We start from the raw sequence: 69,351 nt of genomic DNA on the forward strand, positions 1-69,351 counted from the left end.
CTTCCTCTGAAATATCTGGAACCAGCCATCAGAGGCAGGATACTGGAGCAGACGGGCCACCGGCAATTCCCAGAGCACCTACAGCCTTCCTGTAGGATACCAAACCCCTTTGCAAACTACAGACTGATATGGCAGCACAGTATAAATGCAGCCATGCAGTACAGCAGTGTAGGGTGAACTTCACTCAGTGCAATGGGAGTTTAAGTCCCTTCTGAAACATGTGCACGTGGTAAGCCTTGCGTTTGCATGCAAAGAGGGAGAGTTGAGTCCTCCCTTGCTAGGATGTGACCCTGTCACAGCCCTAGAGCGCTGGGACTCCCTGCTGAGGGGCCCACATCACTGCGCTATCGTCTCTGGCTCCCTCTAGCTTCGCTGGCACTCTCGCCCTCCTTGTATTTCTCTCCTCCCTCCTGGCCAGTTCACCCGTGTCCTCTGCTCTCTCCTTCCTGGCTCTCAGATGCTGAAGTTCTGCTCCTTGGCCCCCCGTGCCCTGGAAGTCGTGCTGAACTCCTACGACCGGATCCCATCCTGTGATTCCTGGGTGGAAGTGGTGCCTCTGGAGATGTGGCAGGTAAGTCCAGCTCGCAGCCCGCTTGGCACCAGGCAGAGCAGGGAAGCTGATACAGAGCAGGAGAGAGGGGCAGCATGCTTGGATCTGGAGGCTGAATGGTGACTTGGCCCCCAGATCAGGTGCATCAGGAGCTGCAGCAGGGCAAGCGGCTGCCCTGGAGGTACCTGCTAGGGACAGAGGGTTTTATACTGCTGTCTAATATGCAGCCAGATGCTCAGTCTCCTTGGGGCAGTAGGTGACACATTAGCCATCCTAGTGGCACGTGCTTAACCTTGAGAATTTGGGTCTTTGGGCAACTTGCCTGTGGGGACCAGACAGTGGGATCTGTGGCTGTGGGACCATCTCCATAGCTTGGGACTTTTTTAAAACTGGTCCGGATAAAGAAATCCCCTCTCGGCTGCAATCCCGCATTGGCCAAGGGACTAGATCAGTGGCTCCCAAACACAGCTCAATACAGGTGAGATCATTGGTTGGGAAGAGGCTCCAAAGAACAGGAGATGTGGAGTTAAAGCCCATAGAGCTCTTGGTCCTCAAGGTTCTAGAGAGGACTGGGATATAAGCGTGGAAGGGCCGCTGGGCTCAGAGTCCAGGCCCCTGCTGTCGTAGGCCACCCATCATATCATCCCATTCATAAGTTTTGTCCAGTTCCATCTTAAAGTGAGTTCAGTTGTCCCCCCACCCCACCTTGGAGGCTGCTCCAGAACCTCCCTCTGACTAGAAATGTCTCATTTCCAGCCTTTACTGAGTGCATGATGGTGGACTTAATAATAAAGTGAGGGGTTCTGGGTAGGAGACCTGCCTCTCCTTGCCCTTGTACTCACTGCTGAGCCCTGTGATAGACGGAGCCTCGTTTAATCCTCCTTCTGTCTTGGCAGGAGCACAAGAAGTTTTATGACTCTGCTCTCCAGATGACGAACCAGCCCCGTCAGCTGCAGCACCTGGCGCGCTGCGCTGTGCGAAAGCACCTGGGAGCGCGGTGCCATTCCGCCATCCCTGAACTCAACCTGCCCCCGGCTCTGCGGGCTTATCTGCTGCTCCCTCTTGAGGGTTACATCCGGTGAAAGAAGATGCATCCTTCAGGCGTGTTATTTGGGGAATGGCTTGGAATTGCTGATGGGTGACTGAGATTCCGAACGCACCAGGGCCTGTAATACTCTGTCAGTTGAACATGTCAAATAGTAGCCCTGTGGGCTACTAATCGAGTAAGTTGCTGCTCAGTGGAAGTACAGTTGGCAGAATCTAGCCCTTTCTGAACATACTTTGATAACAGGGCTCTGCTTGTGCCAGCACCAGTTTCCACCTCCCTCTACTGCATATAATACAAGGACAAAGGATGGTCAATGAAATTCAAAAGCAGGATACTTAAGTGACACAGCAAAATATTCTTCCCCAGCCAGTACCTCCTTACTCATTGCCACAAGACATCACTGAAGCCAAGAGCTGAGCAGGACTCAAAGGAAGGACTGGACATTTAGCTAGAGAACAAGGAAATGTCGAGTTAGAATAGTAAAACCTTCTAAAATACAAGAGTCTCTATATTTAAACGCTTTCTGCCTCAAGCCACTAGCCAAATGCTGACTAATGGGGTTAGGAAGAACGTCTCACTCTGATGGGAACAGGGAACATTTCTTCCTTGTCCCTGGGGCAGGTTATTCCACAGCAACCTTCTGCTGGGTTTTCTGCTCCTTCCTCTGAAGCAGCTGATACCGCCCCGTGTTGGACACAGGACACGAGGCGGGATGATCCCGGGTCTGACTGATGTCCCTGTGGGTTTTTTTGTTTTTAAACTCTTCTTTCTAAGTACCAAGAACTGGGGTCATAAACTCAAGTCTTAGGGATGCCGGTGCCCTCCGTGGACCCAAAACAATGCCCTGGCTACAAACATGCCAGTAGCTGAAAAGCGCAAAACATGAACGCCGATCGAATCTGCCACCAGGTCTGGCAAAGCCTCTGGCTGAGGCCTGATCCCCGTGGTGTGTAGCACTTCCAAACTGGAGTGCTCGTAAATTCAGCAAGGAGTGTGGTGTAAAGATAGCACCTGTGAAAAAATGGGGAGGGGGAATAGGTGCCTATATAAGAAAAAGTCCCAAAAAAAAGACTATCCCTATAAAAATGGGACATCTGGTCCCCCTATCTAAATGGACAGAGTCGGACAAAGTGCCAGCCCAGAAGCCCATCTTGTTCTGTGTCCAGGAATGGCCAGGTCCAGCTCATTCTGGAGGAGGGGTCAAGGATACCCCCAGTGCCCAATACTGGAATAACCTCCCTATAGGAGATGTTTTCTCCTGACCCCTCTGTTAGCTTATACCTTGAAGCAGGAGCATTTAAAAAAATAGCTAGCTCTCTTCATCTGTAAATCTCAAAGCGGTTACAATGGCAGGTGTGCTTCATTACCCCCTTTACAGCTGGGGAAACCGAGGCACGGGGCAGTGGAAGTGACTTGCCCTAGGTCACCCAGCAGGCCAGTGGTAGAGCTGAGAATAGCTCCCCGCTTGCCAGTCCACTTCTCTAGCCACTAGACCACATTGTAGCCCTTCCAAGGGATTTTAAAAACAACCTTCTAATGTAATTCTGGATGTTCTCATTATCTGGATAGGTCCAGTCTCTCTACTTGAATCCTGATTATGTATTTTAATCTCATGAGCTCAAAAACTGCCTGCTGTTTGCAGTAAAATATTCTGTTCTTCTTTTGCACTTTAGAGGCAGCCTGTGTTGTTAGTTTCCCTAGGTAAAATAAAAAGCTACAGCAAATATATTTCAAAACAAGCTTGTTACATTTTTTCCTGCACTGCTGGGGGTTAGCCTGGATGCGTGCGCTCTCATGCTAATGAGTGTATCCCTAGCAGTTCCTTGCGTGTTAGCATAATCACTTTCCTCTGCTGCTTTGATGCTGGTGTCATCAACTGTTGCACCTTAGAGAAGGAAAAGCACTAGCAGTGGGTAGTCGAAACAATTAGCTGCGGAGTCAGGATTGACTTTCAAGGAGAGGCTGCATAAGCTGGAAATGTTTCACCTTGCACCGAAGCAAGTCAGAGGGCGGCCGCTGGAGAGATTTACGGGTCCCCAAGCGAAAGCACTGTTACGAATACTCCTCTTACCCATCTCCAAGCCCTTCACAAATGTGGGAAAGCAGGATCCCATTTTAAAGCTGGGGCAACATTAGTGACTTAGCCAAGCAAATTTGGTGGGACAATAGGGAATAGAACCCAGGATTCCTCTGCTCTAACCCCTCTGTTTTCATTTTTAAGAGGATGTGAATGTTTCATCCTTAACCACCACCCACACACTGTATTATCCTTAAAAACCAAACCGGCCTAAAACCCCACTCCAGTAGCAGTGAAATTTCAGACACTCATTTTCCTTTCTGCCTTGGAATCCCTGCCCTGTGGACTGGAGATGGCGGTGAACAAGGTCAGGGCCCATTACGGGGGGACACCAGGCTGGAAAAGTCCTCTTTGGCAAGGGTGCTGCACAGCTGATGGCCAGTTTCCTGCAGTGGGGTGAAGTACAGGAGATGGGCAGTGCACCGGGCATGGTGAATTCACAGCCAAGCAGTTGGAGAAGGAGCAGTGATTTTATCTATAGTATTGCTAGGCCATTTCCAAGGTAACCAAGCACCTCCCTGTGCCCTTGGGAGGCACAGCTATGCTTGTATCCCTGTTCTACAGAGGGGAAACTGAGGCACAGGGAGCCTGGAGGCCAGCAAGAAATAGAACTTAGGGTTCCTAGGACAGCACCTTGACTACTGGGCTATCTGCCCTCTCTATTATAACTAATAATAAGTGAGAGAGGGGCTTGCACCCAACCCAACCCCCAGCTCCCACACCAGACTCTAGCACTGAGCCCTATAGCTTGGAATACCACAGCCCAATCCTCTAGTCCACACACTCTTGGATTTGGGGGAGTCAGGATCTGCTCTTCGGGGTGCAGAGGTGATATACATGAGGATACCAGCTTGCTGGAGGGGCTCAGAAGCCATCACTCCTACTAGAGAATGGCTGGGTTCAGCACAGGAGGAGGGTTAATTTTTTTCCCCCTCTAAGCACTAGACACTGGTGCCATAAGCAGGATAATGAACTTCAGACACTTGTTCTGAGCTGGTATGATTGCTGGCATGTCACAGAAACAACACTGAATTCCGAGGGTCTGGATTTTCAGTTCAAACCAGTGATGTCTGGTTCCCTTTAAAACATTGTAGTGTAGGAAGTGTTTCTATAAAAGCCTGTTATTGGATGAAATCAGACTTGCTCAACTGTAACAGCCCCTCTAGTGCTAGCAGCTAAGGGAGATTCTCCTTTAGCTCCAGTGGTCGATAGCTATGCTTTTACAGAATAAGCATGAGAGTCCTATTACTGGCCTAGTTAGTGCCATGACATGCCATATGGTGGATCTGTTAATGACTGGGAGATCTCTAGTTAGAAATCCACTTTATCGCAAATAGTCTCTCTCATCTTAGTGCAAACTCTCTTGGAGTCTGATGTTTAAACCAGATTTTGGATTGGAAAGCGAGTAGTGCTACGTTTCCAACCTCTGCCAACTAGAGATGTGACAGCAAGAGTGCACAGAGCTTCCTAATACAACCACGCTTCCTTTTTTGTGGGCTTTGCCCAGCAGAAGTGAAAAAGTTCAGATAATAAGTAAACTACCATCCTAAGGCCTCAGAGTTCACACCTGCTGAGCTGAATGGGGAATGAATTGTGTCCAGCTACCTGCAGACTCAGAGGGTTATCTTGGTCACCAGCAGGGCTAGCAATTTGGTTTTAATGACAAATAAAAGCTTAAGAAAACCACCCTGGAAATGCCACAGCAAGACACCTCTGCCCCTCCAGCCTGTCCTGTCCCCCACAACCGCCCACCGTATATTTCCAGTTCTCCTTGCCCCGTGTTCAGCAAACCCCTGTGCTTAGCTTTAGCCACTGCCATTCAGAAAGGCTTGTGCTGTCTTTAAAGAGATGGAATGAAGAAGCTTTACTTACCAACTTGTGTCTTAACGAATGTTTAAAGCTGACACACAGCCGGCCAGGTCCCTCCCTTTGAATGGAATTCACCACTCTGACTTGCTGCTCGTTCCACATCTTCCCACCAGCTTTGCCTGGAAGACAGTACCAGCCCTGAGGTTAGTCTTCCAGCCTCCCTCCAGCCCCCTGGAACTTACAGCAGCAGAACAAGCAGAGGTGTGACACAGGCTTCTAGCTCAACAGGGTTCACTCCCCCCATCCTTCTTCTGGGGATAGGTAAACCGAGTTCCACGTCCTTTACTGCAGGGGGTCTGTAGGTGGAGACATCCCCTGGGCTGCCCTCTCTACAGATCCCAGGGCCCTTTTCATTCTTAATATCACCCTCCTCATTCCCCTGCTTTCGCAGATTGCTGTGAGCTGGTTATCTTCCCCCAGGGGTGGCTGCATTTCGGTGCTGGCAGCTGTCAACAACTTCGCGATCCTCCCCCGTACTAGACAGCGCAGCCACCTGACTGAGCTGAGCAGTCTATTTACTGACATCTCCTCAGGCTGGAGATCCAGCAGCTCTGGTTTTCATCACGTCAGCATCTTCAGGCCTGCCTCAGCCTAACAGCTGCAGCCTTAATTATTTAGCGCAGTGACCTACTTACCGCTGCAGGGACAGGCTCCTCGGCAGCCCCTGCTTCCACCAGGCCAGCTTTACACAGCAACGGCATGGAGAGGGCTCAGCGGCTGTGCATCAGCTGCAGAATAGCCAGGGACTATCTTCTTGTTCGGGGTTTGTACTGCACCTCACAGAACGGGATCCTGGTCCACCACTAGGGCTTGTAGGTGCTACTGCCATACAAAACTGAGCCTTTAAGCATGTGTGGGGAATACCCTAAGCTTATCCTTCCCCTCCCAGCGCTTCACACCTCTCCTCCCCTGTGGGCACTGAACAGCAGCAGCAAGGCATGTTGGCTCTCTACTCAGATTGTTACCATCCTCTCTACAATCTTCACTGTCCATATCTCACAACGCCCCTCTGAGGCAGGACCCGCCCCCCCAAGGTCACCCGCTGTACGGGTGGGAACTGACGCCCCACAGCGATTCTGTGACTTACCCGAGGTCCCACAGAGCATCTGTAGCCGAGCTGGGAACTGAAACCTCATCTCCCCCATCCCATTCCTGTGCCTTAACCGCAAACCCACCCTTCTTCTCTAGCAAAAATGTTTTCCCCAGAGCAACAGAGTAATTACTCTTGACATGGAAACTTAACTGTCCTGTCTTGCCCTTGGGGAAACAGTGCACCAAGGAAGCAGCTGGAAGGGGCAGGATCCATCAGAGAACTTTCTAGTTTTGATTGGACTTTTCTCTGCCCTGTGATTGGCTGTTTGCTGCAGCCCCCCACCCCGCCTCCTGGAGTCACTTACCATGGCCCCTCTTCCTTCCATTGAGCTGAGCACCCCCCAACGAAACCCAACTTCCAAACCAATAATAATGGAATTTACATAGCACTTGTCACCACCCCATTGTTCCCTCTGCGTTTTCTGCCCCCACCCCTAGGTCTGTCTGAGCTGTAAACATGATTAATAATAGCAGTTTAGTAAGTGTAGTCTGACTCCTTACCTCCCGCTCCTGCACCCCGAGGACCAGGGCCTCTTCTTAATTCCCTCCCTCCAATGGTTACATAGCGCTGGTGTTTACTGTTAAACAAAAGCTATGCTCTACCCAGCAAGGGGTTACTTTCCCTTACACTGTGGTCTACTAGGTAGAGCAGGGTCTGAATCTGGCCCCCCTGGGTCGTATCCCCAGTTCTGCCATTCCCTTGCCGGATGGCCTTGAGCAGGTTGCCGCCTTGCTCTGTGCCTCAGTTTCCCCACATGTGAAATGTCCCTGGGGTGAGAGTTAAACCCCTATAACGAGGAAGGAACAAGTCCCTGGGGCCAGGCTGTGCTCCCAGCCCCACCTATGCTCTGACCCCTGGGGCCAGGGATGGATCCAAAGGGGCCAGGACAGGAGTTCAGGGACCCATCTTTACAGCAAAGCAGACTCAACTACTGAGTTTGCTCATTTTGTTAAAGTTACCCCACTTTCCAAATCCTCTCACTAAAGCCCTCATAGTGTAGTCTCACCATAAAGCATCTAAATCGGGGTGGCCAACCTGTGGCTCCTTGTATAGGCACCGACTCCAGGACTGGAGCTATAGGCACCAACTTTCCAGTGTGCCGGGGGGGTGCTCACTGCTCAACCTCTGGCCACTCTGGTCTAAATTCTTCACGAAGACCCTCTCTTTCCTGGAACCACTCCCTGCATACCTATATCAGGGGATCAGATGTTTCTTTTAACCTGAAGTGTTTCCTAACCCATCTTTGTGTCTAGTCAATAAATACCAAATATTATTCAAACCGAAGCAACCAGTTACCAGTCTAAACACGAGCACTTCACTGATCCTTTTAGAACTTTGGAGCAGCACATTATCCTCTATTTGGGGCAAACTTCAGACATTTCTTCCTCTTGTCTTCTTGGTCCACAATTCTTTCCATCGATTCTAACTTTTTAAGCTCCAATCAGGACACAGAACTCAAGACTCGATACCCATCATTTATGACTGCTCTTCCTAATGCTCTACAAAGCATCAGCAGCGCTGTCTCATCTGCTCCCCAATTAATCCCAGCAATACTTACAAGTTGACTAATCCTACCTTTGCATTTGTTTGTAATACTGTCTATGTGATAATAAGCTGACTTGGAAAGGCCAAACTATATAGCCAGAATCTTAAAACAACTGCATGCATCTGTTCTCCATAAGATATCAAAGATGAGTGTAATTGATCTTTCTTCTAATGATGATCGTTCCATTTGTTTTAGCTAGTGAAAATTTAAATCCACAAGCCTCTTCCCATTCTGAGACCTCCTTGAGTGCTCCATTGAATCTCTCTCCAACCACTTGAATTCTCCTGTGTTTAACCCATTTAGTGCATCATCCACAATAAGGTAACACCTACTCAGGCCCTTATGCCATTTGGCGGATCATTTATCATAATGTTAAACAGGGTGGGGCTGACAATACTCCCCATTGGCAACACTATAGATACCTGCTAAAGTTCTCTCTGTTCTGTCCGGTATGGCCCTCTTACTCAGAAAAATCTCTTATCCACCACCAGACCATTCTTCCTTCTATCCTTATCATGGACAACTTATATAACAAACCCTCCCTCCATAGCGTATCGTGCTTTTTCAACATCCAACCCCCCCAGTTACCATATACTCTGATCCTCAGACTTTTTTGTATTTCTGTTTCTAATCTTACAATATGATCAGTTGCACCTCTCTCCCTCCTAAAACTGCTTTGCACTATTTAGGATCTTTTTTTCACCCCAGTATGCAACTAGCCTCTTATTCAGGAGTGGCCAACCTAAGCCTGAGAAGGAGACAGAATTTACCAATGTACATTGCCAAAGAGCCACAGTAATACCTCAGCAGCACCCCAGTCAGCTCCCCCACCCACTCCCAGCACCTCCCGCCCACCGGCAGCTCTGCTGATCAATGCCTCCTCCTCCCTCCCGGGCATGCAAGAGGCTCTAGGGGGGAGAAGCGAGGGCACAGCAGGCTCAGGGGAGCAGTCGGGAAGGGGTGAAGTGGGGGCAGGGCCTGTGGCAGAGCCAGGGGTTGAGCAGTGAGCACTCCTGGGCACATTGGAAAGTTGTCGCCTGTAGCTCCAGCCCTGGAGTCGGTGCCTATACAAGGAGCCGCATATTAACTTCTGAAGAGCTGCACGTGGCTCCAGAGCCACAGGTTGCCCCCCCCCCAACAAAATTTATTTATCTTCTCTCCATAATTTTCCCCATACAAAACATGAGGGCAATTGGCCTAGACAGCTGTTCTCAGAAGTAGCTTGCTTGACTTCTCAATTGGAAGTATCACCGCACACTTCCATTCTACTGCTCTTACTCCTTTCCCCTATAGATTTACATAACTTTAATAAAATTCTTGCAATCCCCTCAGCTCAGGATATGTCATATAATGCTCAAATACTATCCCTGGTGCAGTGTTTAACCTTTTATCTATAGCTGTGTTTCAGTTCCTGCATACTGAAGTTTTCATTCAGCACACTGGCATTTTCCCAGCTATTTAAGGATCTTACAGTTTTCTTTGATAAATTTCCTTCCCTCCCCCCCACAAAAAATAATCTGTACTTTGATTCTCATCATTACTTGCTAGGATTTCTGCTCTTCCTTTGTTCAAATTTATCACTTTATCTTCTTCAGTAAGATCAGGGCTAAAATTGTTATTCCTCCAGGTTCCATTCACTCTCTTAATTTGCTGGTAAACCTCTGACTCCACCTGGGTATCTATTTTCCTAGAATACTTTTTCCAACTTTCTTTGTTAGGCCTCTTCCTAACCCTTTGTGGCACTGCCTTACTTCTTTTAGATGCCCTCGAAGTCTCACTGGTCGTTGTGGTTGCAGCTTATACACCTTCTTTCTTTCTTCCAATCTCACATTTTTCATGCCACCACAGAACCGGGGTTCTGGTTTTAAGGCAATTCAGTAACTCACAAAATCTACTTTGGGTGCTGCCATAATTACTTTAATTACATTATCACAGAATTATTCTCATTTCTTACACACTTGTTGCTCAAGCACTCCTCACATTTACTCCAGAAACGCTCATCAGCCCTTTTAAGTTCCAAGCAGGAGTTTCTCCAGTGTCTTCAATACCCCCCTCATTCATACATAAGCAGCTTAGGGAAATGATCTCTTTCCCTTCCCTCTTCCTTGTAAATTTCCCACCTATATTTATTAGCTATATTGCTAGTTGCAATTCCCAGATCCAAACGGGAAAAGGAACCAGCAACTGAGCTAAACTTAGCCGGTGCTCCATTGTTATTATCAGATTGTGCTCATCAATGGACGGTTCCAAATGCTTGCCATTGCTAGCCGACTTTCCACTGCCCCATAAGTCATTATGGCTAAGGCTACAATTTTAGCATGGGTATTTTTATTAAAAAGTCACAGAGAGGACACAGGCAACAAACGATAAATCATAGATTTATTGAAGCCCGAGCCCCGCTGCCTGGGGCTGAATTACTGGAATTTTCAAGAAGTCACAGAGGTCTCGTAAAATCACGGAATCAGTGACCCCTTTCACAGCTTCATAGCCTTAGTTATGGGTATTCAGATCACCACATTCAAGATATGAACTCGTTGGCTCTTAATTCTGAGCTCTCCAAGTCTTTACAGGGGTTGTAAATATTATACATCCTTAAAGAGGTATTTATATTCTGCACTGGTGTCTCAGTAGCAGTATACTCAAAAGTCAGTTTCTTTACATGCATTTCAATATAACTCAAATTTTCCCTTATAAATGAATTCCCCCCCTTCACCTCGCTCTCTCATATCTGACTCTGCTATATACTATGACCTTAAGAGACATGTTTCCTGTACACAGATATCAGGTTTGCCTTTCAGTTTTAAAAAAACAGTCTTTGAGTGCCTGACCATGTGCTATTAAGCTTTATGCATTCCATCAAAAACACTTTTAACACCATTTAGTTAAGCCACAATATTGTCCTCTCTCAAAATGGCATGAATGCACTCTATTGCCAAATTCCTAGCATGCAAATACTTTTCTGCTACTTTTATTATAATCTTTATTTTTCCCCCATTCTCCTTACAGTTTGCACAGTGCAAACAGGTCACTATGTCATAGCAATGTACCTTTCCCCTTACATGCATTTGATGAAGTGGGTATTCACCCATGAAAGCTCATGCTCCAAAACGTCTGTTAGTCTATAAGGTGCCACAGGACTCTCTGCTGCTTTCCCCTTATGGTTTTCTCCTCTTTCTCATGATGTTGTCTTGCATATCTTTTAGCAGCTTCTGCATAAGACATCGTGTTGATAATCCTTGTTTTGTATCTGAACATTCATATGTTTAGCTACCATACCTCCTCCATAAGCTGTACTGTGCTTATCCACACGGTTGCTACATTTTAGTTCTGTTCCTTCTACGTATGAATGCTCCCCTTCATATTTACTTTACACTTTATTTTACTCACATTTGCCACATTTCCAGACTTTCAGCACTTAGAACAGCTCAAAGGGGAACAGGACATATGGTTTCATCCAAAACATCTCCTATCCGAGCGTAACCCGGGCAGATAAAGCTCTTCTTCTAAATGTAATTTGCACAGCTGTGGAGATTTGCTTATTCACATAATGACATGCCCTTGCTCCCCACCTCTACCTGCTCTCTTTCCAGTCATTTCCAAGGGGACCCCATATATTCCCCTACTTGTTTGCATCCTACATTTGGGTGGCTGGCAGGCTGCTTTTATTGTCCTAGAATTTTAGCGTTAAGGCCTTTTTCAGGCTGTTCTTTAGCAATACACGACACCAGCACGGCAACGCCCTGTAACCTTCTAGCTCTCGGTAGATTTCCCAAGGCTCTTCCTAAAACATTCAGCTATTTTCAAGGGATTAACATGGCTCTTCACCGCCTGGCTCAGCTGCAGAGCCCTGCAGGGGACACGTTCTGTAATCCTGCTCCCACCCCACAACGTCTACTCCCACATTCTGTGTCTTGATCTTTATCTGGCGCCTGCTATTGTGGCAGCAGGTCCTGCAGACCCCCAGGACCCCGCCAGATCCCAAGCTCTACTCAGCACTTTGACAATTACAATCCCTCCCCTTATATAGCCCGTAATAGCAGAAGCTCCTCCCCCTGGTCCAGGCCCCGCCCCACGAGGCCCCGCCCCCTACACCTAGGCCCCGCCCCCTCTGCCCCGCCATCTTGAAGGGATTTTTTACGGGGGCGGGTTTGGATCATCCCGCCCCCGCCCCTTCCCTCTCGGCTCGTCGCATGACGTCACCAGCGAGCGCCGACCTCTCTCCCGCCTCACGCCGCCGGGTCCCTTTCACGTCTGTGGCGCGGGCGTGAAACGTCACTGTTTTCTGCGTGCGTGATTCTGACGTAAGCGGCGTGTGCTTGGAACGTGAAGTGTATGGGGGGGGCCTTCGGACAGGAGGAGGCGACTGCGGGAGTGACAGGTAAGGGGTAGTGCCCGGCCCGTCCACCGCTGCGGGGCTTTAACCCCCCCCGATAGGCCCCCTGCTCTGCCCCTCCCCCGGCTACGGGGGGTTAACCCCCCCGGATCGGCCCTCCCCCCTCTACGGGGGTTTAACCCCCCCCGATAGGCCCCCTGCTCTGCCCCTCCCCCGCTACGGGGGTTTAACACCCCCCCCAGATCGACCCCTGCCCCCGCTACGGGGGTTTAACCCCCTCCCGGATCGCCCCCTCGGCCCGGCCGCCTCCCCCCACTACGGGGGTTTAACCCTCCCGGATCGCTCCCCCGCTATGGGGGTTTAACCCCCCTGGGATCGCCCCCTCCCCAGCTCTGCCCCCCTCCTCCGGCTTGATCCCCCTCCCCCGCTGTCGGGGCTGTGTCATCTCTTGGGAACATGACACTCACACACTCGCTATTAATGCCACCTCCCTGTTCGCTCGGTGTCATTAACATAATCCCTCCCCACACAGGTTGGAGAGACCTCGGGGCTTCCCTTCAGGTAACTCCCCTGGCCCAGGTTTCTGTCTGCAGGTAGCTGTCTCTGGCCCATAATAAAGGGCAGGGGAAAGTCACGACTCCAGGAGTGTTAGAGTCTTCCTCTATGCGCCATGCGGGTGTCCCGCCTGTCTCAGACAGGGCAGCCCTGGGCTTCTGGTCCCACTGGGTTGGGTGTGCGCCAGGTCTTTCATCATCTTTGCTTTTTGCAGCAAGGTAAGGGGAGAAAAGGATTCAGCACTCCATGAAATGGCAGAATGTGTCCTCTCCTTTCAAAAGATGGCACCCTCACCACGCGCAGACTGGTGCCTTCTTACATGGCACTAGCGATGATGCTGAGTGTATGAATAGCATAGATACTTCCCAGAAGCTCTGTGTAAGTATTAGCCAGGCCAACCCTCAGCGCCCCACCTGTGAGGTAGCTACAGCAAGTGAGTGAATGTTCCCATTTGACAGATGAGGGAAGTGAGAGACCGACTGGGATGGGGAAGTGACTTATCCATGGTCATATAATGAGTCAGTGGCAGAGCCAGGACTACAACCCAGGAGTCCTGACTCCAAGTCCCCCTCACCAAACACTAGATCACAGTCTTCCATGGTAAACTGAACTGAATCCATGACAGTAATCATCATTGAGGGACTAATCTATGTGACACTTATTCCTAACATCTAGTTTCTCTACTTATGATTTCAAGTTCAAGTCTTTGTCACAGGGACTTGCTTCTAAGAGATGTGAAAGAAGAGGCGTTGGCTGTTTCTCTAATGAAAAGCTGAGTAACTGCAGACCCTGGCAATATGTTTGTTTCCTTTTCTAAAAATGGCTGAGTTGTGAGTGGGCATGACTTTCCCTGATCCATGGAAGGACTGTACCTTGACAGTGTGTGTCCAGTCATTTAAACTTTTCTGTGTCTTTGCTTTGCTATTCTAGAGCACTTTCACATTATTTTCTGAGACCTTCACAAGCCTCCTATGAAATGGGTTGATATCACCATTCCCATTTTGCAAATGGGGAAACTGAGGTACAAAGCTGACCTGTCCAATGCCGCAGAACCCATGAGTTCTGTGGTTAAGGCACAGAATGTGTTCTTTCCTCATCTGTGAGACGTGCTAGTTTGTTCTGATTTTACAGTTCCTGTGTTACACTTACATCCTCTGCTGTGGAAGAATTTCTCCTTGCAATTTAAATTTAAATAATTGAAGGTATACCTATCTCCTAGAACTGGAAGGGACCTTGAAAGGTCATTGAGTCCAGCCTCCTGCCTTCACTAGCAGGACCAAGTACTGATTTTTGCCCCAGATCCCTACGTGGGCCTCTTAAGGATTGAACTGGGTTTAGCAGGCCAATGCTCAAGCCACTGAGCTATCTCCTCCCCCTCTTCTTAAATGGTTATTACTTCTTAAATGTTGTCAGTGTATTTGGTTGGGGATGTGTCATACTGAATAGCCCATTATACCAGCATTAATGAAGGAGCTGCTGTGGAAAAAGCTAGTTTGCCATTTGCTAAATTGATTTTGATATTTAAGTTTCGTAACATAGTCTTGCTTTGCTTCTATCTATGTTAACTTTCTCTCATTCTCTGTATTGTCTTCCTTCCTTCTCCTCTTATCTAGGCCAGTAAAGATGAGTGTAAGAGAACCCTTCCCCTCCCACCGATTTGTTGTGTAGTTGGTAGATATGCTAAGGGCAGTTGCGTGTCAAATCTAAAAAGTGAACTTTGCCAGAAAACAGGCCAGAGGTCCCCATTGCTGGACAGCAGCTGTTTATGTTCAGTGCTGGGATTGTGTGACAAAGTTGAGCTAGGAGGAAAACAGCTACACGGTGCTTGAATGTGGCCATTATGTTCTGGGGAGTCATAAAAACCAACCAACCATAGTTATTTCTGCCACGCCTGCTTCTCAGCTAGAGGATAAAGAACTAAGATGACATTAGGAGAGCCTGGATCATTTTCTTTCATGTTAACCTGGCTGGTTATGGTTCCCTTCCCTGCTTGCTGTGCATGTCCCATTTGATGGGTTCTTGTGCTCTTTGTTTTTAAGGAAGAGGGACAAACATTAAAACAGAACAAGGGACTCAGCAATTAGAAAGGCAGAAACTACTGCTTCCCATTCCCTGGTTCTTTCCTGTTAAGCTCCACACTGCCTCAGTTCATTCCCCTTCTGGAGCACCTTCCTTTTGTTGGTTCATGGCTGGAGCTGAGTTCTCTTTTCTTTGCAGCTGAGCTCCTGCAAGAAGCCAAGAGATGGAGCCCCCTGGCATGACCATCATTGAAGGTGTGGGGGATGAAGTAACAGTGGTGACTGGCGTGGTGGTTCTTGTCCTGGGTCTGGTTCTGGCGTGGCTTTCCACTTACGTAGCAGATGGCAGCAACCAGCTTTTGGGAACTATTGTCACCACGGGTGAATCCTCGGTGATCCATCTCAGCCATGTCGAACGGTACGTGGGGAATTCAGTAACGTCAGAGCCTACTGAGCCCCAGGGGTCCGCTGATAGTGCAGAAGAAAAAGCCGAAGAGGAAGGGGGTGCTGCATCCAACTTGGGCTCTGCAGTTGAGCAGGGGGGCAATGGCAGCACCTCTGAGTCCAGCCTCGACCATCTGCTGAACATACAAGGCTTGCCCAAAAGGACCTCATCCAACGAGTCCAGTGCCCTCGAACAGCTGGGTCAAGAGAGCCAAGGAACCTTGCAAATGTCACACATCAGGGAGGAGAGTGAACCAGGCTCTGGGCTCATCAAAGTGCGTCTCAAGTTCCTCAATGACACGGAAGAGGTGGCCATGGTGAGACCGGAGGACACTGTGGGTGTTCTCAAGAGGTAAGTTCCATGTAAGAGGCATCGAGGGGATTTTCAGTCTATGGAGAAAGGATCCCACTTGAATCTGAGGCCCAAAGTTAAAGTGAGCAAACCCTCCCCAACAAGTACTGCCACAGGTTCTGTGAGGATTGTCCCTTTGTGTGTTTGTAGAGCCCAGTGCAGTGGAGCCTCTAGGCAGTGCCCAGTTATAAATGTGTAGCAACAATTAAATCTCTCTCTGGGGTGTCTAACGATGTGCCCCTCGCTGGTAAGTGATGGCTTGGGAGGATTTGGCTCTTACTGTGTATAAATGTCAGTCTGTGCTATTCCAGCCCTTTTTATCAGAACATCTCAGTAGCCTCATCCATGTTTTTACCACCGGGGAAACAGGCACAGAAGGGGAAGTGACTTGCCCAAGGTCACCTAGCAACCCAGTGGCAGAGCTGGGACTAGAACCCAGCTTCCGTGAGTCCTACTCCAGTGCCCAACCCACTAGGCCCCAGGGGGAATGAACAGAACAGGGAATCATTAAGTGATCCATCGCCTCTCAGCTTCTGGCAAACGGGGCTAGGGACACCATCCGTGCCCATCCTGGCTAACAGCCATTGATGGATCTGTCCCCCAGAAACTTATCTAGTTCTTTTTTGAACCCTGTTATGGTCAAGAGGTAAACCCTAAAGGCTATAACGTGCTCTCTGGGACAAAGGCTGTCTTGCACAGTGGGGCTAATCTGGATTGGAGCCTCTAGGGGCTGGCGTAATGCACAAATAAAGAATTGTTTGACCCCATTGTGACCATGGTTTCGTTTTCAGTGGCAGCTAGAATTGGCAGGAACAGTCAGCGGGGTGTGTAACTTCCCCACTCTGTAAACCTAAACTCCTAGTTAGTAGCTGATGTGTTTCGGGAAGGATGATGAAATTGACCGTCACTTACTGACTACATTTGAATCCTGGATCCTGACAAGGTTTAACCTTGCTGCATTGGTTGGGTTTTACACTAATCACTAGCCCAGTCTTGGCTGCCTTTAGGACTGGTTTTTAAAGCCTCTCTTCTAAACTTTGCCTCTTTCTGTTTCCCTGAAAAGCAAATCTTTCCCAGGACGAGAAAATCAGATGAAGTTTATCTATCAGGGCCAGCTACTCCAGGACCAGGCACGGACCCTCCGCTCCCTCAATATCATGGACAACTGTGTGATCCATTGCCACTTGTCACAGACCACCAGCTCCCCCCTTCCTGACTCTGGGGTCACCCCAGCAGAAGCAGCAGGGGTCACAGTGAACATAGGGAATCTAATGCTCCCTGTTTTCGTGGTAATGCTGGCTGTGATCTGGTACTGCCGCATCAACTACCGCCAATTCTTCACTGCGCCGGCCACGGTCTCCTTGGTTGGGGTGACTGTCTTCTTCAGTTTCCTGGTTTTTGGGATGTACGGCCGATAAGAGGCAAAGTTGGAGGGGCAGATACTCCTGTCTGTCCCTTTAATTAGAACCCAACATTTGTTGTATAGCTTGTGTTAAATGTGCTGTGACAAACGGTGTCAGGGAAAGTGGCTGGGAGCCCAAGGAACCCCCTGCCTGCTCAAATACTAGAGAACCTTCTGTATCCAGCAATGTGGAAGAGAGACCCCTAGATTCACTGTTTCCTCACCTTGCTGCTGCTTAATGAGACTTTGTTCCTCCATCACAGGGGACAGCTTTGCCAGGTGCTGCTTGTGCGCGCTAACTGACCTGTTTCATTTATGGCATGAGATGAAGTGTCACTCCCAAGGCACTGCTGCAACTCCTCTCCGGTAGAGATGAGGAGAGAGAGACCTTCTGTCCCTTGCCTCATGAATGTCTTTTAAACAGCCTTAGCCTGTGTACTCTGAGCTTGTCTCAACTGCATGAAGGAGTCCCGTAAAAAGAGCCACTTTCTAGCCTGGCAGAAAGCAACTCTGGCTTCATGGTTTGTCCTCTCTGCTGTAGGTGAATGGGCCCTGTTAGAATGCAGCTGCTGGAGGGTTGCATGCTCAGGCTTGGTTTCGGATAGGCCAGACTCCCAAGAACGGACGCCGTGGTGATGAGACAGCATGTTGCCCTGCTGTGATCCTGCATGGTACTTCCATCACTTTGCCACTCCTGCAAGAGGCTAGGGGCTGCCTTCCCGGATTACACATTGAGCTGGCTCACTCAGCACATGTGCACTCCACCAGGGCCTAAGCGCCCCTTTCAGGGGATTGGGGCTGCCTGGCACCTCCTCCCTGCTTGAGCAGGCTTGCTTTGTATTTAACGTGCTAATTCTAAAGACCAAATATTCTCACTGGCACCTGGTGCAAATGGGAGGGAAGGATTTTTTAAAGGAATGCTTAAATAGAAAGTTGCAACTTCTGCTGAGTGTTCTTCCCTGGGGAGGGGGTAGAGTTGTGCCTATCTGACACTTAGAGACAAATGTTTAACTTTCTTTAGAGCACTTTCCTCCCTGCCCTTGTTTTCTATGGATGCATTTATAAAGACAGGCCCTCCAGTGGATTTTGTTTAAAGTGAGATAATGAACATGTTGAAAGTTGCTCCTGGTTGTTGAAGGTGGCGTTTTATTTTGCATGGGGGCAGAGGAGAAACTGCCTCCATGCGCAGGAGTGCGAGAAGTATGAAAGTGTGAGGAACTCACAGGGCTGAGAAGCAGCAGGGAAAAGTAGGCCTACAGGAGCCATGCAGCCACCTGGTTTACAGCTGAGGCCTTGCCTACAGGAGGGAACTTGGCCAGAATAGCTAGGCCCAAATAAGCTATTCTGAAATAGCTGCTCCTGTGAACACTTCTAGGATACGTCTATGCCAACAGGACAGCGTTCTCCCATCTCTGTGAGAGACAGAAGCTACATCTCCCACCAACAGTATGCGTGCCCCGGGGGGCGGGGAGGGAGAGAAGAGTGCTTAAGTTGATCTAACTCATGTTGTTTTGGGGGAAGGTCTCTTTTGCACACCCCTGAGCCATCTAAGTTACATTGAGTTAAGCTTTAGTGTAGACCAGTCTCTCAAATGTTTTCTTTTTAAATCCCAGAATTACTGTTTTGTGAGGGGAGTGATTATTCCAGGGAGTTCAGTTACTCCCCTAGACAAGGGGTGCCACTTAAGCAGCATCCTTCCCCTTCCCCCCCTCCCCAACAAAAACCAAAACCACAAAACACTAGGCACAATTGAACAGATATGAAAGTGCTTGTGGATAGACATTCTGCTTCCTGAGCAAGAATTAGCCATAATCAGATTCCCAGCAGGGCTTTTACCAGGATAACAATCTTGGTACAAAACCCCACAGCCTTACCTGACGTAGTTATACTAGCCTTTAGGGCAGGCCTCTGGCCTTGTGTGACGGTCACAGCCAGGAGATTGGCTTCTGCTCTAAAAATCACAAGCAGCAAGTCTCTCAGGTCTCAGTGCATGAGATTTCCCCCCCGCCTGTCCCTTCCAGTCCCGTTTGGCTGCAAACAGTGCAAGCTGCCACACAAAGTCCCATTCTTCCTCATGGAATTGGGGAGCAGCTTGAATTAAAACAAAAAAAACCCACAAACCCCAAAACCCACAGCTCTTATAACCATTACCACTTCCCCCCGCAGCTGTAGTTCTAGTCCGAAGGGGAGACAGCGGCACTTCAATGACATTATACAGAAAAGAGGCTTTGATACCAAGTCAAGGTGCATTTTATTTACAGGGGCAGCCACAATCCACTAATAGGAATACACAGATTTTACAAAGTGGGAACTACCTGTACAGGATGGATTACATATGCAAAAATAAAAATTTCAAGACCACAGTACAGTACTTACCCCACCTTCCCCCATGTGATCACCACCTGTGTCATTTCCCAGCCCCTGACTGTTGTGTTGAGGGACACAAATGGGAAGTCACAGGTGCAGGTTTTTATATCATTACCCATTAAAACCCTCCTCACGACCAGTATCATGATAGAATGCAGGGTTTCAAGTGAAGCAGGCTTACCTTACAAATAAAAAAAATTAAAAAGAAAAAAAGGGACTGGGGGGGTGATACAGAGCCTGTGATTAAGAAAAAAAAACCAAGCAGCCTGGATCATTCTCTCAGCAGCTGCACGTAAAACTCGAATGCAGCTGTGCTTCCCAAGGATTTCCACCAGCAGCTACAGTACGGGCTGCAGCCTGGGCTCCTTTGGGTTGTTTTCTCTTGGGCCTGGCTTTCTGAAGTTGCAGGACTCAAGCGGTTCACGACAGTCCTGTCCACAATGTTGTGGTTCCTCCATGGTAGCCACCGAGGCAGGGTAATTTACTATCAAACTGAGGAGGTAGACGAGCAGCCACACTTAGAACTACCACGGTCCTTCTCTGCAGGAAGGATTTTAGTCCCACCAATTAGACAGGTTATTTTAATATGCTGTGCAGGACAAATATTAACCCTCCACTAGCCTTCCACGCACTGTGCTGTAGTGACCCACACGACACACATCAGCAACAAGCAGTTTAAGCCTAGAAGGAAAAGCCGGCTCTGTCCTGTCCCAGACCCCGCTGCCGATGTGTTATTACAGCGGAGTGGGCTTCCTTCCACCGAAAGAGCTAGATCAACACACTGGCGCTGCAGGAGACCGCTCCAGGCCTGGGGCCTCAAGGTTCTATTGTTCCTACTGTTGACAAGCCCAGATGCCACGAAAATGATCCTTTTAGGAGTCCCGGCTCAGGGCAAACGACAGCGTCTAGAGATGCTTGATTCAGGATTGCATGTAGGAGCCCCATGCAGCTATGCCCCAAGCTAGCAGCATCGTTTCCACTCGAAGCCACAGAGCCTGCAGCTACATCGACTGGAAAGACATGTAAAGAGACGTCAGCCACATCCAGAGAGAGCTCGGACAGCCCGTGCAGGTGCACCAGCAGGCAGGGCTTAAAATGATCACAAGCCAGGAGTCAAACTGGAGACTGCGGCTGAGTGTCTCCCTGGCTCTGAGCTGGAGAAGCTGCACAGCTCAAAGGGAGGCAGGGAGGGATACACTGTTCCCTTGTACAAGCAGTAAACGAGGTGCAGTGATCACCTCCCCTAAGACTAGCCAGCTGGATATGAGAGCCGGTTGTAGGGGACAACTCAATCCCACACACTCACAAAGCAGTTCATAGGGACACACAGGCAACCTTGTCATTCTAAAGCTCCGAGCCCCCATATGATCCTGGCACACCCTGTCCAAGGGGGCATTGGACTCACTAGCAGAGGGCACTGCAGGTCAGCGCCCAGTCCACAGGGTCAAATGCTTGTGTGTGTGACACCTGCCTTCAGCTCACACCCTGAATCTCTGCCACCCCTTTCATAAATTCATCCACCATTCAAGACTATCATGATTTTTACCCTAGATTAAAAACTAGACTCCCTCCCTCCCCCAAGAAGGGCATGGGATGAAGAGGCAACTTGTGATTAACCTACCTGCACGCAAGCCCAAATGGACACCTAACTTGGGGGGATTCCTCCCCTCCCTTAAAGATACACTTCCTCTTCCCCAGAGGCCTATTCTCTGCAGCCAGAGCCTGCCTTCTAAATATGTAACAGCAGGAGTTTAGGAGACAGACAAGGGAGCACAGGTCAGAGTCTAGCTCAGAACAGAGGTTTCTAGGGTCAAACAGGTGCATTTCATAAGTTACCTTAGCCAGGGAATCAGCAAGGCCCTTTGCACTATGGGCCTCAGTTCCTATTTGCCAGCCAGCAGAGCCACTGATCAGGGTTTAGCCATTTTCACCTTTCCGTGACGAGGCCGCAGCAATCTGGAGCAGATGTTCCGGGCCACTTACAGCCGATCGGCGCCTCAGGCGCTTGGAGGCTGTACTGGCGAGCCAAGACAAACGCTGCATGGGAAAAGCTGGGTCTGCACACACACACCACTTCGCAGGGAGTGACCCACGGAACAGAAGGAAGGTGTAGCGGTACCAGAACCACAATGGGCAGAGCATGCACCTATGCAGGCCACTAGCCACCTCTGACTGCAGCTGAGGCACATGGCCCTGTGCCACACACATTTGCTAAGTGTCAAAGGTACCTCCCTCCACTCCCCCTCTCCAAAACCACGGGGCCACTCTCAATCTAGGGGTGTGCACCAGACCTGCCTTGACCTGTAACATTGAGATGCAGCCCTCACCGTGACCAAGCAGCTAGCGCCGCATGAAAACTCTGCTCAAAAGGATGCCTTTGGGTTCCTGCCCGTTCATTGAGGGCACCCCACCGGCCCCTCCAGTGCAGAGCAGAGCAGCACAGCATGCACAAGAGAGCTGGCCGAGTGCCACGGCTCCAAAGGGAAAGCAGCGGAGAAACCTGGAGGTTTTCAGATGCTGTTGGAATCTGCACGACACCCGGATACAGCCTCACTCACACACACAAGCGTCCAGGGAGTCAGACGCACACTGCCACCTGCAGGACAAAGGTTCTCCATGAGCAGGCCTGCGCCATTGCTTGTCAACATTAGCAAAAGGCTCAGAAGCCAACCACCACTTGAATTCTTCCCCCGACTGCAACAACACAAATCACAGAAAGGCCTAGAAGAAACAAAAGGAGCCAGCTCGGGTCTCCGTCCCCTGGGAGTTTTGCTCTGCACACACGGGCGGCACGGCCCAGCTAGCTGAGAGTTGCAGAGATGGAAAATTCAAGACAGACAGGAGAAGACCCACAAGACCAACAGGAGAAGCCCACTCGGGGTCTGGTTCCTGGTGACAAGAAGCCCCAGGAAGATCAGAAGCCCAGAGGGGCCACCCAGCGATGAGAGGAAAATAAAGACACCTCCAAAATTGAAGCATTCGGTTTTCCAAGTCAGCAGGAAGCACCATGTGTCCTTGGGGGGGTGGGGGGAAGAAAAGGGGGGGTCCTGCCCCGAAAATGGGGCCTGGGCCACGCTTAGCACATTCAGAGTGTGCAGGGGAAGGAGCATGTCTCTAGCAAAGGGCAGCCCAAGCAACGTGATTCAGTGGGCACTCACTCATCCCTTCCAAAAGCTCAAGGGGAGGGGAGATGGGAAGGGGGAGGGGGCTAAGCTCTCCCCCAGTTGGGGATTCCACCCCCCAGTTTGTTTTTAAAGCAGTGAATAGTTCCAGCACGAGCCTTGCTGCTCAGAGACCGGTGCCGTGCGGGGAGCGAGAACACTGGCCCGGCAAAGAGCCCAGCAAGGATGTGTCACGGGCCCCACTGCCACCTTCCACTGTAGCAGCAGCAGGAGGGTCCCAACATTTCCCCAGCCAGCAGCTCTCTCCAATCACAGGGTACGACCAGAGTCCCAGGGCAACACTAGGCAAGGCAGAGCACGGTGATGGGACCCCCTGCCCCACAGCAGCCTCGTACAACCCCTACAGCACACCAGCCTCGGGCAGAACAAGCACCAGCAACACCACGGAGCCAAGCAGCCGCAAGCCCAGCCAGGGCACTTCTCCATGCCAGGAGGTACAGCCAGCTGAGGGGGACCCCCCGGGAATGTGTTACCATCCAGCCTCCCCGTACCCTGCAGTCCTCACACAGCGCCCCAACCAGCGAGCACCAACACAGAGCAAGGCTGGCACACGGCCACCGCCCTGCGGGGAGAGCGGGCCACAGCAGAGACATCAGATCACCCCTTCCGCTCTGGCGCACTGACCTGGCACCAGCCAGCCCAGTCCCCACCTGGGGGTGGAAGGAAGGAGGAAACACCCCCCGCCCCCCAATGCCAAATCAAGGCCCAGCCAGAAGTCACATGACAGAAGTAAAAGGGAAGGCCTGTGTTGCCCCGAAAGCAGAGGCCCTGGGCCCCTGGCATTGACCCCTGTACCAGCTCCTCCTCAGAGGCCAGCACCCTGCTCCCTGGAGAAGGTGGCTCTGAAGGGACAAGACTTGGGGCCTTTTCCTCCCCTCAGATCCCCCGACTTTTCAGCTCATCAGGGAGAGCAGGCAGGGAGGCCGCAGGGCTGGCACGGGCTGGCTCCTGCACCCCTCCTCTCTGGTGCCTTCCTTCAAGGCCCAGGGTGGTATCCACTGCGTCCGGTCCCCCCCGCCCCACGCACACCCATCTCTAGTGTTGCCAAGCGACAGACGTCACCATATAGTCATGATTGGACATCCAGTAAAAAAAAAAAAAAAAAAAAAAAAAAGAATAAATTAACATGGGGGAAGGGACATGTCAGCCATGCCCCCCAATCCCTACAGGCAGTGACGTCCTCCAGCTCCACAGCACCCCCTCCTGGAGACAGGTGCCCCCTGCATCCGCACAGTCCGATTCCCGGAGACGGGTCCTCTCTCGTCAGTCAATAGCGCAGGGGGTAAGAGGCGTCGCCTGGCTCCCCCGGGTGTGATCAGAGTCAGGACAGGCCCGGCGCAGGGGCCGCTGCCCGCCCCCACCTCTCAGTTGATGTCATCGTAGATGCTAGGGGTGGGGGGCGCGGGCGGTTTGGGTTTCTTCTTCTTGCTGGAGCTGAGCACCGGCGTGCCCCCCACCAGGCTCAGGTGCGGCTTCTTCTTTTTGGTTTTACGCGACTCCGAGTTGTTTGTACCTGGGCCGAAGGGAGAAGAGGGAACGTGAGCCGCAGGCCCCCCCCCCCCCCAAGGGAAAAGCCCCACTCCCCAGAGACTCGGGGAGCAAGTTGTGAGGAAAGAAGAGGGGTTTCCCTATGAACTGGGGGGAGAGAGGGCAGCCTGCCCCTTCTCCCAAGGGCATGGTGGACCAGGGAGCTGCCCCGATTCTTCAGGGCACTTCTCCCAGGACTCTGGCAGCCGGCTGAGACCCCCCCAGGCCCCAGTTCTTACTCGCTTTCGAGGAGGCAGAGTCGGAGGGTGAGATGTCCGAGGAACCGTCCCACTGCAGCCGGCTCATGATGGCCTGGCTCTCCGACACGTCAAAGCCCTCATTTTCCACGCTGCCCTCTGCTTCCGGGAGCGAGCTGAGGGGGGCACACAGGAGAGGGGTCACAGCCTTCCACACATCCCTTAGCCGCATTCCCCACACCCACCCCACATACTGCTTCTGAGCCTGCGCCCCACAAGGCAACGGGTTCCCCTGCAGAGCGAAGTGAGCAGTCAGATGGGGACAGCGAGGTCTCAGGGGGAGAAGATGTGCCTGGCAGGTGCAGCCCCACCCCTGCCCCTCCACTTCTGCTGTTCCATTTGTTTTGGGGTGGGGGCACAAACAAGGGTGCTTTGGTTCTTAGCGTTCCTCAAAGGGCCCCCACCACCACCAGGCCAGCCCTCAGAGCTGGGTTTTGGCTGTGGCAGAAGCGGAGAGGCCACAGCAGCCCTGCCCAGCTCCTGCAGAGCCCTGCCCTCAGGTCCTCCTGCTGCTCCCTAGAGCCCTCCAGAATCAGCTCCTCTCTCCTCACACTGCTTCAAGCCTCTGCTGCCCCCACCGCCCCACCTCCCGCTTGGAACAGACTCCCTCCTTCCAGGAACCGAGCCCCTCCCTGCAGCCAGTCTCCGAAACCTCTCCCCTCTGTGCGCCTTCCTGGGCTACCGTCCCATGTCTCAGTCACCTGCCTCCAACCTGGAACAGACATTCCCAGGGCCACCCGCATGGTACTGAGCAAAGTCCCCATGAGACCTGGGGCTCAGGGCCTCACGCTCTGAGGGAGCTGCTGCCCTTCCTGCCTGCGCTCGGCTGAGGTCCAGAGACACCACACCAGGGCCTCGCTAAACGTCTCTGAGATGAGCCCGCCGGGGCCCAGAGAGCTGGCCCTGCATAGCCCAGCCTGGAGGCAGCAGGCCCAGGAACCTTTTCCATCTCCCGTGGGCGCGCCTCGGCTCCACTTTGTCCGATCGCACTTACGCAGAGGGTCCAAGGAGGTAGACCCTGACTGACCTCCGCTGCTCATCTGTATGCTGCGGGCAGCGCAGAGACCTGCGGGTGGGGGGATACAGGAGTTCAGCGGCCTGGAGCGCACAGCGGCTTTTGTTCCCCTTCCCTGTACTTTCCAGCCCTACCCTTGTTCACCGGCTGCCTCCCTGCACCCTGGAAAGTCATGCTTGGGGAGGGGTGGGGGGGGGGGAGATTCTTGCCAGTAACTCAGCAACAGCTGCTCCTAGGACAGGAGGAGATGACCCCCCACCATGCAGTCCCAGGCTGCAGCGAGGCCAAGCCACCTGAGCAAACTTTTTGGAGAGGCTCTGAGTAGGACACAGAGACCCAAGGCAGTGCTCTCACCTGGTGCACATCTTCTTGGTGTGTTCAGAGATCACCCCACATTGCTAGAGAGAAAACAGATGGGGTGAGCAGCCGGAGGTGTCCCAGCGCAGAGGTATGGCTACGTGGGGTTTTCAAACACCCTTAACATGGGACCTTCCTTGGCAACTAGAAACACAAGGTTCCCCCTGGCAGGGCCGCCCAGAGGGGGGGCAAGTGGGGCAATTTGCCCCAGGCCCCCACAAGAATATAGTATTGCAACTTTTTTTTTTTAATGGAAGGGGTCCCCGAAATTGCTTTGCCCCAGGCCCCCTGAATCCTCTGGGAAGCCCTGTCCCCTGGTTCCAGGGGCAGCACAGAGCTTGAAAGATTTCACTCGCCAGAGCAACCTTCCATCTATGGTTCAATGCAGGCCCGTCTTCCCTAGTCTGCAGCAGGGCAGCCCTAGTGCCTCTGCTGCTGCTGGTAAGAGTATTCCCCAAGCAGCTGCAGCATGAAACCAACTAGACTGGTCAGTTTTGCTGCTGCTATTCCCAGCCCAGCAGGTAACAGCGGCAGGGGTAAGCCGCAAGACATCAATTTCATTGCTGCAGAGGCAGATCAACTGCATCGGAGGTAGGCAGTGTTTGAACAAGGAGCAGTGCCCAAGAGGAAGGGCTGAGGGGTGACTCCAGAGACAGGAGTAGCCAAGACCCCCATCCCATGCAGTCAGGAAGCTGAGGACAGACAATGTAGCTGCAAGTTTATCACGTGCTTCCTAGCTACAGGCTGATATTGAAGATACCAGCAAAAAAACTCTGGGGGATGGCAAAGGAGGCATGGGGATTTTTACTTGGACAACCTCCCTGGACCCTAACTCATGGGCCCTGTATCCTGCGAGCAGGAACGACACTCTCGGGAGCCTTGGAGCAACCCAGCAATGTTCCCTGCACTCCCTGCTGAAGCCCCAAGCAGAGTGGAAAAGCCACACAGCAACTGCAGAGCCGCGCTGTCAGGCCACAATGCAGGAGCCCTGGCTCCCAAGCGGGGCGAGATTCCTTTCCGTCGCCAGGAGAGTTCCATCCCAAGGGGCTACTCACCGTGGTAAGCACTGAGCGGAGCTCCTCGGGACCCAGCGTTTCGTAGCTGATTCCAGAGGAGCTGCTGTACTGCAGGGAGACACGAGGGTGACAATGTCACAAGCGCCACGTGAGATCACTCTACCGCTTAACCCCGATCAGGGCCCCAGAGCTGTGGGAACTGGCCCTGGCCTGAGAGTGCTTCAAATCTAAATACATCAGATGAGGGGCGGGAGGGGAACTGAGGCACAGGGAGGGGAGGTGACTTGTCCGTGGTCACTCAGCAAGCTAGTGGCAGACCTGGGAATAGAGTCCAGGTCTTCTGAGTCACAGGCCAGCACTCTAACCACTGGGCCAGGCTGTCTCCCCCGCCCCCTATGGATTCACACCTACACTCACCTTAAAGGGATCCGAGTTCCCGCTGAGCTCCCCTGAAAAGAGGACGAGATGGTGAGACGCGTGACGCGGCCGCCTGTCACTTCGGGCAAAGGGAGAGATGGGGACTCCAGCGCCAGCCATGCTCCCACCCTTCCTGCCCGCACCCTGGAGAGCCACCAAACAGCCTCTGCTCGGGCAGCCCTGCGTGCATCCCCAGGGTGCTGGACAGAGCCCCTAGGAAGCCAGTCCCTGCCCCAGGGACTGTTGTCTCAGCCAGGCACAGGTGTGTGTGTGTGGGAAGCTTGGGAGGGGCTCCCAGAAGCAGGTTTAGGGGGTGTGAGAGAGGCCTATGGGAAGAGGGCGTGGGGAGAAGGGGGGATGGAGGACCCAGCATGCAGGAGGAGGAGTCAGGAACAGTGGAGTGAGCAACAGGCAGAGCCTCCAGCTGGGCAAGGAAGGAGAAAGGAAGCCAGCGAAAGGGCAGCGGGGGCATTTGGGAAAGGCTGGGAGAGGTGCAGGGCAGCGGCAAGAGGCGTCCGGCAAACCCCGGCAGTGGGGAGCGCCAGCCCCAGGCAGAGCCAGCTGGCCTAAGCCCCGCTCCCCTTGCCGAGGTGCCCCACCCCCTGGCCGCTTACCATTTTTGTGTTTTAAGGATTTCGATCTCCGGGGCGAGTTGGGGTTCTGGAATAAGAAAAAGACAGACGCTTTGGGGAAGAGGAAGAATAAAGCGGAGTCTGAATGCACCTTGCCTGTCCCCTTCCCTGCCCAGCCCCATGGATACGAACAGCCAGCTGCCAGCCCCTGGGATCTGGTCATTCACACCCACAACCCTCACCCTGGTTATTCAAGGGAATGCGCGCACCTGGGACCAGAACGAAAGGGGCCAGCGAGCCAGCTGCTGACGCCGGGGCTTCCCCTTCTAGCAGAGCTGCTGTGTCCTCGCACCCCTAATGGCTTCATTCACTCTCTAGGAACCAGACTGCAACTCACCCCCCATTTATCCCTTATCCCTCTTCCCCGCTCTGCGCTGACCTCTCCTCCCCGACAGAGCCAGCTGTGCAAACACGGCACTAACCAGCAACGTTCGTGGGAGCAGGTGGCCTCCCAGAGCAGCCTGTGCCCAGGCACTGCAGACCCATGGAGGGAACTGGCCCTGGCCGCCGTAGCAGAAAGCGCTGAGGCAGCGCACACAGTCTCACTCCCTGATGCGGCCACAGGTCCAAACGGAGCCTCCCCCCCCGGCAGCGAGCAATGAGGTGCCGGCCGCTCCCTGCACCCGGGATGGGCACTAGAGACACCATGGGGCGTGCAGATCTGGGCAGGGCCACACTCCCGGGCCAACCTTCCCCTGCCCCACTGCCAGTCCATACCCTGCAGACCTCACGCACCTGACACCAGCCTGGGTCCCAGAGCTCACAGCTGATGGTTCTCCTCCTCTGACCCCACATTCCCTTGCCCACCCAGAACGTACCTTATCGGATTTCCTCTTCTTTGCTAGGAAGGGAGGAGAAAGGAATAATATTCTTTAGCCTGAACAGTGCCACCATCACAACATCCAACCCAACCTCGGCACCTGTCCCTCCAGGGGCAGGGGAGCCCCAGGGGCGTCGGAGCAGGGTGGGAAATGGGGATGGGACCAAAAGCCAAACCCCAAGCTGCTTTGCTTTATCCCTTTTAGCACCAGCCCGCATCACCACTCTGCCGCAGCCCTGCTCCTCCAAGGGCTTCAGGCAGGCTAGGCGGCTCCCAAGGGGCACGAAACACAGCCACAGCCTCTCTCGCTCTGCCAGATACTTAATGCGCCTCTCAGCCTGGCGTCCACGTGGCCAACAGACTCCCCAGCTCAGCCGGCTGCCCGAGGCCATTGGGTAAGCGGTAGAGATGGGCTGGGGTGCAGGGGACAGAACACAGAGCCAGGGGGGCACCGGAAAGAGGCCACATAAAGACCACTCCCAAGCAGGGAGTTATGCGAGATTATTTCCCAGCCCCCCATGGAGAGAAAAGACAGGCTTGTGGTGGCGGCTGTGAGCTGGGACTCAGGAGATTGGGGATCACTTCCTGGCTCTGCTCCAGACCCCCCCGCTGTGACCTTGGGCACGAGGGGCAGGGACCAACATATGCCCCACTGATGAGCAAGTCACGGGCGGGCCCCTCAGTGGGGGTGCCAGGCTTAAGGTATGGGGGGTAGGAACCCTGTTACCTCTCATGCTGCCCCTCACCATGGCTCCCCGGGGAGGTCTCTCACAGCCCAGCCCACTGGGTGTCAGGGGTGGGGTGATCCGGCCCCTTACCAGTAGAGGAACTTCCCACCCACTTGCCCTGCACCTCCACCCCCAGCCCCGCTACCTTTCTTCTCCGAGCCGTAAGACCAGTCGTTATCGTTGATGTCATCGTTGTCCTCTTGGTCGCTCTCTGATTTGTTCATGTTGTTGCTGCTAGCGATCCTGTTGGAGGGGGGCAGGGGGAGAGAACAGAAATGAGGGCGCTTGGCTCCAGAGGCCTGCCCCCCACCCCTCAGCAGACGGCCAGAGGTAGAGGGATACCCAATCACCCCACAAAACTGCACATCCACAGAAATCAGCAGAGGGGGAAGGAGCGTCTTGAGCAACAAGCCAACTGAACTGGGGGTGGGGGGAGGGCAGGGGGCTAAACACGATGCATGGAAGTTTAAAAAATGTTAAGGATTTACAAAAAAAAAATTTAATTGCAATTAGGGAAATAGGTGTCAGGACTCCGGAGTTCTGTTCCTGATTCAGGGAGGGGGGCGGGGGCCAGCAGTTAGCAAATGAAGAGGATCGAGACTCTTGGGTTTTGTTCCCAGCTCAGAGTAGGAAGAGTGGCCTAGTGGTTAAGTCAGGACGCCTGGGTTCCACACCCAGTTCTGCCACAGACTCACGAGAACGCCCTGCTAAGTTTCCCCAGGCCTTGGTTCCCCCCGAGTGAGGAAACATGCGTTGCAGGGTGCGGACTCAGTGTCCATGACCCCTTCGCCGTCCGGTCTCCCAGCCCCCGCCCGCCCTCACCTCCTGTTGGCTATCCGGCTGCTGTTCCGGCCCATCCCCAGGCACTTCTCCAGGTGGGGGGCGAAGCGGGAGGCAGCGATGCTGCGGCTGCAGTTGGGACACACGCACTCCTTGTTCTTCCACTGGTTGTAGACCTGGCCGAAGATATCCACGCCGGGCTGGTCCACAATTTCTGAGAAAGAGGTGGGCACAAGCGTCAGCCCTTCTGGTGCCACAGAGCAGGCACGGACCACCTCCGCGAGGGGGCCCAGCAGTGTCCACTGCCATGTCCCTGAGCCCTCACACCCACTGCACCATGTTCCAGCTTGCTCAGAGATGCTCTGTAACAGCCCAAGTTTCACCTGCCTCAACAGCAAGCCAGCACCAGGCCCTAGAGATACTGAGAGCCCCCTGCTCCCATGGACTCTGAGCAGCCTCAGGACACAGAGCAAAGATTTCTCTAGGCATCCAACTCTACCTGGGAATACGTAAAGCACCTGGCACCATGGAGGCCAGTCGCAGGATGAGCTGGCCTATAAGGAGGTGGGGCTCTGCCACATGCATGCTGGGTTTAGCCAGGATAAATGCAAGGGCCGCAGGATGGGGAGCAAGTGATGACCAGCCAGGCCTGCCATGGATACCAGGGAAGCCTTGCAAGTGAGCGCAGAAAGAACAGCCAGGAAAGGGCTACTGGAAAGGCCTGGCTAGGCTGAGTAACCCTCCAGAGCTCCTTGGCAGAAACCAGCCTCCCAAGATTAACTGGGGAGGGAGGGGAAACCGAGGCAAGAGGGGTCCCCCAAAGCCCGACTGGAAAAGGGCTGCTCCAGAGCCCAAGCTCAGTCGGGGCTCATACGCCAATATGGCTACATAGCAATAAGGTGGCAGAATCCACTCCAGCTCCCTCTCCTGCGGCAGTCACAGGGGAAAACGACAGGCTTGTTTCAGTAACATCAGTAGCTGGGACCCCAAGGAGCCGTGTGCTGAGAAGAGGCTGTTTTTACACAGTCACTTTTCTGATTACAGGAAAAACTCCCCTTCCACCCTCACTAACAAGGTCAGTTTAAGAGCCAGTCCCCAGACAGGCCCCCCCCTCCCCGACTATTTTGAGGCTACAGAAGTAGAGGTTTTCCTGCAAGAGCCCCCACCCCGCAAGAGAGACAGATCCTATTAGCACAGCCAATGCCATGCACGTATTGATGCCTCCAGGTGACTTTGCCCTAGATTTTGTCAGGCAAATGAAAGTTTCACTGAAAGGCCAAGTCTGAGGTTTAGATACATTTCTATTGTCTGACCCTCTGCTACCCAAACCAATCCCCCACCCCGAGTTGGTTGAGCACGTTAAGGTTTCCGCATAACCCAGCATGAAGCGGCACACTTGGGAATCTCTCTTTAAACTAATTTCTCACTTCATGTCAGGAAGAGGGTGAAGTGGGACCAGTGCAGGAGCCCAACTTGACTGCAAACACGTCACGCTTTATAAACATAGTCAGTGAAGATGGGCAGATTTCTTCGGGATTTCCCCGCTCCCACTCCCTGGGGCCCGTCGCTCTGTGGCATGGAACCCAGGAAGCAAGTGCGCTGATCAGCCGAGCCACGCAGCTGCCTGGACCAGCTGCAATGCCAGAAGCAACGAGCGACGGCCTAGAGCAGGGGTAGGCAAACTTTTTGGCCTGAGGGCCACATTGGGATTGGAAAACCGTATGGAGGGCCAGGTAGGGAAGGCTGTGCCTCCCCAAACAGCCTGGCCCCCACCCTCTATCCATCCCTCACACTTCCTGCCCTCCCTCAGAACCCTCAGCCCATCCAACCCCCCCTGCTCCCTGTCCTCTGATCACCCCCACCCCCCCGCAGCCCCCCCCCTGGAACCCCACGCCTATCCAACCCCCCTGTTCCCCATCTCCTGACCCCTATCCATACCCCCCATCCCTGACAGGCCCCCTGGAACCCCACGCCTATCCAACCCCCCTGTTCCCCATCTCCTGACCCCTATCCACACTCCTGCCCTGACAGGTCACCTCAGGACTCCCATGCTTATCCAACACCATCCCCAGTCCCCCTTCCCTGATCACCCCCTGAACTTCTGCCCCATCCAACTGCCCCCTGTTCACTGTTCCCTGACTGCCCCCCTAGAACCCCCCAGCCCCCTTGCCATGCTGCTCAGAGCAGCATGTCTGACAGCCGGGCTGCCTGGAGCAAGACATGCTGCTGCTCTGCTCAGCAGGAGCGCACAACCCCATTGCCCAGAGCGCTGCCCACACGGTGGCAGGGGAGGGGCTGGGGGTGAGCCTCCCTGGCCAGGAGCTCAAGGGCCAGGCAGGATGATCCTGCGGGTCGTAGTTTGCCCACCTCTGACTCAGAGGGACTCCACCGGTTTGAAAACCGCTGCCTTTCTCTGATGTCTGTACCTGGCACAACACCACATCCCGAAGGCCACTCTGCAGCCTGAGCAACTCACAGGTTTTGTACTGACACAACTACGGCGTGCAAATTTTAACCAGCCTAGTTACATTGGTGCAAGCCCTGGTGCAGAGACAGTGAAACTGCCCACATAGCTTCTTCCCCTTCCTGAACCAGATCAGCTACACCCATCAGGCAAGGGATTTCCAGCAAAGATAAGGAGGTGTTAGTACCGTTATACAAGGCACTGGGGAGACCTCATCTGAAATACTGTGCGCAGTTCCGGTCTCCCACGTTTAAGAAGGATGAATTCAAACTGGAACACGTACAGAGAAGGGCTACTAGGATGATCCGAGGAATCAAAGAGACTCAAAGGGCTTGGCTTGTTTAGCCTAAGCTAAAGAAGGCTGAGGGGGGATATGATTGCTCTTTATAAATATATCAGAGGGATAAATATCAGGGAGGGAGAGGAATTATTTAAGTTTGGTACCAATGTAGACACAAGAACAAATGGGTACAAACTGGACACTAGGAAGTTTAGACTTGAAATTAGATGAAGGTTTCTAACCATCAGAGCAGTGAAGTTCTGGAACAGCCTTCCAAGGGGAGCAGTGGGGACAAAAGACATATCTGGCTTCAAGACTAAGCTTGATAAGTTTATGGAGGGGATGGTATGATGGGATAGCCTCATTTTGGCAATTATTCATCCTGATTATTAGCAGGTAAATATGCAGTGGTCTGTGATGGGAATGTTAGATGGGATCTGAGTTACTACAGAAGAATTCTTTCTGGGTGCTGGCTGGTGAGTCTTGCCCACATGCTCAGGTTTAGCTGATTCGCCATATTGGGGTGGGAAGAAAATTTTCTTCCAGGGCAGAGATGCCGAGAGCCCTGGAGTTTCAACCCTGCCTCTGCAGCATGGGGTACAGGTCACTTGCATGGAGGATCTCTGCAGCCGGAGGTTCTTAAACCATGATTTGAGGACGTCAATAACTCAGACATAGGTTAGGGGTTTTGTACAGGAGTGGGTGGGTGAGATTCTGTGGCTCTGGCGTTTGCAGGTGGTCGACTAGATGATCATAAGGTCCATTCTGACCTTAAAGGTCACGAGTTATCGTACGGCAGCTTACACCAGGAAATCGCTGCACGCGGTACGAGGGAGGCTGAGCCTAAAAAGGTGCAGTGCAAGCAGTACAATTTCTTATGCTTAGCCAAGACCTAACTCATAGGAGTTGGAGGAAACAAGGGATTATAAGACAAGCCTCCTGCTCCAGTGGCAGAAAGCAGCTTCTAACAGAACAGGGTAGGAAAAACAACTTTCCCCCTGTGGGGGCAGGTTATCCCGTAACTGCCTCCTGCATCGCGTTTCTGCATCTTCCTCTGAAGCACTGGTCTGGCCAAGGTCAGGGACAGGATAGCTGGTTTAAGAATCAGTGGTTCTCCACCAGGGTACGCAAGGTCTCCCGGGGTACGTTAATCAACTTAGAATATTTGTCTAGTTTAGACAACAGGCGTACATAAGAAGCATGAGCGAGCAAGACCACTAAAATTTCCAACAGACAATGACTTGTTTATAGTGCTTTCTAACAACCGAAAGTAAAGACAATAATTCATATTCCAATTGATTTTGATTGATAATATATGATAAAAATGAGGAAGTCAGCAACTTTTCAAGTACAGAGCTGTGATACTTTAGATCCTGAAAAGGGATCCAGCAGTCGAAAGGTTGGAGAGCCCACCGGTCAAGATGGACCATGATACTGCCGGATGGTTCCCTCGTAGAATCCCCTGTTTTCCTGAGTTCCGCTCACTCCCACGTGTGGACCGCCCTATGCGCGTTCTGCCAGTTTACCCTGTCCGCTGGATAGCTACGGTAGCGCCATTACTCTTGCTAAACAGCCCTTTCAAAGCTCAACGAGGGAGCAGACCAGACTCTAAGTGACCTCAGGGATTTCTGGAAACATCAGCTTTGCCACTGAAGAGGGCCCCATCTAGAAGCCGGATCCCGACTTCAGTTTGCCATGTTTAAAGAGCCAAGTTGGCATGTCCCTTTAAATCCTCCAGAATGCCTCCTCCTGGTTCTGCCCCCTTAAGCCGAGGAAGGGGAAAGGGACAGGAAAGGGCCTAGAGGGAACTCACCGAAATCCTTCATGCGTCGGGGTCCGTGTCGTCCAGGAAGAAGTAACCGCACTGACTGCCCGATGCACCTCAAAAGCAGACCCCAGGCAGGCGTCTTCGACAGGGTCCGTTAATCTCATGACTGGCCTGCAGGCCCAACAGAGCCGGTGAGAAAGGAGACCCAATTCACCCACCAGGTGGAATAACCCCCTGCCATTTGCAACAGCCCAGCAATGGACAGCCACCCCTAATGCTGCTGAGACCTGCAACATTTATAACCCAGCGGGTCGACTGCGAGGAGCTTAACGCCCACCTCCACATCCCCCCCTTGCAACGTATCCAGAGCTACATGCTCACCTTTCCTGAGCGTTTTTCTGCCACTCCAAAACCAACACAAATGCCTGGAGCAAGGCACCCACTGTGCTACACAGGGCCCAGCTGACATGGTCTCCCCCGAGGCGTGCCACTTTACCACCACGGATTCAGGGAGGGGTGGGGGGGGGGGGGAGTGTCTGGGTCAACAGCATGAGCATTCCAGCTCTCTTCCCTACCAGAAGGACAGAAAGGGGAAGAAACAGGCGCAGAGGAAGCTACCCTGGAAGTCTCATGTTCCCAGCCTCCCACAAGACAGCAGCCTGGCTCGATCTTCCTCCTTCTGGGATGAAGTCGCACGGTCTGGAGTACCCAAATCCTGCTGCAAACCCAGCCACTTCCCCTCCTAGAGGGGTCCGCTCAGGACGGGCAGAATTAGAGGCCATGAGCAGAGCATTCCCGCCCCTGCCCCCGCCCCCATCCATGGCTTCCAGTTAGACCTGGACACATGGCTGCTTCCTCACTAACACTGCAAGGAAGGAGAGAGACTCCACACCTGCACCCTGAAAGAGGGGTCCCTCCTCTCCATAGGAATCCAGCAGGCATTGCCCATTGCAAGGCTGACCCCCCCCTCCAACAAGACAACAGGTTTTTCCCCAGGACAACCCTGGGCACACATGTAAAACTGTGGGCCCGTTCTTTCCCCTTCCCTAGGCAGGGTGCAGAATTCGGTTTTCCTGGCGTTCCCTCTGCCACGCCCTCCGACTTAGTGTCCTTAGTTTCCCAGCAATTCACCACATCCCTGCCTTTGGGTGCACCATAAAGGGGTCAAAGGCCAGCACTATAGGAATCCACATTCTTGGCATTTCAGGACCCACGAGTCAGGCTTGGCTCTTTCCAGCATCACCCCCAGTAATAAATTCTAGCCCCGCCATCCCTTGCATCCCTAGGGTTGCATCCGTGCAGCTGTGCTCAGGCTGTGGCTAATGCAGCCTGGAATCCCGTTGGCTCTGCAGGGCTGAGAGGAGTGGCAAAGACACGCCTTGCTCACTGATCAGCCAGCAGATCTGCTTGCTGCACGGCATGAGAAGGGGACAATTCTGCACAGAGTAAAACTGACTCATTAAATCCTGAGGTCAGGACGGCGGGAAGGATTCGCCAAGGGAACGTGGCTCTCTGGAATCCTGCAGGTCCCAGCTCACTCCCGCTTACCTCCAGCTTGCTGTTATCCAGGCCAGACAAAGACATTTCCTCCATTTTCATTTGCAAACACTAGTGGAAAAGATGCTTGGAACGCACATAGCCCAGGCCAGGCTGGGAGGCCGCTGCACGGACAAGAAGAGGAGAAACAAAGTCAGCGCTTGAGATCACCGTCAAAACCCACTCGAGAGCGCCCACTGTCCATTCGGCCACGCAGGGAAGCCCCATCCGGTGGCTCATGTGAGAACATACCACAGAAACAACCCTGCACTGGCCAGAGGGGGACAGATGGACTAGATCAGTGACAGGGGACACAGGAGGCTCCGTTTCCCTGCACCAGTGCACGGCCAGTGCCCATATCCCGACCGGGCCACACCTCCCCCCATAACCAAGTTTGGACCCTTCCAAACCAGCCCCACGTGCTAGTCAGAGGGTGCTGGGGTCGTCACCCAGTTCTGATGCAAGGGGCAGGGTACAGCTGTAAGGAAAGCAGGATCTCCTACCATTATTATTTATTTCTCTGACCGTAGCATCAAGGACCAGGCCTCCGCCCTGCCAGGCACTGGGCAGACTGGCACAGTGGCCTGAAAGCAACAGACACCAGGGCTTTGTGAAGCAGTTCTGGTTCACAAGAGCTTGTCCGGGAAACGAGAGCTGCTCACCAAACAGACCCTCCTCCTTTTGGAAAGCCTGCGAAAATAATGCCAGAGACCTGGGTTTCCTTGGCATCAGTAGGCAGACCCCTATGGATTTGGGTGAAAAATGGGCAAAGTGGAAGGGGAAAAACAGGGGACACGCGGAGCCCCTGGCTCCTAGATAGCAGACCAGTGGGCTTCCACTAGGTCTGTAATTGTCTATAGATCAAAGCACCGGCAGATGGCAGCCATTAACACATTCCAACACCCCAGGTCGGCTCTGCCCATCCTCTCAACAGAGGTTAGCATGGACACCCTTCCCGCCCAGATAGGAAATAAAGAAGGAATAATGGTGGGGGGGGCCAGTCCCTGGCATGAGGGAGGAGGTGGGGGGGTTGCGGGGAGCCCCCGAAATAGAGGGGGATGACAGAGCAGCACACAAAGAACTTGGCAGGGAGTGCGAGAGGTGGGGAGTGCAGGGATGTGATGAAGCCCCCTGTTGCAAGACCAACTCAACCCCTCATTTGTAAAGCCATTAACAGCATTTCACCTTCAGGCAGGCAACTATTTCACAGCAGGTGTTTTCTCCAGTCCCTAAATCACCATCACCTCTTCCTCCAAGCCTTGGGTTAGGGGATTGCAGGACAGACAGCATGGCCCAGCAGCACCCAAGGCGCTGGAGTGGGACTCAGGAGACCAGTTCTAGTCCCAGGTCTGCCACTGCTGCGCCACCTTGGGCAAGTCACTTCTCCTCTGGGTCTGTTTCCCCTCCCACTCTTTGTCTTATCTATTTGCACCACGAGCTTTTTTTATTAATGCTACCACCACCGCTCACCTCTGAACAGTACAGTTCAAAGGGCAGTTGCGTTCTCCCCGTTTTTCAGATGGGGAAACTGCTCTACCAACAGGACCATGCTGCAGGGATAATCTGTGTACATACAGCCCCTCAGGCCCTGATCTCAGGTGGGGTGTCTAAGCACGACTGTTATACAAATAAAGAACAGGACCCCAAAACACAGCTCCAAGCGTGACACCCAAGTCAATCATCCCGAGATGCCAAGCCTCAGGTCAGCGGGCTGGTGGAGTCACAGAGCTATGGTGTTTCATTAGCTAGAAATGCAGCCTCTCCCCGAGGCCAGTTCAGATAAACAGGGCCTCTCCCAGGCAAGCAGAGCCCCCGTCTAGGAAAACAACAATCCTGACACGGCGGAGGAGGCAAAGCGGAGCAAGGAGAGAGACCACAGTCCTCGGGCCCTGCGCCAGGACACGACACCTTAGCCTGCAGAGCTGGGACAAGAGCAGCAGCAGGCTGAGACACGCCGTGAGACAGCCTCATCCCAGGAAGCAGCAAGCGACTTGGAGAACAGGGCACTCCTTCCACCTTTCCGCACCAGCAGCCCTGCCAACAGCTACCTCCCTCACTGGGGCACCCGCAGCAGAGGGCATCTCTGTCTGCTGGAGTAAACTCAGCTGGGCAGGAGAAGGCACTGCCAGGAGCCTGCACTGTTGCCCCCACTCTGTGAGCACCTTCCTGAGTCTGCACCCCCTGCAACAGCCGTGGGGCAGAGGCATCACCACCGGCTATTCGAAGGGAAGTCAGAGTGTTCCCGGCTTTTGGGAAAAGTCAACATCAATCTGCCTCTCCCCCCACCCCGCTTTGGAATAATCCACCCAGAGGAGTATGACAGGAGGCCCCCTGGCTTCCCACATCAACGAGAAGCAATTCTGCTGCATCACCTTCCCCAGGAACAGATGCCCTGAGATCACAGGTGTTAATAGAGGCATGATGTGTGGTGTGTGTGTGTGTGTTGTGATAAATGGATATGATATATAAAGAGGGCAGCCTGGGAACTACACCGCTCACCCCATGCACACACCCAGTAAATAACTGAGCCACCCAGTTAGAGACCATATTGACAGCTTCTGCATCTGCCAATGGCAGGGGTAGGATAGCGCAGGCCTGTGGAGGTCCCTACCCCACCTTTCAGGGGTTCCAGAAGCAGCCCTACGGGGGCCTTAGATTTCCTGTACTCTCAGGGCTTGTGGTGAGGAAGAGGAGTTCCCACTCCAGGTCAGAAAGAGAGAAATATCGATTCAAAACTGGCTCTCTCTTTTCTAAGCCCCACTGTGCACCTCTGCCAGTGCAGCCCCTTGGAGAGCAGGGAGCGCTTGTGGACACAGGGGATGGGTACAAAGAACAACCAATCCCAGGGTCTCCAACAGTTCGGGCTCTCCTAACTGCTTATTGGCAGCAGCATCTTAACACCAGGGCCCGTGCAAAGCTTGATTGTTGAAAAAGGAAGCGAGACACTGAGCTGGCACCAGGGTCCTACCCCTGTCACCCTGCCCTCCCAGAACCCTCTGAAGCCAGGGAGCCAGATCCCAGCAGGCGGAGGCGGCTCCAACCAGGATCAGCCGCACCCATGTATCAGCAGAGACTCGTCCACATCTGGGGCGGAATGCTTGCGGTGGCCCCTCACTGAAAGGCGGGGTCAAAAAGAGGAGCCCCGCCCAGCCCAATATACTTCCGCCTCATCCGCAGAGCGCTGATTGGTGTGCCCCCCCCCAGACCAGCAGTGTCAAGTGAAGGCCCAGCCCCCATTCACTCCCCCCCTCATGTGCCTCGCGAGATGGGTCTGCCCCCACAACCACCCGGCCGCGTAGCCTTCCTCCACGAGCCGCTGACCCAGCCACCCCGCTACCCGCCTCCACCAGCCATCTCCTCTCCCCGCTCCACTTCCTCCCTCCCCCACTCCTCCCAAACTGGCCCCCGGCTACTCACCCGGCTGGCGGAAGACGCGGGAGGAAGCGAGGAAAGGACTGTGGGGGGTCGCCGGAGCCGAGGCCCCCACGTAAGCAGCGCCCGCCCCCTCCGCAGCCCCCGCCCCTCCGCGCGCCATTCCCCGCGGCTCGCGGGCGCAAGCCCCGCCAAGGCCCCCCTGGCCCCGGCCAGCAACCCCCACGCCGCGGCCGGACAGCGCGACGCCGCGCAGGCTAGGGGGAGGGGGGGCCCGCGCCCGGCCCTGCAGCGGCCACGGCCCTAGCGCGCCCTCCGCCCGGCGGCGGCAGCAGCATTTGCAGGCGCTGGGGGGAAGGGGGCGGCTTTTGCAGGAGCGGCAACCTACACTGCTAGGACGAGCTGAGACGGGCTCAGCCCGGCAGCAATGGGCGGGCGAAGCCGCGAGCCGGTAGCCATCAGCGCAGCCGGCACCTTTTTCACGCTGCTGTGCGCGCGCAGGGCTGGCTACATGTTGCAAGGCGGAGAGTGTCAGAGGATTCCAGGGGGGGAGGAGGAGAGAGGAGGGCTCGGAGCGGGCAGCGGGCCAGCGCACAAAGGGCCTTGGGGGCGGGGCTGCCTGCAGCTGCTTCCTCCCCGCACCTGCAGAGACCTGCTGCCCCTCCTCCGCGGATCCCCCCCGCACCTGAGAGCCTGCTGCCCCCTCTCCCGGGATCCCCTCCCCGCACCTGAGAGCCTGCTGCCCCTCCTCCGGGATCCCCTCCCCACCTGAGAGCCTGCTGCCCGCCCTCCCGGGGTCTCCCCTCCCCGCACCTGAGAGCTGCTGCGCCCTCTCCGGGATCCCCTCCCCGCACCTGAGAGCCTGCGCCCCCTCCTCCGGGATCCCCTCCCGCACCTGAGTGCCTGCTGCCCCTCCTCCGCGGGATCCCCCTCCCGCACCTGAGAGCCTGCTGCCCCTCCTCCCCGGGATCCCCCCCTCCCCCGCACCTAAGCGGGGACGGGGGCCTGCTGCCCGCTCCTCCCGGGATCCCCCTCCCGCACCTGAGAGCTGCTGCCCCCCTCCCGGATCCCCTCCCCGCAACCTGAGAGCCTGCTGCCCGCTCCTCCCCGGGAATCCCCTCCCCGCACCTGGAGCCTGCTGCCCGTCCTCCCGGATCCCCTCCCCGCACCTGAGAGCCTGCTGCCCGCTGCTCCGGGGATCCCCCTCACCGCACCTGAGAGCCTGCTGCCCCTCTCCTTCCGGGGTCCCCTCCCGCCTGAGAGCCTGCTGCCCCCCTCCCGGGATCCCCCCCCCGCACCTGAGAGCCTGCTGCCCGCTCCTCCGGGATCCCCCTCCCGCACCTGAGAGCCTGCTGCCCCTCCTCCCGGATCCCCTCCCCGCAACTAGAGCCTGCTGCCCGCTCCTCCCGGATCCCCCTCCCGCACCTGAGAGCCGTGCCCCCTCCTCCCGGGATCCCCCTCCCCGCACCTGAGACCTGATGCCGCTCCTCACGGGATCCCCCTCCCGCACCTGAGAGCCTGCTGCCCCTCCTCCCGGGATCCCTCCCCGCACCTGACTGCCTGCTGCCCCCTCCTCCAGGGATCCCCCTCCCGCACTTGACTGCATGCTCCTCCCTCCTCCAGGGATCCCTCTCCCCACACCTAACTGCTCCCCTCACTCCCAGGGGATTCCCCTCCCACACCTAACTGCCTGCTGCCCCATCCTCCCAGGATCCCCCTCCCCACTTCTAACTGCTCCCCTCACTCCCAGGGGATCCCCCTCCCACACCTAACTGCTCCCTCCACTCCTAGGGGATCCCCCTCCCCACACCTGACTGCCTGCTCCCCCCTCCCCCAGGGATCCCCCTCTCCACATCTAACTGCTCCCCCTACTCCCACACCTAACTGGTCCCACACCTGACTGCTCCCCCCACTCCTCAGGGATCTCCATATACCTGGGATGGGATGGGGCATATACCATATACCCCATCCCATCCCCTCAACCTGCCTGCAATCCCTCTCCCCATTTGTCTGTGTCCTCCCTCTCCTACCAGGCTGCCGACTCCCCTCCTCAGGGTATCCCTTTTCCCCATGTCAACCTCTTGTCACCTCCTAGGGGATCCTCCTAAAACCAATTTGCCTTCCCCCCTCCTCCAGTGTCCCCTTAGAAAAGGCACACACCCTTCTAACCAACTCTCCTACTGCTGGGTCTTCCAGGCTATGATTTGCAGACTGAGATCTCTCTTTGCTGGATCCTCCCCTCCCAGCACCCCTGCAAAATGCAAGCACCAAACTCCCTGTATAACAGACATATGGTTTCATTCACCTTGCCGGGTAAGAGTTCTTCATGGCATTAACAAGGTGGCCAGGAGAACTCCAATGACATCAGGAATCATAATATTCAAAAAACAGTAGGAGAACACTTCAACCTCTCTGATCACTCAGTAACAACTTAAAGGTAGCAATTTTTCAACAGAAAAGCTTCAGAAACAGACTCCAACAAGAAACTGATGAACTAGAATTAATTTGCAAACTAGATACCATTAACTTGGGCTTGAACAGAGACTGGGAGTGGCTGGGTTATTACACAAATTGACTCTAATTCCCCATGTTAAGTATCCTCACACTTTCTTGTCAACTGTCTGGAATGGGCCATCTTGATTATCACTACAATTTTTTTTCTCTGGCTGATAAAGCTCATTTTAATTAATTAGCTTCTTAGAGTTGGTAGGGGAACTTCCACCTTTTTATGTTCTCTGTATGTATATATATCTCCTTACTATATGTTCCATTCCAGCGGTCGGCAACCTTTAAGCAGTGGCGTGGCAAGTATTCATGTATACACTCTGATTAAGGCTTCGTGTGCCGGTAATACATTAACTTTTCTTAGAAGGTCTCTCTATAAGTATAATATACAACAAAATTTCTGTTATAAGTAAAGTAAACAAGGTTTTCAAAATGTTTCAGAAGCTTTATTTAAAATTAAATTAAAATACAGATCTTATTAGTTTAGTATGATCCTTGCCCTTGCTGAGTTTTCCAATGTCTGGTGGCACCTATTTAGATACTTTAAGCTGCACACAGGCTTCTGAGTTATAAATTGATAACCGGCTGGCAGGAGGTCAGCGGCTGGAACCCCAGATTGGCAGCTGAGGTGAGTGGAGGTGGTAGGGCTGAAAGCCTGGACCCTATCTGGCAGGAGGCCTGTGCTAGAAGCAAGGTGAGTGGGGCTGTGGCGGGGACCCCAGCTGGTAAGGAGCCAGCAGCCGGAACCCCAGAGTGGCAGCGGGCTGAGCGGGTCAGCCCACCCAGCTCTGGGATTTCAGGGGTGGGCTGAGCGTCTCCACCAGCCCCCCTCTGGGGTTTCAGCCGCTGGCTCCTACCAGCCAGGGTCTCAGCCCACTGCCAGCCTGGGGTTCCTTCCCCCAGGCCAGCAGCAGGTGCAGAGTGGGACCCCGGCTGGCAAGGGGCCAGCAGTGGGAACCCCAGAGCAGCGGCGGTGTGAGCAACTCAGCCCGCCGCTGCTCAGGGGTTTCAGCCACCGGCTGCTCAGGGGTTTCAGCCACCGGCTCCTGCCAGCTGGGGTCTCAGCCTGCTGCCAGCCTAAGGGAAGGAACCCCAGGCCAGCAGCGGGCGCTGAGTGGGACTTGCAGTGGGAGCCAGCGGTGGCGCTCTGGGGTTTGCCTGCTGGCTCCCGTCAGCTGGGCTCATGGCCCATACCAGCCTAGGGGTTCCTTCCCCAAGCTGGCAGCAGGCCGCTGAGTGGGACAATGTGGGAACCACCAGCTATCAGGAGCCAGCAGCGGGAAACCCCAGAGCTGTGGCAGCTGAGCGCTCAGCCCGCCTGTGTGCTGTCAAAAATGCTCGCGTGCCACAGGTTGCCAACCCCTGTTCCATTCTAGGCCATCTGAATAAAGTGGCTGTAGCCACAAAAGCTTATTGCTCAGATAAATCTGTTAGTCTCTGGTGCCCAAGTACTGCTGTCTCTTGCAGATACAGACCTAACACGGGCTGCTAACTCTGAACATGAGCATCTGTTAAGTTACAGTGGGCTAGGATAAAAATTGCCTGGGGCCCATTTTCCTGCGATGTCCTGCACCATCTGCGTCATTACCTCAATTACACTCTGATGGGAACATGCTATCATCTACTCCAGCTTTCACGCTCCCTTTGCAACTAGCTAGGGCAGGACGGAATAAGCAGGCGGGCCAGCAGGAAGCTGGCCCCTGGTGTAATGCTGAACAACAGGCAGGCAGGGCAAGGTACATTTTTTACCAAGGATGACCCTCCTCTGAAGGTCATCTTCTTACCTTAACACTTAGCAGGGCTGTTGATCCACCTTTCACACATGAAACAATTCACTTAGTGCCCAGAGTGCAGAGTTCATCCAAAAGTGAGATCTCCCCCAGGAAGCTCCCGTACAGTCAGGGAGGAGAAATCCGATGCTCAGAAGTGAGATTGGTCAGAAAGTCCTTCCGGTGCTGTAACCTGCTAGGTGGACACAAGCTTCCCCTTTCATCCTGCCATACAGACCCCACACCTGCGATCCCACCAGCTCAGCGCTCATGTCTGTGGTCCCTCATTCCTGAGTCTGCAGATGCCTTTTGTTCTTCCAGCCTTGGACCTCTCCTGAGCCAACACTTGGGGACGCATGCCACTCAGCAGGCCAATTCTGTACCAAGTGGAACAGGTCTTTCCGCTAGCAACTGTTGCTAGAGTAGCCATAGCAGAAGGAGTGTTGATTCTGCTTCTGAAAAAGTGATCTCTGAACAGTCAAGTTGCCACAGGTATGGGTTCTCCGTCCCTCCAGATCCACAGTGCACAGCTGTTCATGTGGAGATGCTTTTGCTAACTGCCACCTTCTGCAGACTCCTTCTGGGATCGAGAGTCCGGCTGGGTTCTTTACCTCCATGCCATCATCACCAAAAGCAGAAGCTCTGTCCTTAAGTTAACACCTGCAGCCCCCAGACTCTGGTAATAAACACATGGGGAATAATTCATTTACGTGGAAAATGGCAATCACACTCTGGGTGGACTCCCCATTGACAGCACAACGGCCATTCTGTGTTTATGGGTAAGAAATGACCATGTCTCGATTAAATTGCTAATGCGGGGGAATTCAGCAGGTGCAATGCAGTCACATCTGGTAATTTGGGGCCAGGCTGCTGGTTAACAACCACTGACGCCTTGCAGGAAGTCCGCACAGGAACGTCAATTGGGTCATAGATTTTTATGCGTTCAGTAGGGAAGGATATGGCTTCATTGGTTGTGAGCATGGCCTGCTAAAACCCCAGGGTGTGAGTTCAATCCTTGGAGCGGGCCATGGGGGTGGTCCATGCTTAGCAGGGGTGGACTAGAGACCTCCGAAGGTCTCTTTTCCAACCACTAAATAAATCTCATGATCTATGACCTTGTTTTAAAGCTCGCTCCAAAACGGCCATGGGCTAAAGTTAATCTGTTGCCCTGCACCATGTGTAGCTACTCACATCTGTGCAGACCAACGCACGACAGGAGCAGTCAACGGAAGTTTTTATACACCCTATTTGCTACAACAGCAACAGGAGATGGACGCCAACGCCGGCTTCTGGAGTAAGCACAAGCACCTAACACCTTACGGAAGGAAGCAACAAAGCACCCGTGTTTGAACCCATATAACTGTTGGCGTATTTAAAGTATGTAGCTGCGAGGTATTTCACAGCAATGCTAAGAGGATAGAGACCTTTCTAATCTAAAATAGTCCTGGATTGGCGCGGACAGCTGTTTCTATACCTGCTGAAAAGCAGAGGCTCCGCGGGTATCAAGCATCCAGGGATGCCCAGTTTTAAATCATTTGCCTAGTCCAGGGGGTCCAACCTCCCAGACCGCTGGACTCCTTTCAGGAGTCTGATTTGTTTGCAATGCCCCAAAGTTTGACGCGCACTTACAAACGACTTGCTACAAAACAGACCATAAAAACTACACGAAAAGTCCACAGACCCCACTAGTACTTGAATAAACCGCTTTCTCATTTGTCCTGTATGTAAATGTTAGTTGAATACCACATTCGCTAGTGCCTATTTAATGAGCCTTGTAAAATAAGGCAAATACTCTAGAGGAGCTGAGTACCCCTTGAAGGAAACGGAGGATCAGAGACCCCCTGTTGCAAACACACAGGAAAGAGAGTCTTGACTCACAGGGGCTGCCTACGACGCCTTCAACATACACAAGTTGTTTGTAAGAATAAGGGCTGTGTACTGGTAAATTCTTTGGGAGCGGGCTCTGCTCTATTTAAGGTCTCGGAAAAGGAGAGAGGACAGGACTGCATGCACCGCTGACCCCTGCCATTAGCCAATTTAATAACGAGAATGGTCATTTCTTACCCTAAACACAAATGGCCGTTGCGTCAAACTGAGCGCAGCTCCAACCCCAGAGTGATTGCATTCCAACAGTAAATAAATAGCCTCCAGGGTATAACCCAGAGTCTGGCGGCTGCACAGTGTGACTAAGGACAGAAGCTCTCTTGGATGAAGCAGGGAGGAAAGAACCCAGCCGGACTCCAGATCCCAGAAGGAGTCGCAGAAGGTGGCAGTTAGCAAAAGCATCTCCACATGAACAGCGTGCACTGGGACTGGAGACGGAGAACCCATACCGGAACTTGACTTCAGAGATCACTTTTCAGAAGCAGAATCACACTCCTTCTGCTAGGCTATCTACAACAGTGCAGTGAAAGACCTGCCCACTGGTACAGAATGGCCTGCTGAGTGCATGCGTCCCCAAGTTTGCTCAGGAGAGGTCCAAGCTGGAAGAACAAAAGGCATCTGCAGACTCAGGAAGAGGGACACAGACACAGAACAAGGAGCGATGGTCTCAAGTTGCAGTGGGGGAGGTCTAGGTTGGATATTAGGAAACATTATTTCACTAAGAGGGTGGTGACACACTGCAATGGGTTACCTAGGGAGCTGGTAGAATCTCCATCCTTAGAGGTTTTTAAGGCCCGGCTTGATAAAGCCCTGGCTGGGATGATTTAGTTAGGGTTGGTCCTGCTTTGAGCAGGGGGTTGGACAGATGACCTCCTGACGTACCCTCCAACCCTGATATTCTATGATTCTAAGTATTTTCAAATCTTTTGCTAGATTGGGATCTGTCCAGAACCCACCTCCGAATGCTATTGTAAAACAAACAGTAATAGCTAATTGTGAAGTTGAACAAAGTCACAACACGGGAAAAAACAACCTCTTACCACAGCTTTTTCCCTAAAGTTTTATTTTTTTTTTAATAGTAATGACATGAGAACAGAAACATTATTTTTCACTTCATTATACGAACCCCACCCCTCCCAAAAAAAAACAACCCCAAAAAACTCTCCACAGTTTGAAGTCTGTCCAGGCTTGATTGCTAAGTCCACTGAGCAATACAAATTGAAGTTGGGTTTTGTTTAATTTTTTTTTTTAAACCTACAAAAACACTCTTTAAATATTAGAAAAAAAAATGATTTTTTTTTTTTTTGTAATTCACAAGAACGTCCATCTAAAGTATCACTGGTTTTTGTGGCAGTGCAAAAATGCACTCAGCTTCAATTCTCTTACAGTACAAACCACTTTTTCCTCCCCTATAACTTTAAAAAAAAATTGTCAGTACTGTAAGAATTTTTCATTTTTATTTTTTTTTTAAACAGAATATTTTTTTTTTGTATTTTTTTCTTTTTTGTACTAAAAACCACATCCACTAAAATACAACAGCGCTGGGTACAATCAGCAAAATGAAATCGGTTTCCCCACTGGGGGAAAAAGAAAACAGAAAACAAAAACTAAAAGGAGTGGGGGAGGGTCGGGAAACAGGGCCCAGGACAGACAGACGGATACAAAACAGTAGGGGGATGAGACATCATGGGCGCATTGCATCAGAACACGCTCAGTGGGAGGGGTGGAGGGGCAGGAAGAGGGGGTAAAGAACCCCACATTTTCATCAGCACTTGAGTCCCCTTGCTAGATCTACAAGGATTGTCTGTTACTTTTTGGGGAGGGCATCCTGTGAGCTGGCTGAATGACACACCCCCAGCAGGACCTCCCCAAGATATCTGTCTCACCCTACTCAAGTCAATAGCATGACTTCTCATTGGGACTTGGGAGCCCCAGAACAGTTTCAACTCAGATGAGGAAACCCGCTGCACCCGCTAGAAATGGGGATTTTTTAATCCCAAGAACCCTCTGGCTCCAATTCAGAAAAGCATTCGCTTAAATCCCATTGAAATGAAACATGTGCTTTCCTGAATTGGGAAAATTCGAACAAGGAACCTGGGCGAAGGGGGGTTTGGAGAACTATTCAGTTCAAACACACCCTAGCATTGTAAAAAGGCAGCGTTAAATAGACTGGGCCCGATCCTGCAGCCCATACCTGGGCGCGAGCTTGCTGCGAGCGTCACCTAAGCAAGGACTCTAGGACTCTGGCCCACAAAGTATAGTCTGTGTCGAATTCCTAGCAGAAAGGAAGGGAGAGTGTCTTCTGTTGGGCACAGACCCACTTAGGGTGGCCACGGGCCCCCTTCCTATGCCATGACTCACTTGATTATACCCACACTGGGCATTTTGTCCCCATTTCCATATAAAGCCCCCCCCCTTCCCCCAGTGGAGACCTGATTCGACACACACAACCCACGGCAGCTGCCCTCTCTTCAGAGGACGTGGGGTGGGGTGGTTAGGGGTGGTGTCCCCAGCAGACTATCTCCACCCTGAACTGTTGTGGAATCCAAATCCTAGAGCGCAGGATATTTGAGTAGCCCCATGCACGCTGTACTGGGGGACAAGAGGGGGACAGACAGGCCTAAAGTCAACCAAGAGGGGGCTCACCTCACCCCCATGCTCATCTGGGAGAAGCGGGGAGGGGGGAGGAGGGCTGCGATGGAAAACAGGGGGATGAGTCGTAGATACAGCCCAAGGAACAGCAACCCCAATCAGTCCCCCAAAATCTGCTCCAACTCTCCCCCCCTGCGGCTAGACATCCAGGCCTCCGAAATCCAGCCATTCCCTGCTCTGCTCATACCCCTCTGTGGCCCCCAAACCTGACACCCCTCCCAACACATGCTGCTAAAATCCGTACCCGCTGCCTGCCACAAACCCCACTGACACCCTGCTGGCAGCTTCACCCCTCAGAGGCTGCACTAATTTTCTCTACAACAAACAACTCATCACATTTGTGGGCCCTCCCCTCCAGTCCCTCAATTCAGACTGTGACGGGGGAGAAGAGACTCCCTAATACTCTGATGAGATTTGGCTATGCCTGATACAAAATACGGGGGGGGGGGGGGGGGGGGGGGGGGTAGAGCTCCTAAAATCCTTGAGAGAGAGATAAACACTACCGAACAGAAGGAAGGACAGAGCCCAGAATTCCTGTTCCACGGCCTCCGCTTTCACGTCACCAAAGCTTTGCTTTGGGAGCAGGCGGCGCGTCAGGGAGATCGTGCCCTCGGAGGGGTAAAAAAACGTGACAGCAACACACCGACCCGCTGCTTGGATCTGTTACTGCCTCAATACCGTCACTGTTGCCCTCCAGTTGGGAGGAGGAAGTGTAGAGTTGTTGGTAGGAGGGAAGGGCAGGGCTTTACGGGGGGTAGGGAAGTAACGGATCCAGTTTTGTTTTCCGTCAAGTGTCTTTTAGTAAGCTGGGCCCCATCTCAACACTGGGGTGGGGGGGACCAGAATGCAGCAAGATGAGAGATGAAATTGCTGGTGTTGTGAATGCATAAAGGGCAAGGGGTGAAGGAGGAGGAGTCCTAGTCCCAGAAACACTTGCATTCACTGGCCGTAAACAAAAACGGCAGGAACAAAATCCCAGAAACATGACCATCCTTCCAATCAGTGGTGGATTTTGCAGAAAGGGGGCAGGAGCAACAGGGTGGGGGGAGCAGATGGCCCGGACCTGCTGCTGCAAATTTATCCACCCCTCACGGCGACGGGAAAGGGTTAAAACAAAAAAAAACAAACACCCAACATTATTTAAACACTGATTTTTCTTCCCCTGTCTCAGTCACTTTCTACTCCCTGCTCTCTGGTAAAAGCGCCCTAGCCTCGCCCGCCCAGTGGAAAGGTGCAGGGAACTGGGACGCCACTGACATGCGGGGCGAGGTCACTCTCTGATTCTGTAACAGCCAGGGACCCAGAGAATGGACGCGAAGGCAGCAGGGCCTTTGTGGTGTCACACACACCATGGGGATTTACAGAAACCAGTTACACACCCGTTCAAAAACCTCCACGAAACAGGGATGAAACGCTAGTCCCAGCTCTCTCACCTGAAAAGTGATTTGAATGCAGTCTATATATTAATATATAGCCTGTTATATACTAATCTAGATATAAGCGTAGCTGAAAGACCTGTCCTAGAAGCAGCAGCTTCCTGGGAGCTCAATCTCAGCTGCTTGGGTCTTCGGATAGGTTTTTTGGATCAAGTTTCCCCAATGTCTTAAAAAAAAATAATAATCTGAGCAGTATCATCGAGCTGGTAGCAAAACTGCAGTTGGAACAGATTGGCAGAATGGCCCCGAGGTGTGAAGTGGTGGGCGTGGCCCCACCTCTATCACAACAGTGTGCAGCCTGGCTTTGAACAGTGATGCACAGCTGGTCCTTTGCAAGCACCATCCGCCCTCTATTGCAAGCACACGCTTCTCTGCAATAGGCTGATGCCTGCTGGGAAGTTTGTGCCCAATCACACACCCCCCTCAACCAAAAAACAACAATCTGCAACATCGACCCAACATTGAGCATGCGCTCACGATGGGGGGGGGGGGGGGGGGGGGGGGGGGCGGGGGGGGGGGGGGGGGAAGCCAGAGCCAAGCTGTGCAGCTAGCCAGAGACAGAGATTTTGATTATAAAAAGATGGATCTTTCTCGCTTTATAAAAGAAAAAAAAAATAATACAACAACAACACGACAACCACCGACACAGATGATCTCTCCTTGCAGCCGAACCCTGCTCCCGTGCCCGCCCCCTCCCAGTTGACAAATGCCCCGTTCCAGTACAATAATTGGTCACTTCATTGTAAAAAAAAAAATATATATATATATTCAAATCTGGGATCCGCCTGCAACCATCTTTGCCCAAATGCTGGTTGAATACAACGGATCAACCATGTTTCCTTTGGGTGATGCAATGATCAGCTCCCAATGGTATGCTCTGTAACAGCCCCCTAACTCCCCGACCCAATGCCAGCCCTTCCCGCCCCTGAAACTGGGCAACATCTTTTTAAACTCCCCCCACTCCACCCCACCCCAAACACACACACACACAAAAATTCTCCCCCGTCCCCAGAAGGAAATGCTGCGTGGTAAGTTCATTCCAGGAGCTCTTAAGTGCAGCGGGACTTGCTCTCCAGGAGCTCCAGATGCAACTTCAGACTGTACAAGACCGTTCCCTCCTCCGGCTGGAGAGGCAAAGGGGGAGATCATCCCGACAGCCGAGTCCTGAGCTGCTCGGCCCGCGCACTGCCAGAACAAAGCTCTGCGCCTCTTGCCACTACATTTTTGTCGCGGTTTTGTTGTTGTTTTAAAAAGGATTTTTGGCGAGGGTTTTGTATAAAGTCTGGAGGGGGTAGCTGGAAGTTGAAGGGGAAGGCAGGGGCAGCTGGGGGGCTCTGAGGGGTAAAAATCCCCCTCCCTCTCCAAAACACAAAAATAAAATAAAGAATTGAATGCAAACTCTATGGGGAAAAACAACACATAATATCCCCTTCTTTCCCCCTAAAACAAAGCTTTTTATCAGCTGCCCCAACCCCACCCCATTAGTGTGAAATTCTTTAAGAGGGAGGGGGAAAAAAATTAGCCACAGTGATTTTCCCATCCCCCTCCCTGCAACCATCAACCCAGATCTCCAGCCGGGATATTACTGGTCGGGGTGGGGTGGGGAATTACTGAAAGTCCGGCAAGAAGGTGGCGTTGTGGGCATTTCAGTTGGAGTCCGAGTCAGAGGAATCGCCTGAGGAAGAGGAGGAGCTGCTGCTGCCCTCAGAGTCATTGTCATCTTCCTCTTCGTCATCATCCTCTTCGTCATCGTCCTCATTCTGGGGCAAAAGGCAAAGAAAAGGTTAAGAGTCTGGGGTGAGGGGTGGCTGGGGAATTGCAGGTCTGTCTGTGCTGGGGAGACAGGCCCTGGGATGGTGCCTTGTGGCCAAACCCCACCGCACACGGGTTTCCCATGCCAGCGCCGCACACAGACGGGACTGCTGTTGCATAAAGTGCCACCCAAAAGAAGGCAGCACAGCGGCCTGTAGGTCCATCACGCCATGGCTTGCATGCCAGCAGCCTTGCCCCGCTCAGCCTGCGGGAGCGCGTAGCACAGCAAGAGGAAGGATGGCCGTTTGCAGCACTGGTATGCTGTCCTGCCGCGGGTCACCCATTACAAGCTGGTTTGACTGAAACCTGGCCCATAAAGTCGAAAGAATAAATAAGATTTCACATCAAGCAGGCTGCCTGTTATTTGGAAGTGGGGACTGGAAAAGCCACGCTGCAAGATTCGGTTTTGCCGCTGCTGGACACTAGATCTCTGAGCTCTCAAATGGCAGGAGGGAGCGTGGTTAAGAATCGAGGACAGGCAGCACGGACCCCTGGGGTCCAAACCCAGCCCTGGCACCATTGACCAGATTCTGACTTCACGGCCGCTGGTGTAAATCCAGAGTAACTCCATTCACTTATTCCATGTTTACACCAGCGGGACAGAGATCAGAATCAGGCCAGATATCTTCAGCAGAAGACACACTTAACACGTTGTAAATGGTTACCTAGGGAGAGAACATGGCATGGAATGTGATGCGGGTCGGGGCAATGGGAAGCAACGGGTACAGCCCAGGCCCCTAGGCTTGTCCCAAACTCTGCGTCCTTGGGGTGTAGCTCCCCGCGCTGCGGATGCAGGTCAAACCCAAGGCCAGATACCCAGCCATTGTGAATGGGTGCAGCTCTTCTGACCTCAGCGCAGCTACGTCAATGCACTGGCTAGGGAGCAAACCGGAGTGGCAGCGGGGTGTGTGTGTGTGTGTCAAGTGAGCAGCATGGCACAGACGCAGCATCCCGCAGCGTGACTCAGACAGCCTCACCTCATCCCCATCCTCGCTCTCCTCCTCGCTGCTTGACTCCGATGAGTCCCCGCCTTCCTCGGACGAGTCCCCATTGTCATCATCGTCATCAACATCGTCATCTTCTTCCTCCTCCTCCTCCTCCTCGTCATCCTCCTCCTCGGACTCCTGGGGGTCAGACAGATGTGGTAGGGGGATCTGGCCAGGCCTCGTGGCCCCCACCCCTCCCTGGAATCCCCACAATGGCAGAGTCCTGGGCCACAGAAAAGCAGGGCCTTCCGCTAATGGGTTAGGACCCTCAGTGTAATAAACTCAGGACACTCAGGGATTACCCAGTGCCTCATGGGATCTGTAGTTTGGGTGCCACGTGTTACCATTCGCCACTTCAGGCTTGGCTCCCCAGCTGGACTACATCTCCCATGATGCATGGGCTCCCCGCAGAAGAGTACCACGGTGCATCATGGGGGATGTAGTCCTACCAGGGAGTAGGACGCATCGGAACTGCAACTCCCAGACAGCACCATGGTGGCATTTCTAAAAATGTTTCGTTTTTTGCTCTTGTTCTCCAAGCAACCCTCTTCACATCCCATCCCATTGGAGAGCTGCTTCTCCAGGTGGCAGAAACACACCAGGAAGTTGCCGGGGCCCAGGGAGGAGTCATGCTACTGGCCCAATGAGGGGAAGAGGGAGGACGAGGGCACTTACCAATTTGATTTGCATGGCAGGCTTCATTTTGGGGTTCGGTCCCCGCACCTTCCCCATGCTCTTGCGCTTCTGTGGCGGAGGGAGGGGAAGAGCAAATGTCAAAGGGCCAACTCTGGAGGCTCCTCAGTCCCTCCCAGGAGGTTGGAGATTAAAGAGTCCATGACCATCACCCACACCCACGGAAAGGCCTTGAGTGGGGGACAGCCTTTATATTCTATTCCCAGCTCTGCCCCTGCCCTGCTGGTTAACCCTGGGCCAAGCAGCTTCCCCTTCTGTGAGCTCGGTCTCCTCTCCCACCCTTGGTTCCCTGTGTCTATTTAGACTAGAAGATTGGTGGGCCAGGAGTCTCCCTTATGAGGCATATGGACAGCCCCTAGCAGGGCTCAGGCCTCACAGTGCTATTGGAACATAACCAATTATGGACTTTGTTCCCTCAAACTAAGGCTTTTTAAACCAACATCAAGGACAGCTCACCCCCTCCCTCCCCGTCGCAGGGGATGCTCACATTTGAGGTGTGCTCTTTGTAGGCAGCTCGCTCCTGCGGTGACAGGCTCTGCCGAGACAGGAGACTAAAATAACCACCCGGAGGAAGGCGAGGGGGATGGAGCTACGTGACTGCGGGGGCGTTCCCAGCTCCAGGAAGGGGAGTTGTGCTGGAAAAGGGATGTAGGTGGAAAGCGAAGACCCCTGTGCCATTGGGAGTGCAACAGCACCGCCCCTCTGTCCAGAGAGGGAATTTCCTTAGCCTCCTCTGCTTGGAAAGCATGACAGGGAGTTGGGGGAACAGAGTTACAGCTGGATCTGCAGCCACGGCCACTCTGAAATCTCTCTCGGGCTCCCGTGCTAGGAGAGGGGAAGTGACCTTGACCCCAAGGACAGCATCTGTCATAGCCACAGACATGCGCCCTATGGCATGAATATTGGGGGGATGGTCTGGGTGCGCAATGTAGAGAGAGAAGCTAAATCAGGGACACTTGAAGCCTCATTTCCCAGTGGTGAGGGGTGAAGAGAGACCCAAGACACTTGGGAACGGAGAGGGGGAAGGGTCAGTGGGGGACAACAGGGATGGGGTACCTCAAAGGCCATGTACCCCGAAAACATGAGGACTGGACATCCCAGGGGTGGGGGTGGGGACAGGAAACCATGCGTGGAGTCAGAGCAGTTCTGCCCCCTGCCCAGTCGCTCACCTTGAGCCAGATTTCCAGGTGCATCTTGTACTGCTTCTGCTGCTCCTCAGCCATCTTCTTGTAATAGTCCTTCTGGCTCGGGGAGATGCGCTGCCAGCGACTGCCGATCTCCACCATCCGCTCCTTCAGTGGCAGGTGGTTGAGCTCACCGTTCGATAGCAGCTCCTGGGAGAACTTCTGGTAACCGTTCCTGGGGAGAGGGAGAGCGGGGTCAGAGAGTGGCCAGCCTCCCACCCAGTGAGGGCCCATCCCAAGCACAGGCAGAAGCAGCCAGGCAGCAATAGGACCACGCCCAGAGTCCTGACCCCCTATCTTTTTTCTCTGATCACTAGACCCCCCCCTCATCTCCCAGAGCCAGAAACAGAACCTGAGGATCCTGAACCCCTCCATCCCTCTCCTCTGACCACCAGACCCCGCTCCCCACCCGAGCCAGAAACAGAACCCAGGGATTCTGACCCCCGTTCCTCTCTTCCGATCACCAGACCCCGATCCCCATGCTACATCTGAGCCAGGAACAGAACCCAAGAGTCCTGAAGCCCGATCCCTCCTCTCTGATCACTGGACCCCAGTCCTCTCCTAGAGCCAGGAACAGAATCCAAAGATCCTGACCCCTTGTCCCTCTTCTCCAACCACCAGACCCCACCCCACACCCAAACCAGGAATGGAACCCAGGAGTCCTGTGCTTCTGCTCTCATCCCCAGAATCTACCCACTCCCAAAGGTGGGACTAGGACCCAGGCATCCCAACTCCTGTTCTGCTGCGCTAGCCATGAGCCCACTTTCTCTCCTGAGATCCAGGAATAGATTCCAGGACTCCCTGCCCTACCCTGCTCTAACTATTAGACACAACTTCCCTCTCAGTTACCTGGCACTTGACTTTGCTCCACAATGAGCTATGAACCCCTGGCAGGGTCAAATTCAGTCCCCTTCCAGCTGCCTGAGCCCCAGCTTTGCCCCCCTGGACTGGTCTCTCATTCAGTGGCGGGACGACTGACTTGTTTTCCACATTGTGTGGAAGCAAGATGCCCCCCACACTCCCCCAGAGAGATCAATACTCACATGGGGGGTTTCTTCGGCTCTCCCTGGAATTTCATCTTCTTTGAGGAGTTTGCAGAGCACGGGGGGGCCCGCATCTCACTCAACTCTCTCTGGAGGGGGGAACAGAGACGGATGAGGTGAGGCCAATCCCAGCTCAGCATATGCCTCTCCCCCACCCACTCTCCAAGATGACAACTTCAGGCAACAAGGCGGTGGGTGGATCCAGCCACTGGGGCAACCCCCTGCCTGAGATACAGGAGTCAGGGATGCAGAGTATCAGAGATGGAGTAACAGTCCCAGAGGAACCCCCCGGCCCTGGCCGCAGAACAGATTCCCTGACCCCGGGGAGCGCAGGGACGAACCTCGTAGCGCTTCTGATCCTCCGCCGCCTTCTTTATCCACATCAGCTTCTCCTTCTTCTCCATGTTGTTCCAAGTGGCCTCCATGGCCTTCAACGCCTTTCCCCGGTCATTCTGCGGCACAGGGAGACCCGGCAACGCTCAGGTTACGCATCCGACTATGCTCGAGACCGTCGCCAAGCGCGGACAAGTCGCTTCCTTCCCCTGACCCCACAACACGGCGAAGTTTACGCCTCCCTCTCCCGGCAAGACCAGGGGACTGATATTTCTAGGGGCTGTACAATGCAGCACAGGGCCAGTCCACCTCCATTCAACCTCCCACCCCCATCTCCTTTGCTACCAAGCATCCTGGAGCACCCAATCCTGTTACGAATCGCAGCGGCTAAACCTATGCCCAGTCCAGGCCCGTCCCAGAGGGGTCAGATCTACCAGGCTGCCCCGAGACAGAGCCTGCAATCAGGAAATGTCCTGTTCCTTCTCCAGCAGGGGAGTATGGAGGTGGGGGTGTCCCTGTCTCTTCTCTCTCTAATCCCGCCTCGCCCCCCAAGCACCTCACCTTGAAGCGAGCCAGGTAGTCTCCGATGACGCTCTGCTGCCAGATCTCCTCGGCTGTCTTGGGGGACTCGGGTAGCTTGGCGCGCTCCTCTTTGTCGGAGCTGTGCTTCCTCTCCGACTGCGCCTTCATGGCCGCCTCTCGGGCTTTGTACTTGGCCTGGGCAGACACACAGAAGGGTGGTGTTTAAGGCTCAGGTCTCTCCAACAGTCCCCCGGCCTTGGCAAACGCCTGCCCCTCCCCCTGCCATCCTAGCTATGAAATAACCTGGGTGCCTATGAGCTGGACCCCCATGTACTCCCATTCCCCCCCCACTGAGACGAAAGGAGGAGCAGTGTCTGGGCTATTAGATCAGTGGGGGGCTGCCTGGGGGGAGTTGCACTCCAGCTCCATCAGTTCCTAGCACTGTTCAAGCAGCAGCCTGGTTGGAACTGGCAGTGGAGGGTGTTTTCAGCATAGAGGGCGAGGGGAAGGGGTGTCACGCAGGTCAGTAGGTAACTGCCCCTTTTCTCCTCTCCCCATCGCTGTGCCAGGCGCCAGAACGCACGCCTGCAAGGCACATGTCCACACACCTTCCCCAATCTGCATAGAGCAGCAGTCTCCAAACTTTTGACCTGTCAACCACCCCCTTGGAACTAGGGCCAGGAATGGAGTCATAGATCTGCGGGGGGGGTGAGGTAGAGAGGGGTAAGGGAGCCGAGGCTGGGGGCAGACTTGGGACTGGCAGCTGGGGCCCGGGCATGGCCTGGAAGCCGGGGTCAGCAGCCGGGGCCAGGAGCAAAGCTGGGTGTCGCTCCCTCCCCCCAGCTCTGCCCTCCCTTAATGTTCCTCTGTGCCCACCTAGGGGGAGCGCATACAGAAAATCAAGCCCACGCTCAATAACCCCTCCCCTCCCACCCCACCCACACCACCCACAAAAACCTTCCAGCCCAAAGCGTAACTTCCGACACACACACCCCTCGGCTGTGAGAGCTAACCCCCCGGGGCCGGACTGGATCACCACATCCACTCACCCCAAACGCCTCCCCCCTGGCCAGGCTTTTAAAATCCAGGCTCCAAGACCTCTCCGGTTTAATCCGGCAAGTTCTCATCTCTTTAGCTGCTTGTTTAGTTCTGGTGCTCTCATTCCACACAGGCGGGTCCTGGGCTGCATGGAATAAAGGCGCTCCCAAGAGATGCGAGGACCCCACTGCTGAGGTAGGGGACAGCACCAGGACCCATTTGTTTGTGCCACCCGCTGAGCCTTGATTGTCACGTGGAGAAAATCACAACAGCATACAGCAGGCAGGGAGTGACCAGGGCCTGAACTGCTGGCGTGCCCCTAGAGGGATGGATGGTGTTACCGCATCCTCTGGGGCTCTCAAGAGAAGCAATTAGCTAGAGGTGCCGATTGGTTAAAACAAGGCGATCTAACGAGCGTGTCATTGATTTAACAAACCTTCTTCTTCTTCTGAAAGGTCGTTTCCACATCCGCGCCAGCAGCCGGGTCAGTTCGCTCTCGCGAAAGTTCGGGGTCGCTCTTCCTGCAGCTGCTTTCGCTTTCTCCTCCGAGAAGATAAAAACATAGCAGAAATGGACCGTTTGGGTTTCTCAGAACCTGCCTGTTGAGAAGCACAAAGGGTCTTGGTGTGGGGTTGAGTTAAAAAATTATTATAGAATATGGGGGGGAAAAAAAAAAAATGACGTAACAAAAAATCCCGCAGCAGCTTCCCAATAGTCAAAAAAAAAAAAAAAAAAAAAAAATCTGAATTTCCTTTATGTTCTTTAGTTTATGGTTAATTTTCCCTGCTGGCTCAGCAGTTTACCATATACCAGAAGTCTTGAAGCTGGTTTTTAGAAGTAACTGGCTCTGTCCCTCTTTCTCACGACACGCCACACGCACCCCACTGCACCGCAGCCTCGCCTGCGCCGAAAGCCAAGCCCCTCACCATTGCCAGTCAGCTGCGCCGAAGCCAGCCCCTCACCTTGCCAGTGTCCGGCGATGATTTTTTGGAAGCTGGGCTGGTGGCACCTTTCTTGTTCGCTCCCAGCATCTTCTCTTCCCCCAGCACCCTCTGCTGTTCCTCCTCGGGCAGGCTCTGCGTGGCAAGCAAAGGCAGGTAGGTTAGAGAGCACCAAAGAGGTGCGGGTGAGTTCTCAAAGGAGGAACAATCCAACCAAAAGGGAATGGAACAATAACAATGCTGGTGCTTTAGTCTCACTAACGCCTTTGAGGATTTCCAACCACATGGGCCTCAGATTCTCCTGCTCTAGAATCTGCCTACTAGAGAATCTCCATTAGCTGTACTGGGCCTATGACACAATGCGGAATTTCCAGTCATATCCACTAGAGGGCAGTGGTGCACATAGGCACTAACCAATTCCTCACAGTAAAATGTATATGCCCATTTTAGAGCAGAGGAAACAGAGGTAGAGAGAGGAAGTGACTTGCCCAAGGACTCCCAAGAATCTGTGGCACAGACACAAACAGATCCCAGGAGTCCTGACTCCTGGGCCTGTGATTTAGCCACTAAACAACGCTTCTCTTTTATGACTCCAGGGATAGAGGAGAAAAGGACACCCTCATCTGAAATGTTTGGCACTATAGGTACCATTCTCCAATGCTTTGGCACCTTCCTAGAGCACCGGGTTTTAAACCAGCAAACGAGCCCAGAGATTGGTTAAAACACCATGTGACAAAATGGACCCATCCTGAGACAGCTCAGCACAGCACTTTGGGGTGCTGGGCTCTCCCACAGCACAGGCAGATACCAGCTCTGACTTGAAGCAGTCCCTGTCTCACCTACTCAGACAAAGAGGGACCTTCTCTGCTCCCCCAGAGAAAGGAAGCTTTATCCTGGGGGAAGTGGGTGGGGAAACAGACCTGTTGGGTTTTCCACCCTTGGTTTTTGCATACAAAATCATCGCGCCCATCCAGACACAACACGGGGGCTAGCAGCTCCCAGATGTTTTGGAAAAAGGAGCACCCGGGTCAAAACAAGGCCAGGCCCTGCCCTGCCCTCCCCCACCAGCTGAACGAAGGGCAAATCCCCAGATGCTGTGAAGATGGTAGAAACATGGTGGAGGGCCGGAAGGGGGAGGGGGACCACACCCACCCACCCCTGGAATCTCTGTCTGCTCACATCCATTTACATTGGAGCAGCTCCTCTCACTCTGCTAAAGCTCCTCCATGCAGGAGCCGGGGCTTTCTCTGGAGCTGGTCAGAGACTGGGGAATGAACGGCCATCCCTAGCAGCCTGGACATCCACCAGAACAAAACCCTACCAAAACAAACCCTCCACTGCCCACACCGTCCTCCCCAGGAACGCACCACACGTGACAACTGTTAATCGAGTTGCTTCATGCATAACTAGAAGGGGCTGGGATACTGCAGTGATAGGGGGTGGGATAAGACCCAACATATAAAGGAACAGACTTCTGATTTACATCCGCCCCAGCGAAAGGAGACAGCTGGAGCTGCACCTGGGGAATACTGGGATACCACCGTGCCGTGCCGTGCCTGCCTCTTTAGCCCATGCTGCAGAGAAAGACAGGCCCTCGCACACAAAAGCATTCCCCCCACCCCACCCCAACTGTGCCCATGCAAAACAAAACAGACGAGCCATGTAATGAAATGCCAAGGGAAGGCTGGCTGGGGTCCCCTCACGAAATGAGCTGGGCCACCCGCCGCGTCCCAGGCGCACCCACCTCCAGGAAGCGAAAGAGTTCGATTTCGTAATCTTTCTTCCTCTGTTGGGAAAAGCAGGAGGAGGGGAGAGAGAGAGAGATGGTTACTAAGAGACGGCACCTCCATCCCCATGCACCAATCGAACACCCAGCAAAATCACAGGGGATCTGTGCCTTGGTCTCACAACCAGCGCCACGCAGCAAGAGAGCCAATTCCCTTGGCCCGAGTCTCCGGCACCGACCTCACCCACAGTCAGTGCTTGGGGCTTCTAATCCCATCTCCCCGCTGGAGGATCTCTAAGCACTTCACAACCTCTAATGACCCCTTGCTTAATCTGAGGCTCGGAGAGGGCACGTGACTTGCCCGGCGTTATGGGCAGAACCCAAGTGTCCGGTTTCTCTCCTGGTGCTTGTTTCTCCCGCTACACAGCAGGTGGGGCTCAAACCCAGATCGGGGATTTAACATGGCCACTCGAACTGCCAATACAGCTGCAGAAACCCGCTGTTTCTAGCTGTTCTCCCCTTCCCCAAACTCAGCTCTGCTGATGTGCGGACCCCCGGTCTGTTCACCTGATCACACTTTTTGTGGTACGCATCCTTCTCCTTCTGGGAAAGCAGCTTCCACTGCTGGCTGCACAGCACCATCCGCTCCGTGCTGGGGACGTCCTTCATGTTGGCCATCAGTTCCGCACAGTACAGAGAGTAGCTGTTCCTGTGAAGCAACAATGGCTGTGAGGCGCCCAGGGATCACTACTCCTTCCCCACACCCCCATTTCAGATGAGGGTCCTGCCCACACATGGCCGTGGAAAATTCCCCAGCGGCGCTCCCTCTGGGGAACAACTTGAGAGATTCCAGCCTGCTTCCTCAGGTTCACCTCCTGTCCCAGCCTACCCTGCAGGATTGCTGTGCACTGTTCAACAGCTGCCATGCTCAACTCCAGAGGAGGCTGCATTTCAGTGGTGCAGCGAAAGAGAAGGAAAGCAATAATCCCAACCATATCGGCCTCCAAAATCTGGAGCAGCCAGTGTGTCAACCCACTTGGGACTGGTTGGATGCCGCGAAGTCAGTGCCACTGAAGACCAGATACAGGCCTATGTCCAGAAGACACATGATTACTCAGAATCCGAGGGTACGTCTACACTACAGGCGCTACACCGCAGCTGTGCCATTGTAGCGCAGGCGCGTCCTACCTGATTTTCTGTCCACTGCAGTTAATCCACCTCCCCGAGCAGCGGCAGCTAGGTCGGCGGGAGAATTCTTTTGTACATCTAGCTGCAGCTACAGCTAGATTTTTTTCTACATCCCTGAGTGATACTCAGGCTGATCTAAATGTTAAGTACAGAGCAAGGCTGAGCTCTCGTTTAAAAAAATAAATAAAAAAGTAAGGCTAGTCCTCGTGGTTGTAAAGAAAAACTTAAAACCGTGATCCGAGCGCAACATCAGCCTGAATCTGCAGAGAGTCTGGAAGCCTGAATCTGCAGAGAACCTGGAACGACAGCTCAGAGGAGGAGCTCAATGGGGTGTTAACTCCAGGACTCATCGCCCTGGAGCACCCTGCCAGTGCCCACCCAGCAGAGGGCTTTGCAGGTAGGAGGAGAGCACAGGGAGCCCAACTGTCCCCCCAGGCAGATACACCCAGGTCCTGGAGTGAGGAAGGGCCCAGTGGGGCCAAGCCACGGAGGGTGGCGGGGCCATGAATACGAAGTCAGGAGGGATGTGCCTAGAGCCCCAGATTGCCTTCTTCCAGTCCTGCTTTCCCTGGACCCACATGGGGAAGGAATGGAAAGCCCCAGATCTCCCCCTTCCCCAAGAAAAAGCAGCATCAGCCCCACCCCCGAATTGCAAGGGACTTACGGAGGGGGCTTGGTGGGTCGCCCATCGAACTTGTCCTTGAGCTGGCGTTCTGCCTTGGTGAGGGTGGAGCGCGTGACGCCTTCCTCGAGGTTCATCTCCGGGTGCTTCTGGATGTAATCCCGCATGATCTCCTGCGGACGGCAAAGCAGCCATCGGGTTAAGGGGGCTGAGTCGACGCCCGCCAGAACAGGGAGGGGAGGAGGAGAGAAGCCAGTACCTCCCTACGCCTTGCCCACCTGCCCTTGCTTTCCAGAGGCAATGGATCCCAAGCTCTGCGGTGGAAGGCTCTGAGCTACCTGGGCTGTGGGCTAGCCCCACAATGAGTGGAAGGAGGGGGACCTGCATCTCTCAACAGCAACCCCTCAGGCTGATTACAGAGAGGGGCTGGCCGGCTCTGGGAACGCCCCTCGGCTGGTGGCCGGGAGGTGGCGCCCGTTGGGCCGGGGAGAAGATGGAGGGGAACTGGTGACTGTTCCCTACCTCGTACTCCTTTCGCTGTTCCAGGGCCTTATGAATCCATTTCAGCCTCTTTTTGTCGGAGAGTTGAGACCACTGCTTGCCCAACGCGTCCTTCACCTCCTTCGTGGTGGCCTGAAAACCCAAAGCCAGAGGTGAGGGCACAGGGGTGAAATGTGGACCCCGCCTGGGATGGTGGGGCAGCGAGCCAAGCTCGCGGGGACATGGGAGGGGAGTTGCCTTTGCACTGGGGATCTCACTCCTTTGGGTCGTGCAATGGGGCTCAGCACTTCTCTTGAGCCCTGGGAAATACTGCGATCCTGAGTTTGCTCACTGCACCATCCTACCCCTACGCGCTGCGTCCCTTCCCTAGCCACAGCGAAATCAGAGCTCTGCCCTCTCTCTCGGGCACCGGGTCTGCTCCCAGACACATGGTGCCTCTTCCTTACCTCTATCCGGACAGCACAGGACTTCTGCTTGGTGCTTCTTCCTTCAGGCCCCCTCCCATCCCCGGCTTCTCTCCCCCTCCTTCCCATGGTGTAAAGACACACACACACACACACACAGGCCACATAGCCACAAGGAACTCACATCCGGGCGCACTTTCAGGTAGATTTTCTTCTCGTGATTGTACCACAGCTGCTGTGGGGTCTTGGGTTTCTCAGGGATGTCCGACTTCTTGGCATTCTGAATAAGATCTGGGTGGTCTTCCCTTCACGCAACGGGGACAAGAAGAGGAGGGGCGAGCATCAGAAGCAGCGAAAGGAGGAGACAGACCATAACACTCTGATCAACTGGGTTCCACCCTGGAACATGTTGGCCCGGAACCTAAGACAGCTAGACACCGAGGGCTAGAACCTCATAGGTATTCAAGGTCCTTACATCCATTGATTTGAATGGAAGTTAGCAGTCTAAATGCCTTTGAGGATCAGGACCCTAGCAGCTTAGGCGAAGGGCCCAAGAAGAGAGTCAGGGGGTCACAGGAATTGGAGCTAGAAGAGATTGTGTCCATACTGCAGTGGGGAGCCAATGTAGGATCCCTTTAATGTATTTAAGGACCTCATCAACTTGGCCCCCACCGTTCTCTTGGAGGGAGATGGATCCACAGGTGGTTCCCCAATGTCTGCACTCTAGGGCGGCTTTGTCAGAGAAAGCCCGGGCCTTAGTCTGCGTCCCCCCAGTCTGAGAGTCAATGAAACCATTCAGATTCAGATTCCTTTCCCTTTGTTCACCCCCATCCTGTTCCTCCTCGTTGTTCCCCCCACAAAAGGCTCCTCCCTCTGTGGGTGTTACATGTACACGCTCATCATCTCCCATTAGTCGGGATGAACACGGCTAGAAATTGCCCCGGGAGACGCGGCTGGTGGATGTCCTACCTGAATCTTGCCAGGTTCCGCTCAAACTCCTGCTTCTCCCGCTGGAAGTCCTGGATGTATTTCGTCTGGGAGGGACAAAGGAGCCGGGGCGTTAACAGGGGAGGGGAGCCAGCAGAGTCCTATGTTCAGCTGCCCAGCAGAGGAAGGGGAGTCCCATGTGCTGGGAGGTGGGCGCCCAGATATCTCAGCCAGCCCTGAAGATGAAGTGTTTGACCCCAGCAAGGTGCTGAGCACCCTGGCTTCCACTGGGGTCCATAGGTGTTCAGGGCTCGCAGCTCCCTGCAGGATCGGGTCCAGAAACAGCAGCTAGGACTGAGATTTTCCAAGCTGCCTAAAGGGGTTAGAGGCACAATTCCCATTCATCCCCTAGGCAGCAACAGAGAGATCCCAACCTGGCCAGTGTCCAGCGCAAGGCAGACCAGCCTGGTTTCAGCCCAGAAGGCCCTGGCGCCAGGTAGTCGGAGGGGATGTTTATCGCTGTCCCGCGTCATGTCGATACATGGTTTAGCGCCAAGACTTCTGCGGGGACAGGCGAGGGCTTAAACATAACGCGAACGGTGCATGCAGCTGCCGCTCCGATGTCATGTCTGACCCAGCCGGGCGGGCGGCTGCTGGGTCGTGGCATGGGATGGATTGAGCCAGGGCTGGATAGAACCAACATTTCACGTGAAGATCTGAAACTGTCACAGCAACAGCTCAGTCCCTAACCTCTTCTGACTGCACGGAAAACCTTCCCCAGGGGACTAGAGCAGGGCAGTGTCACTGAGGCTACAGATGGGCAGCGTGGACCCAGAGCTCTGGCCGAGGAGTGCCGGGCACACATTTATCTCACTGCGCAGCTGACCCTGAAGCCTGAAGAGGATCATTCAACATTGTAACTGTTTTGCTGCTGACCATTTTAGTGGAAAAATTATGGGTGGAGCTTGGATACCACCCATCTCCCATCCATACACCCCACCCCATCCCCCAACAGATCCCAAATAGATTGCAAGGCCGGGGGTGGCAGGGGTGTGTGTGTGGAGAGAGTCTTAAGAGCCCAACAAATTTAAATATATAATACCAGCCAGCTCTTTTTATAGTGCTTTTCATTCAGTGATCTCAAAGCGCTTTACAAAGGTCATTTTCATTATCCCCACTGTACAGAGGGGGGAAACCGAGGCACAGAGCAGCGACGTGACTTGCCCAAGGTCATCCAGCAGGCCAGTGGCTGAGCCAGAAATAGAACCCACAGCTCCGTGTCTCAGTCCAGTATTCTGTCCATCAGATCGCACTCCCTCCCTGAACACGCCCTGTCCTAAGGACTTGTTGCCCACCTGAACCCTGATCCCACGTGGGCAGATTCCAGAGCCCGCCCAGCACCCCCCTTCGCAACTGCCTACTCAGGGATCTGGCTGCATGGAGCACAGGATCAGAGCCTAAGTTGGGGGTATGTGTGTGTGCATGCAAGAGAGAGAGAAGCTCCCAAATTCCCCATTCTATAGCTCCACGTACCTTTTTCTTTTCGGGGAGCTCCTTGTATTTCTTGGACAGGATTTTGGTCAGATCCAGGTTGCTCATTTCAGGGTGTAACTTGGCATATTTGGCTCGCTTCTCCATGAAGAAGCGGAAGTAGGGTGTCAGGGGTTTCTTGGGGAAATCGGGGTGTTTCTAAGGGAAAGAGAACAATTACAAAAACACATTCCTATGCACACCATGTTCGGCATCAGCCTCGGACTTGGGAGACCTGGTTCTGCCACAAACTCCTTGTGCGACCTGGGGCAAGTCACTGAGCCTGTCTGTGCTTCAGTTCCCCATGTGCGACCGGGGCGGGCAGAACAGCACAGCCCTGCCTCACGGGGGTTGTGAGGATACACACACAGCAGGCTGCGAGGTGCTCCGTGCTATGGTAATAGGACCCATACAAGCATCTAAGACAGATAAATAACAATCCTTCAGATTTATCAAGGCCACAAAGGGGGCTCCCCAAAACCATTTACATACAGTAATTAGGCCTCCCAGAGGAGGGTACTAGGGTCATTTTGAAGATGGGGAAAGGGAAACTGAGGCACAAAACAGGGAAGTGGCTTGACTCATGCCGAGAGTCTTGACTCTCATTTTGTGTTGTAGTCACTAGACCACGTTGCCTCCCCGAGCCAATTCACGGCCCCCCTGCCCTGAGCTTAAGACATGGGTTATCAATAACACACCCAGGCCTGTTGTTCCTAGTTCACATGGTCGCTATACGTGGCTACTACCCAGAGCTTTCCACCTCCAACGTGCTTTACGAACGTTAGCTAACTGATCCTTAGCAGCCTTGGGAAGCACGTCAGGGCTGTCACTGGGCAGGATGAAGCAAAGTGTCCCCCAGAGTTAGCCCTGGAATGGCCCATTAGATCAATTAGTCTACTTCCCTGCTGCAGAATATCCCAAACGGGAGACCTGACGTGTGATGCGTTTTCCTGGCCTCCAGTATGGAAGACAACTCCCGCTCCTCCCAATGATGGTTAAGGCAATTCTGCTGCCCCTCCTGCTGAGGTCCCCAAGCCTGGACAGGGTGGGACACGAGACCCCATTTGTTGGCCCCATCTCTATCACCTACCTTGAGCTTTTTGCCCTTGTAAGGATTCTTTACGTGCTCCTCAGCATCCATGATCAGCTCCGTCAGCGTCCGGAATTTCCTCACCTGCAAGAATAGGCGGGGATCAGTCCCAAGGACAGATCGAACAGCACCATGGTGATAACAGATGGACAGATCACAAGCCGGGGGAGGGAAGGGAGCTTTGAGATCTGTTCAGCACAAGATACTTCGAGGCTAAACCTTACAATGCTCGACACTTCAATAGAAATGCTGTGGTTCACTGTCCGAGACATCCCCCAAGCAGGGGGAGACAGGTCAGTGTCACCCCCATTGTGCAGAGGGGCATAGGGCAAAGAGTGGGGGAAGGAACTTGCCACTGGCTGAGCCAGAGCTGAGGGAGAAAGTTAACACAGATGATTGAAGAACCCAAGTCTTATGGCCAGGTAATCAGACTTTGGCTGTTTAGGTAGGGGAGGAAGGGGACTCAGGAATTGCCCTGCTCAGACCACTCACTCCTCTGTGCTACACAAAGCCACGGCCCAATAGCACCGAGCTTCAGGAGAGAGCCCAAGGTCGTCGCGTTAAACGTGCGGAGGTTACCTCGGTGGAGATCTCCATCCACTTCATCTTGCACATCTCGCCAGAGAAATCCTTGAAGGCCACTTTGTCCCAGTCCAGATGGGATTCGGTGGTTTTGAATTTGCTGCCGTCGTTGGAGGGCAGGTTGCCCTTCATGCATTCCAGCAGGGTCAGCATGTCCTCCTGGGACCAAAGGTCTGAGCAGGGAAGAAAACAAAGGATCGAAATCAAATCGCAGCCAGCTGGCCCTCCCTGAGGCTGGAGGACATGCCGCTCTGCATGGAGGCTTTTTACTGAGCTCCCGCGGAACGACTGCCCTTTAACCCAACGCAGCCACAAGCAGGACAGCAACACAACACTCAGACTTGGCCAGCTGCCGCTTGCAACCAGCATCACCTTTATTAGAGCAGTGCAGCATGCAGAGATGACAGACCCCAGCATGAAATTCTCCAATGTGAGGCAGACAGATTGGTCTGGGTAATTAGGGTGATCACCAGCTATATTTCCATCCTCTTCTACAGGCCAAAACTTCCCAGCCCAGGCAGAAATTTCACTCAGCATGCGCCAGAGGGTTCGGTCGCTGTTGTTTTTTTAAAAGCAACAGCAGACAAGCTGGTAGCTACTGTGTTGCAAGTGCTGAGGGCTGTTTCTTTGACGCAATAAGGCAGGAGCTGTTGAGTTTACCTGATGGCCATTCTCTTTCTGAAGGATGTTTTTACCTCTCTCTGCACGGCAGGGTGACAAAGCTAGGAACCCTCCCCCAAATTAAAAAGGGATGCCTAGGGGCCCTGGAAAACCGTGGGTACAGAACTTCTATAGGCTCAGAAAAGCTCCGTTTATGCCACCCTAGAGCCTAGCAGAGGTCCACAGTAGCGGATGAAGGACCTTTGGGCTGGCATGACGGGGCTGCAGGACAGGCACCTGGCACCCCACTGAATTCCCCCCACGCAGGAAGCCCCTATGGCTGGAGCAGAGGCAGTTCTGGAGTGGGTCAGCTAGAGGTGCGCCGGGGCCCTGGCATTCTCACAACCCAGCTACTCTGCACCCTGGCAAAGCTCCACAGTGACGCCAGTTAGTGCAACCGGAACCAGCCCCTGAAGCCTTCTGAACAGGGGAGGCACAAACTGGCTCCTCTCTGTCCCCCAGGCAGAGATAAATCCCCCCCACTAAGACTGTCTAAGGCCCAGCCCCGTTGCTCTCTGGTTACTGCATTGCTAGGCAGATGCTCAGTAGCTGCCAGCCAGCCTATAGGGGCAATCACCAACTCTGCATGCTGCCCACTGGAAGAGGCAGGAAGCTCCCCAGGAAGGGAGGCGAAGGGAGCGGCTGAGCGGCAGGGCAGAGCCTGGAAGGTTTGTTTCTAATGCTCCCCCAGCACCTTGGCTGACAAAAGTCAGAGCCAAAGGGGGAAAAGACCCACATAACGCAGGTCCCTGGGGAACATGGTTCTGGGTCACCAAAATCGCACTATTTACGGCTTTTCTTCCTGACATTCAGCCCACTTTTTCCTTTGCTCAGTTTTGTCCCATCCCCCCTCCCCTCCCCGGGCCCTGAAAAGAGGCCAGCAAATACTTACTTGAAAAATCTACGCAGCGTAGGGTTATCCCAGCTGAACAGCCCAGAGAGCAGGGGGTGAGGGAAACATCAACATTAAGGGGCTACAATGCACAGCCTCAGCAACCAGTAGGTGAAGAGCTGCCCTCCATGCTGTGGGGAGCAGACCTCACCCCCCAATACAATATGGGACTCGCTCATCCACATCTGCAGAGAGTAGCGCGTTACACACTAACCCGCGTGCTTTAAAGCAACTGATCGTTTCCATTCTAACTCCTGCTTTCGTGACCACCGACCCTCGAGGCCGACTGCACGCCCCACATGCAATTCACAAGAAGGCCGGCTTGGACTCAGAGCTTGAAGTTAGGACATACATGAATGAAAACTGGGAGAGACTGCACCCTGGAGAAGCAGACAGCTAAACGTAATTATCTCCCTTGGTTGTTTCACTCAGCAATCAACACATGCACAGAAGTCCCGGGTTAGGCAGGAGATCTGACCACATGTCAGAAGGGTCCCTTTGGATCTTAGAATCTGTGGAGAGATCTCTAAATCTGGCTGAAGAGATTGAATAATTCTTCTGCTCTGCTCAACACTGTTAAGGCTGCAACTGGGATATTTCTGGGCATCGCACTTTGGGAAAGATGT

At 53.6% G+C, this 69,351-nt stretch overlaps 4 protein-coding genes across 5 annotated transcripts in view; 2 read left to right on the forward strand and 2 right to left on the reverse strand.

Annotated features, from left to right (window-relative positions):
- Window positions 1-3,337, forward strand: part of ASB16 (ankyrin repeat and SOCS box containing 16) — a 10,460-nt gene extending 7,123 nt beyond the window's left edge. The window contains exons 4-5 of the mRNA XM_032791534.2: window positions 458-571; window positions 1,447-3,337. Coding sequence (XP_032647425.1) covers window positions 458-571; window positions 1,447-1,632 — 300 coding nt within the window. The 3' untranslated portion in view covers window positions 1,633-3,337. The remainder of the gene's footprint in view (window positions 1-457; window positions 572-1,446) is intronic.
- An 8,964-nt stretch (window positions 3,338-12,301) lies between these two features.
- Window positions 12,302-22,363, forward strand: TMUB2 (transmembrane and ubiquitin like domain containing 2). 2 transcript variants are annotated; one of them, XM_032791535.2, is made up of 3 exons: window positions 12,302-12,561; window positions 15,289-15,885; window positions 16,949-22,363. In XM_032791535.2, the coding sequence occupies exons 2-3, from the start codon at window positions 15,314-15,316 to the stop codon at window positions 17,301-17,303; spliced, it is 927 nt and encodes a 308-aa protein (XP_032647426.1). In that variant the 5' UTR covers window positions 12,302-12,561; window positions 15,289-15,313; the 3' UTR covers window positions 17,304-22,363. The 2 variants fall into 2 exon arrangements, with proteins under 2 accessions (XP_032647426.1, XP_032647428.1); XM_032791537.2 differs by lacking the exon at window positions 12,302-12,561 and adding an exon at window positions 13,274-13,449 and having other exon boundaries at window positions 16,949-18,409.
- ATXN7L3 (ataxin 7 like 3) lies at window positions 19,522-36,558 on the reverse strand. Its single transcript, XM_075059734.1, is given in 14 exon segments — window positions 19,522-24,349; window positions 24,603-24,736; window positions 25,615-25,686; window positions 25,990-26,033; window positions 27,048-27,116; window positions 27,426-27,457; window positions 28,040-28,085; window positions 28,876-28,898; window positions 29,751-29,848; window positions 30,428-30,599; window positions 34,943-34,957; window positions 34,960-34,995; window positions 34,998-35,056; window positions 36,402-36,558. Coding segments are annotated over 14 exon segments (1,044 nt in total). The 5' UTR covers window positions 36,497-36,558; the 3' UTR covers window positions 19,522-24,200.
- A 10,681-nt stretch (window positions 36,559-47,239) lies between these two features.
- UBTF (upstream binding transcription factor) overlaps window positions 47,240-69,351 on the reverse strand; it is a 31,277-nt gene continuing 9,165 nt past the window's right edge. Inside the window, 20 exon segments of the mRNA XM_075059760.1 lie at window positions 47,240-51,811; window positions 52,841-52,987; window positions 53,525-53,593; window positions 54,030-54,077; window positions 54,712-54,901; window positions 55,770-55,858; window positions 56,111-56,221; window positions 56,664-56,819; window positions 58,095-58,172; window positions 58,175-58,261; window positions 58,625-58,738; window positions 60,348-60,389; window positions 60,897-61,038; window positions 62,182-62,312; window positions 62,662-62,772; window positions 63,229-63,349; window positions 64,014-64,078; window positions 65,505-65,660; window positions 66,592-66,675; window positions 67,171-67,346. Coding sequence (XP_074915861.1) covers window positions 51,698-51,811; window positions 52,841-52,987; window positions 53,525-53,593; window positions 54,030-54,077; window positions 54,712-54,901; window positions 55,770-55,858; window positions 56,111-56,221; window positions 56,664-56,819; window positions 58,095-58,172; window positions 58,175-58,261; window positions 58,625-58,738; window positions 60,348-60,389; window positions 60,897-61,038; window positions 62,182-62,312; window positions 62,662-62,772; window positions 63,229-63,349; window positions 64,014-64,078; window positions 65,505-65,660; window positions 66,592-66,675; window positions 67,171-67,346 — 2,231 coding nt within the window. The 3' untranslated portion in view covers window positions 47,240-51,697.

This window comes from Chelonoidis abingdonii, chromosome 21 (assembly GCF_003597395.2).
Source record: "Chelonoidis abingdonii isolate Lonesome George chromosome 21, CheloAbing_2.0, whole genome shotgun sequence".
NCBI classification, from domain to species: Eukaryota; Metazoa; Chordata; order Testudines; family Testudinidae; genus Chelonoidis; species Chelonoidis abingdonii.

What these genes read in the sequence shown, in the direction of transcription:
- TMUB2 (XM_032791535.2), top strand. Translation starts at nt 15,314, where the DNA reads ATGGAGCCCCCTGGCATGACCATCATTGAAGGTGTGGGGGATGAAGTA. An exon ending in ACTGTGGGTGTTCTCAAGAG is followed by an intron (nt 15,886 to 16,948) that starts GTAAGTTCCATG and finishes TTCCCTGAAAAG; the next exon opens with CAAATCTTTCCCAGGACGAG.